At 42.8% G+C, this 63,107-nt stretch overlaps 1 protein-coding gene across 1 annotated transcript; it reads right to left on the bottom strand.

The window, feature by feature from the left end:
- Window positions 1-13,450: 13,450 nt before the first annotated feature.
- On the bottom strand, window positions 13,451-57,372 carry L3MBTL1 (L3MBTL histone methyl-lysine binding protein 1). Its single transcript, XM_063120001.1, has 22 exons — window positions 57,328-57,372; window positions 46,287-46,430; window positions 44,350-44,573; window positions 41,471-41,618; window positions 40,296-40,440; window positions 38,835-38,961; window positions 36,604-36,691; window positions 36,006-36,097; window positions 33,763-33,867; window positions 31,878-32,013; window positions 30,862-30,953; window positions 27,764-27,915; window positions 26,448-26,524; window positions 24,513-24,598; window positions 23,680-23,790; window positions 22,831-22,945; window positions 20,573-20,669; window positions 19,940-20,137; window positions 18,155-18,201; window positions 17,156-17,313; window positions 15,600-15,662; window positions 13,451-14,419 (listed from the first exon to the last, which is right to left on the bottom strand). The coding sequence occupies exons 2-22, from the start codon at window positions 46,420-46,422 to the stop codon at window positions 14,285-14,287; spliced, it is 2,532 nt and encodes an 843-aa protein (XP_062976071.1). The 5' UTR covers window positions 46,423-46,430; window positions 57,328-57,372; the 3' UTR covers window positions 13,451-14,284.
- Window positions 57,373-63,107: the final 5,735 nt, after the last annotated feature.

Here is a 63,107-nt window from a genome sequence, read left to right as displayed (position 1 = left end):
AGGCCAGAGGGAATATGCTGGCTTTCAAGCTTAGCTAGACTATCACCATATTTTCTGATTCACACTGGCTCTAAGGGATATATGATTTAGGAGCCATGCAAAATTAATAATAATAATTAATAATGGAACATGTCTTAAAAACTGAAAATTAACTTTTTGTTGGTGACCTTTTCACTCATTCCCTTTAATCACCAAAGAGCTTAAGTTTCACCTAAGAGCATGCTTTCACTAAGGTACATTGCTTTAGAATACTACTATTAAATGGTAGTAAAAGAGCCTCAGGCTTGCATGAAAACATGGTCTAGTAGTCTATGGTCACTATGGTAATGGGGGTATTGTTGTGTGAACTTGATGATCCTCTTTCTCCTCTCATGGCCTTGTTCCTGTGGTCACTAATGGCAAAGTTAAGTATGATTCACTTTCCTTCAGGGTATTTTGTTCACATGACAACATTTAAAGGTTGTGCATTTTAATAGGAGTGCACCTACCTACTAGTTCTGAGGGGAGGAAAATGGAATGCAAGGACTTTCATGAGAAAGTGAGGCTTTCCCATTTCCAGAGAGTAGCCATGTTAATCTGTTGCAGGCAGGCAGGCAGGCAGGCGGCAGAAAGAAAGAAAGAAAGAAAGAAAGAAAGAAAGAAAGAAAGAAAGAAAGAAAGAAAGTGCTGTGGCACCATAAAGACTAGCATATTGATTCTACCATAAGCTTGTGTGAACTATAACTCACTTCATCAGATGTGTGAAGTGTCATCAAGAGTTCCAAGCATATTTACAGTACATATGGTGGTGGGCATTTCTGGTGAAGGTCAGAAGAAAATTGAATGCAGAAAGCACTGCATTATAACTACATTATTAACAGTGGTCATTCAGAGTACAGTTTCTGCTGGTAACACTAACATCCTGACACTAAAACCAATTAACACATGTAGTGCAATAAAATCTTTTGGTGATAGAATTTAAGCTTTTGATGAATTCTAACTCAACAGTAGTCCTATTTCTGTGTTTAGGATTTATGAATATAATCAACGCATGAGGAAAGGGAGCACTCTAGCCCTGTCCCCCTCATAATGCATTTCATCACCCTGTACTCTTGTAGAGCAACAATCTGAAGAATAGAGCCTCCTGTATCTGTGGAGGATCACCGCACAATCTAGATTTGTGACTATTCTATTCCGTAGAGATTGACCTGTTTGCCCTATGTAGAATGCAGAAGGACATTGCTGACAGAAGATGGCATAAGAACATGAGAGTAGACATGTATGGTCTGATCCATTATGGCTCTCTTCTTATGATGAATCAGACTAAGGGTCTATCTAGTCCAGCATTCTGTTCACACAGTGGCTAACCAGCTACCCACAGGCAACCTACAAGCAGAACATGAATGCAACAGCATATATTACACAGGAAGTTGAGCAAGTGAAAGAACCTCTAATCTTGCGGGTTGTGTTGTTATATCTTGTAATAGAGTTCCCAAAGTAGATATGGGGACAGAGGGTTTTAAGTGGAAGATGCTAATGTTTGGACCCCATGTAAAATTCTGTGAATGAGGCAGGGCGATTGCACAATAAAAGCTTCATCTGGAAGAACCCCTAGTCTTTTCACCTAGAGACTGAACTGGACCATCTGCATGTGCTCATCCACTGAGCAAAGACCCTTTCCACAATACTACACATGACATGGGAGCTCTGTGACTACGGGTGTCTCTACAATAAGGAAAAACCCTTACTGGGTTTTTTTCTTCTTGTGGAGCCTTTCTGCATTTATGACTGGTGCCTTTAGATAGCAACCATGTGATTTTGAATTGAAAACTTCCCCTCTCGGCAATACTATTACGTTCAATGAAACAGCATCATTTAGTGGTGGAACTGTAGCGCTATGCCAGCTTTACTCAATGGGGACATCCCGCAATAATTACTGTATTATCTCTGATTTTTTTTAAAAAAGTGAGGTTACTGGGGGAAAGCGTGGGAGACATCATGGAGGTTGATGCCACAAACTTCCGTGAGTGGCCAAACACAAGTGTGTGATAAATTGCTCATGTAGAAAAGCTCTAGAACTCCCGATACATTTTCATTCTGCAATACGCAAGTGATTTGGATTGGGGCCACCATGACACAGGTGTGTGGAAAGGGTCTATTTCCTTGTCACTGCACTAATTCCTAACCTTAAATCCCATTCCCCACAAAAAAAGGTACATAGATACAGGGAAATAAGTTTCCTCAAACATGATCTACCATTCATCCTCAGTTTTCTCCACACGGTAATGGGGTTGCACTCTGAACCAGCTCTCACCCTCTAATCCCTGGGCTTTAGTAAAGTGCATCCCCCACCCCCTGCTTGGGTCCAGACTTTCCCTGCTCCCAGGCAAAGCTTTTATGGTGCTATTACCCTGTCTCATTCATGGAATTTTACAGAGGATCCAGACATCAATGTCTTCTATTTGTAACTCTCCTGTGTTTTCCCACCGCTTCTTCTGTCTTTTTTCTTACTGCACGAAATCCATTAAGAAAGAAAAGACGGAATAGCTGCACAATGTGTTGTCATTAGTAGCACTAGCAGCCTTGGTCTGGAAGCACCCTGTATCATTAAGAAATCTGATATTTTCCCTCCTGTGAAAATATGTCTGTTGCAAAAGAGTGCTTTTCGGAATGTGCTTGTGCCACAACTAGCTATTGGGCAGTGTCTGCGACATCAACCCACCAAGGTTCTCTTTCATGTCAGCTCCATTTTAGGAACATTTTAAGGTTGTGTAAAATACAATACAATAAATAATTTTTACTCCTCTAAAGGGTCAGTGTTCTCTGACTATGCTGCAAAGAGCAGAAATGCTTAAGTATTAGCTCCCACACCTGACATGCATTAGCCATAAGCAGGAGATCCTTTAGCATTACTGGTTTTGTCGTAAGTGTGACTTGCAGATGTTCTCAAGTGAGCAAACACTGGGTATAAGCAGTAGCTATTTATGTTGTGAGCAACTAAGGGTTAACAAGTAAAATTTTCTATTATCTTGTTTTATTGCCTTGCCTCAGTGAAAACAGAGACTGCCTTTCTCTCAGCAGCCAGGAGTTCAAATAAACAGTTTTTATAACAGCAACAAAGAGATGTAACTTTTTCTCAAGACAAGCCTGAGATGGGCTGGCTATGTTATTACTGGCATATCAAAATATGCCCTTGTGTCTAGGACGCCTGCAACAGGGTCTCATTTCCTAAGAGGAGAACTATCATCACTGTTTTAATTACTATAATTATCAGGACTGGCCCTACCATTAGGCAGTGTGAGGCAACAACCTCAGGCGGCAGATGCTAGGGGAAGCAACAGTTTCTGGGTGTTCTTCCTGAGCCCACCCCCTCCCTGCAGCCACTCCCCAGAACTATTTGTCACGCAACCTGACCTGCCCCCCTGAACTAGACTACTATCTCAACAATGGTGGAGGATGCTGTCCCATTGCCAGTGTTGAAATAGTTTTCAGCTTCCAGTCCAATTGGCTTCTGAACATGGAATGGGAGTCAGGATGCCACCTTGTCCTTTGACTCAGGCAGCAAAATGTCTTGGGGCAGTTCTGATAATTCAATTTATATGTCATCTTCCTCCAAGTTGGTCAAAGTGGTTTGCATTGTGTTCTCCTCTCTACTTTATCCTAGCAACATCCCAGTGAGGTAGACTAGGCTGAGAGATAGTGGTTGACCCAAGTGTCTGACCAGATTTTCTGCCAAGACTCTTGTTCATGCATTGGTTATTTCTCGGTTGGACTACTGCAACCTTCTTCTCACTGGCCTTCCTTCTTCTCACATCAGTCCGTTGGTTTCTGTTCACCACTCTGCTGCTAAGATCATCTTCTTGGCTCGCCGCTCTAACCATGTTACTCCACTTCTGAAATCTCTTCATTGGCTTCCAATTCACTTCAGAATCCAATATAAACTTCTCCTGTTGACCTACAAAGCTTTTCACTGTCTAGCTCCTTCCTATCTCTCCTCTCTCATCTCACACTATTGCCCCGCTCGTGCTCTTCGCTCCTCTGATGCCATGTTTCTCGCCTGCCCAAGGGTCTCTACTTCCCTTGCTTGGCTTCGTCCATTTTCTTCTGCTGCCCCTTATGCCTGGAACGCTCTTCCAGAACATTTGAGAACTACAAGTTCAACCGCAGCTTTTAAAGCTCAGCTAAAACCTTTTCTTTTTCCTAAAGCTTTTAAAACTTGATTTTGTTCTGACTTTATACTGTTAGTTTTACCCTACCCAGTGCCTGTTTACCCTACCGTGTGCCTGTTTGCATTCTCTTCCCCTCCTTATTGTTTTATTATGATTTTATTAGAATGTAAGCCTATGCGGCAGGGTCTTGCTATTTACTGTTTTACTCTGTACAGCACCATGTACATTGATGGTGCTATATAAAATAATAATAATAATAATAATAATAATAATAATAATAATAGATCTTACCAGTCTATTCTGCCACCTACTAGACCACACTAGGTGGCTGAAATTCCTGCAGTTAGAACTGGCCAGTAAACTGCATTCAGTGTTAACACGGGGAATGAAAGAAATGCTTTCAATGATTAAGAGAATCTTGACCAATGGCGACCATGTGGTTTGTAATTGAAAATGTCCCCTCTTGGCAATGCTCCATAAGGTTAAATGAAACACCGCCATCTAGTGGCCCATGATATCCTGGGATAATTTTAAATAGTGCATTATCTGTTAGCGAGATTGAGATTACTGGGAGAAGGTACATGAGATGTCCTGAAGGCTGATAGTGTCATGTAAAGGACCCGCAAACTTCCATGAGGGGTCAGTCATGAGCAAGCAGTAATTTGCTCATGTAGAGAAGCTCTAAGTCCAGATCATGGAGAAGGATATGAAAGGAACTGGCAGAAGGGACAAATGAGAGCTAAGGGCTTTGTGGGGATTCAGCGAATTGGGGGGATTTTACTGAAGAAATGGGTGAGTGCAAGGCATGCACAGGAAAAAATATCCTGTTTGGGTGCATTCATTTCATATACAGTAGGGGTAGTATTGCTTGCCCTGACAATGCACTAGGGGTAGAGAGCAACTTGCTCCCAGTTCTTGCTTCTATTTCTAGCCTACAGCTCCCTAAAGGAAAATGCATTAGTCACCCCTTGTCATAGAAAGTAGTGGTAAAATATAGTTCATACACAAGCTGTCAGGTTTATGGACACTTTGGGATTGCTGCAAACCTCCACATGCTTATAAGAACTTGTGCAGAAGCCAATATTACATTTTTAAAGATTTTGTGTTTGGGCATGTGTGAGGGGGTTGTATATAAAAAAAAAGAGAAAAAAGGAGATGCACGGAAGATACTTTGGCAATTGGAAAAACGTGCATCATGTTTCTAATTATGGGTTTAACTGCTATAGTCTGATACATCTTCACATTAAATATTACACTACTTACACAAGAAAACCATGACTATGACTAGTGATTTGTGAAAGTTAGTTGCTGCCAGTAATGTCTGTACCAGCTCCGAGGATTAAGGCATTCCAGAGAGAGCATGGTGACACTTTATGTAACAACAGAGCGCCACAGGATTCAATAAGGAAGGTGTTTGGGGAACTACAGTTATTGCTGTTTCTGTTGAATAACAGGTAAGCTGAAATGCAGCTCTAGGCAGTGTAGGCCCCATTATATGTTGCTGTCACATTTTATTTGTTCCTTCTTGCCTCTCACATGTCCATCTTTTGGCATGTTTGTAGTATACATATTCTGGGAACAGTTCAAGAATAATAACAATAAGGGAACAAAGAGCAGACTGGGACACCTCTCCCTTGCAATTAGATTTACTCATGGGGAAGGGCTCCAAGTTCAAGCAGCCTGTTTAAAGGGACAATGTTCCTTAGGGTGTCTGTTCAGACTTCGCAGTTGTGGGAAAAGTACAGCTGCACTGAACGTTTGCCTGTTTGTTTTAAAGGAGATGGTAGTGCTTTCTGCGAGAGGAACAAAATGTTCCCTGAAAAAAAGCCCTTAAAATATACCTTCTTTTGCTGTTCTTTATGGGTGTTTGCAGCCATTGTTTTTCCTCTCTGCTGCAGTTTCAGCACCAGTTTTCCCCTGGCTTCTTCCTGGAGTGAACATGACAATCAAGGATCATGTAGTGCATATGATCACATCACAAAACCACATAACAAACCAGTTTTGACCATGTGACGATGTCACTGAGGACAAACCCAATTCAGAGAGAGTGCAATGCTGCCTCTGTTCCATTGCTCTCACTCTGAATGAGTAAAATATTCTTGCCTCCTGTTGAAGCCACCTCCAAATAATCACCAAGAGGGAATGTTGCCTATGCCTAAAGTGTTTCTGAAAAGCACCTGTTTCAGCTCAGTCCTAATTAAAAGTCATGTGATTGATCAACTAAGATTTTTTAAAATCGAATATAGAACACCAATTTCCAGTAAACAAGTATCACCTAACATAGGGTGACCACATGGAAAGGAGGACAGGGCTCCTATATAGAAGAGAATTTCAGCAGGTGTCATTTGTATGCATGCAGCACCTGGAGAAATTCCTTCTCCATCACAACAGTTAAAGCTGCAGGAGCCCTGCCCTCTTGACAAAATACAAAAGAAGGCAGGGCTCCTGTAGCTTTAATTGTTATTTATTTATTTCATATTTATACTGCCCAACGGCCTAAGTTCTCAAGTTATTACATTTTCCGCCTCCAAAACCGCACGAGGGAGAGTTTTCCACAGGGTGGGTGCCGCTGTTGTGATGAAGAGGGAATTTCACCAGGTGCTGCATGCATACAAATGACACCTTCTGAAATTTCCCTTTTCTACACAACTGTTAAAATAAAGGAGCCCTGTCCTTCTGTTCATATGGGCACCCTACCTAACTGAGCAATCTGGGGTGGGAAGAAGAGTAGAATCCATAGTGGAAGAGCTGCCACTGGATCATGCCAGCCCAAGTAAAATGGGAGGGGTGGTTTTTCCTCCACCGTGTATTCTTAAGTGTATGTTTTGTTTTTTAAAAACAGAAAAGGATGGGAGAGGGGTAAAGGAGGATAAATATCTCTGGCAGCACTAGCCCTAACATAGTTTCTCTTTTCAGGGGCATGCCAGAAGAACGTGGGGGCTTCGGATCCTATGGATCCAAGCCTCCCCTTATCCAACCCCAGAATGCCCTGACGTCCTATCACAGGTGAAACACTGCTGCCAATACCTCTACACTGGTGGGACTTTCCACCAGCATACCAGGGTCTCCAGAGGTGTAAATGTCACCCTGCCAGAGGGATTCCTCTCCATTGGAGGAGCAGTACCTCCACATCATCCTACAGCACATCAGAGTCCAGCTGGCAAGGTTAAAACTCTGGGTTCTTTCTCCCTTAGCATTCCTGGGTTATTTAGCAAAGCAGATGGGGGATGTCTGATTGTGTGAATTGGATGTATGAGCCAGAATAATGGGCTCAACTAACAGGAAGCCAGATTCCGGCTAAACATCAGGGAAAACGTCCTGACTGTTAGAGCAGTATGACTATGGAACCAATTACCTAGGGAGGTCGTGGGCTATCCCACACTAGAGGCCTTTAAGATGCAGCTGAACAACCATCTGTCAGGGATGCTTTAAGGTGGATTCCTGCATTCAGCAAGGGGTTGGACTCGATGGCCTTATAGGCCCCTCCCAACTCTACCATTCCATGATTCTATGAAATCCACACCCTTTAAAATTTAGTTCACTCTTCAAATTTTACTTTGAATATTCATTAGACTTTATTTTACATACATCATAACCATTATCAAATAAATGATTCATAATAAAATCCCTGAAAACAACAAAAACAGCAACTCTCTATCATTTGTATAATTCCATAATTCACATTTATTGTTATTGTAAAACACTGACAAAACATATCACATCTTGCTTTTATTTTATATTAACCTTCTGTATACTCAGGACACAAAGTTCCAGAATAGCTGCACTAGATACAGTTATAGTATTTCCATCATGAAAACACAAAGGTGCAAATATCAAAAGACAAACTAAACAAGTGCAAATGAATGAAAAGTGCAAAAAAGCTTGTTTCATGAAAATGCTTCTTCTGAAAACACCATCTTTGCCCTCTAAAAAAGCCACTCCCTAAAATAAAGGAGATTTTGGCAGGATTGGTCATAGATGGACTGTCACCTACCAGATTTCCCCCCTTCCTTCGCATTTAGGATTAAGCAGCCCAAGGAACAATGTAAGAGAGGGAAAGATGAAAATCAATCAAGGATTTTTGAAGACTTTCCGGTCTTCCATTGCACTCAAGCCCCAAATAAGCCCAAAATAGTAAACCTGCATTGCAATTTGGATTTGGACTTTTGCATTTCAAAAGTGCTTAAAGTTGTTGCTGAAACTGGTTATCAGGAGTGTGAATAATCAACAGTGCAGAGGGAAGGAACAATGCAAATTCTTGATTTAGCTATTGCTCACAAAGAGCGCAGTAAACAGCGTGGCTGTGACAAGGAAACGGAACTGTGGCTAACATCATGAGCCTGTATGAATCATGTATTTATTATCAACTCCCAGTTGCATTTGGCTGTGTGAAATGGACTGTTAGCTGGCCTGTGTGTCTGAGATAGATACCAAATATCTTGAAAAGAGCTCCTAAAGGGACATGAGTCTGGGTCTAGTAGCAAGGAGGTTGATTTAGGGCCTTTTGACATGACTTTTCTATGCAATAAATGCGTATTTCATACAGTCTACCTTTCAAAGTAGCATTGGAGAGGTGCCAAAGAAGCCAAGGGCAAAAGAGTAGTAAAAAGGATGTTTAATATAAAATAGCACCAATGTATTTTGGACCCTCGGATCTTTCTTCAAGGAGCAGCCACCGAGAAGACCCTTCTTTGCGTCCCCACCAAACATACCTCCAATGGTGATGGGACCAAGAGAAAGGCTTCCCTAAAAGTTCTTGAAACATGGTCAGGGTAGCATGGGAGAATATGTTCTTTCAAATAGCCCAGTTGCAAGTCAGTCTGTTAGAGCTCAAGGGGTATCATGGAGATGGGATGTGGAACAAATGAGACCCATTGTGTTCTAACAAGGTACCCTGAAGAAAGTCCTGAGGGTCCGAAACGTATCGGAAATCTTTAATATTAAACTTCCTTTTTCCTACCCCTTTGCCCTTGTTTGGGCAGTTCTTGTGGCATTTCCCCTTTTTGTTGGCTTAGCACTTATGACATTTTCTCAGCACTTAAAGCCCTTATTAATGCACTTGTTTGCTCTATCTCCAGGTTCAATTAAGAGAAATTCATGTGAAGAAGCACGTGTCTGCTCATACATACCTAGATGGATAAGGAACTACACAAGCAGAGAAATGTTGGCTTGGGTTGCTAGCTGTATCCAGTAGCTGCAACGGCTCCGACACAGACCCAATGAGCTAATTGGAAGGGGAAGCAAAGGGCTGGATTTAGTCCCCCACTCCTCCTGAACAGCTGACTGGATGCTACATGTAGCTGTATTGGGGCAAATGTAAGGAACACAATTGTACAAGACTCCAGGGCACACAGAGTCTATCCAGGGAGATGGTTTGCGACATTACAGATGAATAACCACTCCTCCGTCCCCCCACATACATACATACATATACTATATCATGGATCTATTGTTTTCCTTTAGTTTGTTTGTAAGAAAAATTCCACTCCCTGCTGCACTACTCATCAGCCTACTGCCATACTGTACAACTCAACCATCACCCAACATAGTTGCGCCCACTGATTTTAATGGACTAAGGCCGCAACCCTATTTCCACTTACTTGGGAGTAAGCTCCATTGCACTCAATGGGAGTCATTTCTGAGTAGTTAAGTATAGGATTGCACAGTTAAGCAGCCAGTGCCCTCAATATAAGATGCCCTCTACAACCAATTTACTCCCGTGTCCTTTCCCAAAAATTTTTTTGGTTCAGGCATTTATACAATTTGCCTTTTCTTAACTCAAAGTGACTCCAGAATTAGTTGGGATGACACTGATTGCCATGGGCGCCTAACAAGGAGCTAAATCTATCTAAATCTATCTAAATAGGTCATCCCAGCAATAGAAATGCAGAGAAGAACACGAAGAGGTCTCTATGCAGCCTCCCTGTGAAGCCATTCCAATCTTTACTTTGAACTATCACTCATGATATTATCATGAGCAAATATGGAGGATGTTCCCATGCTCTTGAGACTTGTGTCTGGCTGATTGTCTTGCTTGGTTTTAGAAGAGATGACCACAAGAGGCTTCAATTAAGAGACAAGTACCTCAGAACCCCAGATTGCTATGGAGTATTTCTCTCAGGAGACATTTTAGCTGCCATTGGCTCCTCCAAAGCAGGAGCTGTTATTAAGATGCTTGAGACAAAATAACTCCTAGGGTGCCTCGGCTGATTCAAAATTCTAGGATGCCAGGAAAGAAATGGCCTACTGGGTTGAGGTTAGAGAATCAGCCTGGCACTTTGGTGGTTGTCTAGACCTTCTGGTATTCTCCACAAACCTAAGTAGTACTGCAGTGGTGAAAGAAGCTACAACTGCCAACTATTATACAAGGAAAGAATATGCAAGGAACTCCCTTATCAGTAGCTGTCAGATCAGTTATCTATATCAGCCTGTTCGATCTATTTGGATTAGCAGAAGCTTTCCAGGCATTCTGGCATAGGTCTCCATCAGTCCTGCCACTTGGAGATATCTAAGGTTTCAAGTGAATAACTGATGAGACCATGGCTGCCTTCCCTCCCGGACATTTGCTACCCTTCACAGCTAATGCTCCCTAGCAGCATTTACAGAAACAGTGTTGAGCAAACATGGGAAAGGTAGCTTCACTTTTAGCTCTCTCACTCAATCTCATACACACAATATACACACACAAGCTTTGGGTTTAAATTTGGTTTCTTCATATAAAAGATAAGGTTCCAACCACGTTTTAGCAGTAAATAGCCTTTAACTATCTATGCAATTGTACCTCAGTCTGAATCAAATCAGAAGCTTGATGCCTCAAAAGGGCAAGAGGTACGAGATTGGATACCTATCTATGACAGTAGAGAAACAGAAATTAATTGGGACTGCTGAAGTTCCGTGTGGCTTTTAAGAATGTGCATAGTCCCCTTTACTGAATGGTTTTGTTTCTCCCTCCCGCACGCATACACAGAAGCACAAGCTATAATATTAGTCGTTACATTTTACACTCCCTTTCAATATGGATAATGTTCTTTGGAAGAATTCAGAGCTGAAGGGAGCAATGCACTATCTAGACTCCATTCCTGGTGCAAATCCAGTTCACCTTGCCCAATAGCCCTGGAAGATCTGCTGAAAGGTAGGATAAAAATATTATAAAGTAATAAAGAAATAGCCAGAATGACAGAATAGAAGGTTGCAGTGTAAATTCTAGGGCAGATTAAGCTAAATCCAAAAGGCTATATGAATAATGTTTGGCTCTGAGGACCTCAAGTGGCCACCTGATGCAGTTCAGTGTACACAACCTATCAGAAAGTTAATTTCACCTGAGCGAAATTCAAGAGTCCAAATCCTGTGAAGAGTCACACCTGGCTCTGTCAATGTCTCAAAAATGGCCCCAAAGAAGCCATTTTCTCAATAACTACAGTTCCGGTGGAGTGATACCAAAGATGGCCTCAACTTCTTTCAAATTGGGCCTTAGCCGCACCCAAGCATCTCTGCTTATGAATATGTTCTGAACCAGGTGTCCTACTCTTCACCTATTTTCAAGACAAATCCCTTGTTATTTTCAGCAGGCCACCAATGGAGTTGGTGAAGTCCCAGCTACCTTTCAAATACAAGAGGAATTATTATCTATACTTGGAGGGTTACGATGAATGTGAATGGGAGCAGAAGGATTTTTCTTTCTGTCTTTATGAGATTTGTTTCCTACAAATATCCTATCTGATTTGTATATAGGAATTAACCAGAAATTGGCCTTGGTGGGCTCATGTCCAAAAAAGTGCTCTTCTTAAAGCCCACATCCATTGGCAAGTGTCATCTGGGTATCTCAAGCAGTTCTTTTCTTCCTTCATTTTTCCTGGTTGGATAAAAGGAACATCTCTTTGGATATGGAGATAGTTTGGCACCATTCACCAGCTGCATCTGTTGGAAGGATTTGATCAGAAGTACAAAACTTCATTCTTCCCAGCGTTGTGCCTTCTGGCAAGTAAACATACGATGTTCAACAGGAAGACAACACTTTGAAATCAGGGGGAAAACTGGCTAAAAACAAAACAAAGCTCACCATGACAAAAAGAGAGACAGAAACCAAGATACAAATTTCTCTTGAATAGCAAGTGGCCAACAATTAAAAGAGAAAGCCAAATACAATCAAGTATTTACTAATATCAGAGTCAAAATGCTGCATTTCCATGGGAAGCTTTGCATGAATTTGACCCAAACATTAAAAAAGTGGACTTCATAGACAACATTACTACGACACATGTTGCTGGTGTATGTATGGTTAAGAAACTTTACCCCTGTCTTCACGAACTGAAGAGGAACAAAGAAAAATCTTAATGGCCTTAAGGAGCTCCATACACTGGAAATGACATGCTATGCAATGCATTGGCTAGAGGTTGTAAGAAACCCAGGACCAAATCCCTGTTTGGCCATGGATGAAATCGTCTTATTACATAGGACCATTGTCAAGTGAGATCAGGTGAAATAAGGACTAGAGGAGAACTGGGTGGAAAAGATCCAGAAAGATAACTAGAACTACTGAAATTAGAAAAGACTGCCCAACTCAACAGGGCCATCCCACAATATTTTGGCATCTGAGGTGGAAAATTAATATGGCTCCTATACCTTCATCCCCAAAGTAAAGTCATAACAATAAATTAACAGGAAGCTTCCCATCTTTTAAGGATACTAAAAATTTGCAGCCTGAGACCACCTTCTAAGTTCTGGGAGGACTGGCACTGCAACCCAAGGCTCTTCCTAGTCCACATGGCTACAGCATCGCTAAAGTGGTTCAGCAGGCCACCCTGTGCCAGTGCTCCATTGGTCAGCATCAAGGAGGCATAGGGAAAACCCTCTGTAGTCAACAGTAGCGCTCTTGATGACTTGAAAGCCTAGGTTTATATCATCCATTGAATTCATATGGCAAAAAATAACCATCACCACCTTTCTTTCAAAAAAAGAACAATTTCTAAACTATGTTTTCAAGCAACATTGTCAAGTAGTTGTATGTAAACATTTGGCACACACTGAACTAAAATATGGTTGGATAGGGCAGATCTGATGAAATCAAAACAGAGAATTTGAGAGTTTCTGCATTGCACAGAATCTTCCTCCTCCTCCTCCTCCTCCTCAATACGTTTCAGCAGCTGACTCTCCAGCAGAATGGGGTGAAGTTAGCTAGCTCTTTCTAAAATTCATCATTCCTTCCATGGATGGGAAGAATGCTTTAATGTTGTATAAAGTACTAATGCTGTTAATTTGCTTATCTTGTTTTCTGTAAAGTTCTGATTCCATGTATCTTTTTTGGCACACTCTGCAAAAAAGTACTCCAAGCAAACCCGGCAGGCTGAACTCACATACGTTGGAACAATATTACATAGTGTGCTTTGTTCCTCTCATCCTCCATGACTAACATGGCAATATTACAAGTCTATAAATTGTGAGCACCAAAATATATTCTTCATTTTTCCATAGCAGCAATGAATCCAAAATTGTTAGGATGGGTTATGCCTACAATGTCCAATAACCTGTCTTGGGAGGAGCAAGTCCCTGGATATAGATAATCTGCTCCTACTGTGAAGTTCATGGTCTAATCCCTGATAGTTAGAGATTGACTTTTGCCCTGAAACATCAGAGTCCAAAACTGTTTCCAAATACAAGATACCATTTGAAGTTGGGTAATTGGATATACTGGTGATCAATATATAGATGTCTTCCAGTTCCATATCATATAAATCCAGGCACACTTTATAATGCAAGAACCCGGGCAGTCAAGAGTTGAAGAGTTAAAATCAAGGCAGGTTGAATCCAATAGCAAACTCAGTCTCAAGCCCATGTTGTGTGCCTTTAAAATCATCATGAGAAGAACATGTCTGGTTTCGTGGGATCAGGCAGGTCAGTGCTGGAGCTCCACTGATAAGACATTATCAGGGCGGTATTCAGAGAGGCTGGTAGGAGAAGGAAGACAGACAGGGAATGGATTTGGCATGTAAACAAAGACGAAGACTCAAAAAGAGAGAGCAAGTTGGCAGGATTTTACAGCTGCAGCAGTCAGGAAGATCTCCACTCTGCTGAGACAGACAGACAAGAGAGTTTGGCAGCTACCGTGTGAAGGAAAGTCAAGCACTGCCCAGGGTGGTTCACTTTAAGGTGTCATCAGCATTTTTGAACATGAGGATGGCATTGTAGATTTTAAGCGCTGGGCCAAGTTTGACACTCATGATCTTCACGATGTCGGCCTGAGTCAGCAGAAGGAATGCCTCACCGTCGATCATCTGCGGGAAAAGAGAGGTGTTCAAGATGTCCATTTCCCTCTCATGCATGGATAGATGTTCTCGCTCATAAAGCAAGCTATCATTCTCAACTCAGTGGGCAGTATCCACAACGGTGTCATTCCACAAAGTCAAATAGCGCTAGTGGAGCGCCGCCAAATATTTCCATTACACAAACTGTTGTGCATTACACTTGCACAACCCAATGGCCTGGTTCAGACAACACACTAAACCATGTTGCTTAACCACAAAATGGTTAAGGGAATGCATAATGCATTTCCTTAACCATTTTGTGGTTAAGCAGCATTAGTTTAGCATGTTGTCTGAACCAGGCCATTGTGTCACCGATTGTGCAACCTCCTGCACAAACCGGTTGTGCATTATGCTTGCAGAAGTGTAATGCGCAACAGGTTCGGCAACCATTTGTGCAATCATCTTGTGCAAACATAACTTTAGCTGGATTCTTCTCTTACACATAGTTCGGAACCTAGTTTCCGCTAGCACAATATCATTTGCACTAGCAGTATGACACAGTTGGATACTGCCCAATACTTCTCTTGGCAAAACACACAGTGCTCATAACAGTGCATCACATGCTGGGATGTATCTGACTAGCACCAATAGCCTTTGTTCCATTCTGGTCCACCCAGCCAAGCTTTCAGCTAATGACTGTGGGAAGGACTAGTTTAGGCTTTGCACTATTCATGGCTGGACTCACTGGATGACTTTGGGCCAGTCACTGACTCTCAGCCTCACCTTCTTCACAGGGTTGTTGTGATGATAAAATGGGGGGGGGGGAGGAGGAGGAGAATGTAAACTGCCTTGGGTCCCTTGAAGGAAAAAATGTGACATATAAATGTAATAATAAATAAAATAGATTACAACGTACCAAACAGAGAGGAGAGTCAGCTAGCAGGTCTTCTAGGATAAGTGTACACTCAATAGTTCTGTTAGTACAGGGGTGGACAACCTCTGGGCTTCCCAAAGTTGTTGGACCAGAACTCCCATCATCATTGACCGCTGGCCGTGCTAGCTAAGACTGATGGGGGTTGGAGTCCAACATGATCTGGAGAACCACAGGTTCTCTGCCTCTGCATTAGGATGTGGTTCTGAATGAATCTGCTATCCCACTCCACATGCTAAAGGAATTTCAACTCTGTGAGACAGGGGCCCATTTCTTTACCTCATCTTTGAAGAGTTTTGCTTGGTCCTCACAGCCCGTCAATGTCTGTACAAAGCTAAAGACCTTTGGAGAAAATACATAAAGAGAAAAATTAAGAGAGAGAGAGAGAAGCATCTCCCTCCCTCTAAGTAAATAAACATGCCCCCAGGTTTATTTACTTATTATTCATTTGTTAACTCTATATCCTGCCCTTCAGAGCCTGAGAGCAGCCACTGAGAAGGCCCTCTCTTGCATCTTCACCAAACATGCCTCCGATGGTGGTGGAACCAAGAGAAAGCCTTCCCTAAAAGTTTTTAAAACTGGGGCATGGTTGTACAGGAGAATACATTCTTTCAAACAGCCCAGACCCAAGTCATATAGGACATCACTTTAAATTGTGTCCAGAAACAGATGGGTAGCCAGTAAAGCTGTTGTGTTATAACAAGGGAGCCATGTACCCCTTGTAGCTGGCTCCAATCAACAGTCTGGCCACAGCACTCTGGACCAGCTTAAGTTTCTGAACTCTGAAGTAGTAAAAAAAAAAGGGGGGGGAGATTTTTTAAATAAGTTTTATTTAAACTGCCCTTTTTATATTCTTCATTTTATTGTGCATTTTACTGCTGTTTTAGAGCCTCCGAGGTCGTCGCGCGCCGCGTGTAAACAGAGGGGGAGATCTTGCGATAAAAATATCGCGAGATCTTCACCCCCTCCATCCTGCTAGACCACTAGGTCTAGCTGAGGCCTGGATCTAGTAACAGAGTATGATGTGCAAATAGTTGTGGATCACCCCCTAAATTCTCAAATGTAAGCTGGGTATCTCCTTGTTCCTCATGTGGGCAGGTAAAAGGTTTGCAAATGTGCCAAAGTCCACCTGCATATGCCTAGTGTGCTGTGGGCATGTGAAATCACAGAGTGGCAGAAGTTCTCCCAGGAGTGTGGCTGTATCTTCACAGATCCACCCCCAAGTTCCTTTGCCTATGCCTGTCAGGATGTGGCTTGGATTCCCTGGTTTGGTTTCAGATGCTGAGTTAGACCTGGAGACAGAACTAGAAGTAGACCAGCTAAGACAAGGAGTGGGCAAGGAAATTCCCCAAGATGTTCCAGGAGTAAGGGGGGAAACTTCCCAGAAGCTTATCAAACAGGAGGCCCAGGCTCAAAGATTGTCTTCCCCTTCCTCTCCCTTTGGGAACTCAGTCTTTGACGGAGGGGGAGGGCGCACCAGAATTGACAGATCCTAAAGTCCACCACAGGGTTAAGCAGGTGGAGTTGAAAGGAGGCGGGAGGCGGTCCGCCAGCTGGCTGCATGTCAGAAGTTGAGTCAAGAGGACCCTGTAGGAGAAGTCCAGTAAAAGCCTGTCAGGCATGGCAGGAAACCATCCATTTAGTTGAAAGGCAACTGCCTTGCTTTGTTTGGCTAATTAGGCTTAGAGGACAGCTCTTAGCCTTCACAGTTGCTACAGATGAGAAGACGAGTTTACTCAATGAAGACTGTGGATTGCACAGCAGGCCTCTGTTGTCTCACTTTTCGGTGGGAGAGCTTGGAATCCTGACAATGCCTGCCTTTCATACACTCTTACCTCATCCGTTGTCCACTTGGCAACTGTGGATGCTGTGATTCCAGCCACTCCTGGCAGGAGCTTACAGTGCTGTTCCCAACAGAGGGACAGGGAACGGTCTGGGTGCGCTGACAAGGCCGACATGAAGAGAGATTGGTGCATATTGTCCGAAGAAAGGGCTGGCAATGACATTCAAAACATCACGTCAGGTCAAGGTATGAAGAAACAGGCCTGGTCTTCCAGGGCCTGTGGCAATAATGCCTGGATGATGTGTGAAGTTAGAAAGAAGTTCGGGGTCGAAGTGGACATGATGGTGGCAGACCCATGTGTTAAAATCAGGTTTGCTGCCAAATCCACATAAGGTGGGGGGGTTTAAAGTCCAGGATGGCTGTGTCCCAGCTGTATTTTCTTCTGGCAGTATGTGGCCCGTGCGCGGTTCCCGGCTCCTCACGAGTAACTGCAAGGAGCTGGGACAAACCATTCCGCGGTCTCGGGATCAGCCCGGGACCACAGAAAAAACGGGCTGCAAGGGTAGGACCATATCCCAGGGAAAGGGAGGGATCATCCCTCTTTTCTCCCGGTATCCCCTGTGCGTCATGTGGACGCACAGGGATGATCCCGGGGTGATCCCCGGGATAAGCCCTCGTCTAGCTATGGCCATAGTTTGCCCACCCCAGTTCTAGAAGCATCTCGACAGCATTTGCACTTTCCACGAAAACATTGTCTTAATCCTTCTTGCATGATATTTTAGAGAAATGTTAGTCACTGGTGATATGCAGAATTAATCTGAAGCAGCATAATTTATAAGGGAAATATCAAACCATATTTTAACAAAGCTACCACTAAGAGTGAACATCACATTTAAAACATGTGTTTTGGGTGTGTCATCTCTCATTTTAAACAGCAAGTTTTACACTTGAAGTGCCCTTTGACAATTTATCTGCCCTTTCGCGTTATTCTTAGAGAAGAAGCCCTTTCTTTGTTTGGTAGCAAAACAGAAAGAGAGATAATATCACTTACTCTGGAAGTCTTCCTGCTGGATTTTCCGGTATTTTGGAGGTCGCCCTCTAGAGAAATAGAACCAGCTTTATCTTCAAAGTGTACAATGCATTGATTGGAAGATGATGAGCTATGGTAGACCCCATTAATTGAGTCCTAGTTTGTATTTTTGGAGGTGGAGGGAATCATGTGGAGGCAAGAAAAGACCAAACAGAGCTGCAAGAAAGGGCCACACACACACACACACACACACACACACACACACACACACACACACGGCAGCTAGACAAGTTATAAGTTTCTCCAACATATTTTGAGAAAAAAACTCTATCAAGGGAATTCCCTTCCACTACAGCTGCCATTTTGTCTCTCAGGCATTCACATGGACATCCCAGTTCACGTCAAACATTACAACTGCAAAGGAATAGGATGGGGAAAACTAGCACTTTCACCATGCAAGGACACTACCGCTCCCTCCGAACATATGAAAAAAGGAATTAATCTTTAGACCAAAAGACAGAGATATTACAGACAGAATGGAAAAGTTTGTGGGTTTTGCATTAAGTCAGTAGTTCTAAAACTGTGAGGAGGTCCATCTTTGGAGGACATGGAACAACCTGCACAGATGGAAAATTTCAGGGAGGGCCAAATGTTCTCTAGCAGAAAATCCTCTCTGGATTTATGGAAGTGAAGTCTCCCCCATGACACCCATCATCCCAACTGAATTTGGGAAGAGCTACTTTGTTCTAATGACACATCCTGTGTGTGGTTTTAGGAGAGGCATTGAGTTGGCTTAGTAAAGCTATTCCTCTAATATGGATATTTAAAAAATAATAATTATGGCCAATATGGCTACCTTTGCTTTTTGTAATCCGTATGTATGTATGTATGTATGTATTTTTATTACACTTGCATATCATGTTTCTTCTATGGAGCTCAAGGCAGCATACACAGGGTTCCCCTACAGTCTCCAGTCCAGACCTGCTTAACTTCAGCATGGTTGTTGCAGCATGTTGCCTTTAGATCATGCCATGGGACCTTGTTCTAGTCCCCTTTTTTAATATCTGTGTTAGATTAAGGCCCCAAACCACAGATCTTGGCATGCAGCAGGAAGCTACTCTGTATGTTCTCCTGTAGAACTAATTATTAGTTCTGGGTCTGGACGTAGGGAGAGAAGAAAGTAGAACAGAAGATGTGCCAAGCCCAACATTTTTGAGAACCATATAATGGCAATGGTTGTGGCCAATGTTAGTCCTACTCAGAGTAGACCCACTGAAATGGGTAGTGTAACGTTTGATACAACAGTGGTGTTCAGCGGCAAATTGTGGATTAATTAATCCATGAATTGCGGGGATCCACTTCCGTTTTCCAGCAACAACCTATGAGTGCTGTATTTGTAGGTTGTTGCTGTGGCATCCAAATCCTGGCACTTTAAGTTGTTCATTTATCAAACAACCCAAAATTAACCCATGGTTTGCTCTTGCGTTAACTTTGGATTGTTTAACCCACAGTCAACACAAGGTACCCGAGTTCAAATGTCACAGTAACAACCTACGGATATGGCATTCATAGGATTTTGCTAGAAACAGGAAGCAGCTCATGTGCAATTAATTAACCCACAATTTGCCGTTATGTGTGAAGAGCTTCAATGCCCGTAGAGGTACAGGGGCAGTTGCAAATGCCTAAGCTAATCTCTATCGAGCAGCCACATAGCAAGTAGGAGAAAGTGTTTGACTTGTGTGTAATGATGGCACGCTACTCAGTGTGTTTGTCCAGCTGTATTAAGCATGCCAGCTCTCTCCTTACCTTCCATGGTGTCGAGATTTCTTCCGCTGAGAGAAGCCAATTAGGTTCCGCTTTCGAACAGAGTTTTCGGTGTCTGAGAGATCAGCTTTCATTCTTCCCTGGTTCTTCTCTGCCAGGGGACACCCTGAGATGCAGTAGTGAGCTGTGAATCTCCCTGTCACATGACCTGAGCCATCACAACCAGGTGTCGGACACTTTCTGGAGAACAGAGAAGATCAGAAAGGTGCATATGGCTGGCAGCAGTCATGGATATGGGCAGATATCCTCAAAAAGAATGGCACAGGACAATCCTGACCAACCTAAGGCCCATCAAGCGAAATGCAGCCAAGCAGCCATGAACTGCATCATGCCAGGTCCTTCATAGCCCCACCCATTTTTCTGGTCTGTGGCAACCAATAAAAATTAGAAGGTTTATCAATGTCATGGCAAAGTGTTGGTGACTGTCTTCTGCTTGGTGAGTCATAAATTGTGCAGTCATCTGGATATCCCCCCAATATGTTTTAAATTGACAGTATGTATCCCAGGCATGCTGCATGGACACTACAGTGGTTGCTCCCCAGCAAGGAAGTAAATAAAGCCTATAGCAGTAGACTCAGCAGCGTATTCCCTTTGCACCTTATGGTAAGTGCTCACCTGTGAAAGCTGTATTTGGAGCTCTTGGTGTTGGGGAGGGTCTTACAGGCCAAGGTTGGGCAGCTCCCATTGGCAGAAGAGACGGGTTCCTTTGGCCCTGCAGAAAAGGGGAAAAATAATTTACATTGGGATTTCTATGCTGCCATCATTCAGTTTCCAGACCAATCCCTTATACAAGCATGTATAAAGTCTGTGCTCATTTTCACCCTTAAAACAACAAGAACTGTGAGCTATAGAATGGATTTCTATTTCCTACCGAATCCATCACACAAACACGAGATTTCACTGCACCACAGTAAACTGGGGGCTGTCTTCATGGCACTGAGTTGGCCCTGCCTTCCCCCCAAACCCCACTGCTCTACTTACCGGGGTGGCATCGGGTAATCCTGGCACCAAGGAGGGAGTGTGGGGTTTCCGGTGGTCATCCGGGCACCGGAGCTGCCCCACTGCCCACTTCCTGGTGGAATGCAACCAATCATCAGTTGCCTTCCACCAGGACAGCCCCCTGGAATGCCCGCGGAGCAAGGTCAGGCGGTGTAAGAGCTGCACTGACAATGCTCCAGCTGAGAAAGTCAGGATAAGTCCCTGAGTTTTTCAAAGAGCAGCTTCGCAGGAAAGCCCCGGGGTGGCTGTGAATCTACAGCTGTGTCATATAACTAATGCAGCACAGCTTTGCAGCCACCGCGGGGCTTTCCTCACATATAGACAGCCTTCTGGAGAATATACAAATAAGCACTATGGGGGAAATCAAAGGATTTTTAATTGACAGAAATCATTTGTAAAGGCTCTCAGTGATCTTCTATGCCCAGGATTTCTACAGACTTTCCACAGTAAACTTTGGTGCAATGTAAGATTACAGGATTAAATTTCACGTGACTAAATTTGGATGAGATGCTACATGTCTCGTTATCAGGACTTACGTTCTTGGTCTGAATTGCAGTGATTGAACTGGGAAAGTGTTGCATTGCACACAGGATGGATTCTTGTTCAAAATTCGAGTTCTTCATTAGACAAATTGCTTCTCTAATTACAGTGTTAAGTTTTATATTGCAAATGTTAATAAAGGGTAATCTCAAACCAAAAATCAAAATTGATTATTATATCTGTATCTTTCTTGGCAGCATATTTCTTTATTGAAAGAAAGGTTCATTATATAAACTACCCCTGTGTTCCATTTTTAGACCCATAAATGGGTCTACAGACAATTTATTTATTTATTTAAATATTTCCAGACCACTTTTTAGAGTTTAAACCCTCACAAACTGATGCAGATAAAAGCGTAAAATACAATATGCACAATCACAAAATGCAGCATCACAAATGCCATAAAATTCAATTAAAACACAGTATAATGCAACAACAAGGCAGCATCATACCATTAAAAATCAGCAAGAACATTCTTAAAGATTATTAACACAGCAGCAGCACATAAAACCTTTAAGAAAAGTCCACTTGAAAAGATTGTATAAAGGCTTGTACATTTCTTACAGCAATAACATAGATAGCAGCCCGGTAAATCTTAGCTCTCTTTTCAACCCCCTATTTTTAAAAAGAAAGCAACTTTCTAGATTTTGTGGCCGCAAAGAAAAGTGATAGGAAGGTTAATCGCTATTGAAGTCAGAGAAACCAAGGGAAGCAAGGTTTGCAGAGGTCAGGATTTTGTGCTCTGTTGCAGAGTTAGAAATCAGTCATAGGTGAGGCTAATGCAGGCAATGACAGCATTGTAGATCTAGGCTGAAGAGTATACAGTATAGTGGGGCTGTGGTAGAGTTTCAGGAACTATTCAAAGCATGGATCCCTGTTCTAGTCAGTGTGTGGTCGAATCAGGGCTCACAGGGACACAACTCCAGCGCTTTTTTATTAGCAGGGTCTCTGATGTCATCTGCCACCCCCTCAGATTTCCCTGTTCCCTCTGAGCTTAGCTACAGGGGGGCGATGGGGGGATGAATGTTACAAATAGTATTTGGGGGATGTCTTGGTCTTGAATGGACAACTAAGGCCCATTAGCTTTACAAAAGAGCAATTACTGGTGGGGATCAGAACTCCTAGAACTGGTTTGTTGATATGGGTCAACCCAGCTGCCTGCAATTCCTTGGGAATGTGAATATGGAGATTGTTATGATTAGTGCCTGCAATTTAAAATGTACTGCTACACCACTGATTTTTCACAGCAACTGCTTGTACTACATCTATTATCCCCACATACGTGTAGTACGGCTGCAGCAAGCATGTGTGATGTACATAATATTAGTACTTACTGAGAGGGGGTTGCAATGGATGTCCAGTTTTTGAGCACCATCCCACAGGGTGAATGTCTGGGTGATCTGAGTCAATCCAGAAATCGTAGATATGGCTCCAGCCATCAAAATGGACCTAAAGGCATAAATCAACCGGCTAAAATCATCATCTCTATGTCTGAAAGGGTATGTTTTTTTTTAACAAGTGAATGGTGCTGTGAATTTCTAGTTGGCTACAGATTAATCTTTGTGATGGAAGAAGTTCCAGGCTACACAGCCCAATAGGGATTCATTGGCCTGCTTCACATATAATGCTAACCTGTTGTATATAGGTTGTTGAATTCAGATTTGTTGTGTGAATGCAGCCACATTAACAAATCATGTTTTTTTAAACCATGAACAGCCCAGAAAGTGCAACCACATTTTGCTGTTTGGTTATGAACTCTGGATTGTATAAACCATGTCATTATGTGAGAACGCATAACGAATTATTATTATTTATTATTATTATTTATTTATATAGCACCATCAATGTACATGGTGCTGTACAGAGTAAAACAGTAAATAGCGAGACCCTGCCGCATAGGCTTACATTCTAATAAAACCATAATAAAACAATAAGGAGGGGAAGAGAAAGCAAACAGGCACAGGGTAGGGTAAACAGGCACTGGGTAGGGTAAAACTAACAGTATAAAGTCAGAACAAAATCAAGTTTTAAAAGCTTTAGGAAAAAGAAAAGTTTTATGAGAGTGGTATAAACATCCATCCACTCTACATCCCAGTACTGGAGCGCTTGCAAAAGCTGTTGTTAGACGCCTTGAGACTTTTTCTTGCAAAGACATCTTATACACTTTAACAACAAAACCCAACCTTTATCCTGTAGTCTTCTACATCCTCAACACTGGCTGCTCGGATCAGGGCTGGAGTCCTTCGGTCCACAGCCTCCAACCTCATGTTGATCAAGAAACTGTGGGGCTGCCTCTGGAGTGAGGAAAATCAAGATTGGGGAAGAGAATCATGTGGGTGCAACAGGATCCTACAAGCAATTACCTTCCCTGCGCCCCTCAACCACTTCCTTTCCAAAGAAGGGATTTCCTTACGAACGCCCAGTTTGTTCCTTATTTGGAGGCAGGGATCCAGTTCACTATTTCACCACAAGGAGTGCCACCATTTCCAAGCTCAAGAGTGTGAAAGCTTGCACATTGCTAAAAATATTCCTCCTGAAAAGGATGATCAGAGTGCGGGGGTTTGCCTTATGAACATTTACTTGGACAGTCATGAAAAACAGATTACCCTCCTTAAGGGACGGGTGAGGAATTTGTTTGATTCACATCCTAATGCTAGCTTACAAAATGCACACTTATTGAACCTAAGCACAAACGGGAAGGCAGTTTGCCAACAAAACCTGTAAATTTCTGGGGAGAAAAAGCATAGAAAAATGCCTATGTTAAAACTGAGTTCTGGTAAAAACTGCAAAAATGTGCATAAAATGCTTACATACAAATGCAGAAAAATGTGGATTTTTAAAAAAAAAATGCACATGAAAATGTGTATCAGTTTTTATACGGACTAAAAAGAAATCACAATCTAATATGCAGTTGGGATGGAATGAACTTAGCATTAGAAAAATGAGAACTTCAGTGCTTACTGAAAATATTTGCACCCATCTAGTGCCAGCTGGGGAAAGATATAAGACTACTCACCACCTTAAAGGCCCAAGTTGGCACTGCAGAGGCACCTGTTTCTGCTAAGTATTTTTCCCAAGTGAAGTTCTCAGGATCAGGGTAGTCTGGAAATGAAAGAACCTGCCAATGACAATGCTTTTGCTAGAAAGGCCTCAGAATCACATGCTAGCTGTAATACGGTCTCAGGAACTCAAGGTGGTCAATGCTAGCCTACAATTCTGTGCAAATCACTTGCTGATTCAACATTGTCCTTGTACGTTTCCGCATGCACACAAAAATGTTTGTTCTCCCCACGGTTCATAACACAAGGTTCAAAATCGATTTATAGGAACGTTGCCCTATTCCTAAAGAAAGTTGAAAATTACATGACAAACTGGAGAGAATATTGGCATCAACCCGCAGTACTGCGGGCAACCCACATTGCCCGCAGTAGCGTCCCAATTGTGGAATGCGCCCCGCCCCCCGAAAAAGATGCCTATGTTACAATCTTTTCAGCACCAGGACAGCCATTTTTATTGATACAGGTATTTTAAATCGCTGCACAGGTCTGTTTTTTTTAAAAAAGGATTTTACCTGACTTTTTATTATTGTGGTTTGCATTGCAATAAAATTGGTTGCACAACACCAGTTCTGGCTCCAGGTTTTGGAGGGCCCTTAGGCAAGACACCCTGCATGGGCCCTGTGACAAAATGATAATTTATTGTATTGTTTATATGTGTATATTTAAATGTTTGGTTCAGGTTTGGATTTGAAGTGGTCAATTCTTTTATTTTCAGGAAATGGTAAGTAAGTGGGAGGGGGAGTTAGAATGGTGAGCAGTGTGAATAGTGTTGTCTGATTGGTTGGTTGAACTGAATGGTGAGAGGGGGGAGAGCGAGAAACAGTTAAGGAGTTTTTATGCAGTTAGAGAGTCAGTCAGGGTTAAGGAGTTAGTGGGGGTAGGAGTGAGTGGGGTTTAGTAGAAGCTTGTGTCAGGATAGTGTTAGGAAAGTGGGGTTATAGGATTTGGAGGCGGTTAGTATTCCCTGGGAGGTTGAGGGAGGTAGATGTATGTGGATAAAGTAGAATAATCTTAAAGTGTCTTCTAAAATCATTTCCTATAGGAATAAACTTTATTCTTATTTTGTTTAACAACCACGCCTGTTCAGTCATATGCGTTACTTCAGGTGGACCATACACACACACTCACTCACACACAAAAGTTTATTATTCCCTCATTCTTTTAGAAAATAAAGAATAGGGTGGTGGCAGCGAAGGAGAGGTTTAATAATATTTATTTATTTAAAACATTTGTATCCCGCCCTATATCATTAGGATCTCAGGGCGGCATACAGATAAAAGCATACAGTATAAAACAATAAATATACACAGCTAAAAACAAATCAAACCATAATTACGGACGTCACAGAGGCTGGTGACGCCACAGGCTCCCTCCATCACTGAGTCTTACTTTCTCGCCACCATTGTCACCAGCTGCTATTGCTCCTCCTCCTCTTTCTCATTGTTATCCGACTTGCTTGTTTGACAGGCAGAGAGCCTATGAGCAAGCAGGCAGGGCCATCTACTGCTTCTCTGTCTCACCAACACCGTTGTCTGAGCCAGAGCGAGAGGCGGGTGAACAAGCAGGTTGCAATGGGAAAGAGGAGGAGCAACTCCAGGAAGCTTTTGTCCGTGGGACCCTGGCTGGGGTGTGGGCCCCTCGCAGATGCCCAACCATGCCTACCCTTGATACCGGCCCTATTACCCCTATCCACCTAGGAGCAGTCCCCGTTAGCCTCTGAAACATGGTCTTGTTACTGAACCCATAACTCATTCTTGATCCCAGACAAACCTTTGGTAGGGCAACAAACCATGGGTTAAATAAACTATGGGTTAGTGCGATGTGCAAACCAGGCAGTACTAGGTGGAAGCAACTGTGGAAAAACACAGAGCAGGCAAAAATTGTGTATTCACCTTGTGGAGGAGTGAGGGGTTTTCCATGCTCCTGACACCAACCAACTGGGTGGATATAGGGACTGCTGGGGTCACACCTACAATACAAATAAGATGATTATCAAATAGCATAAGTACAAAGCACACATACACCCTGATCAGACAACGCATTATGACATGGTGGTTAAGCATTTTGAGCTAAACATTATGGCTTAGCATGTTGTGTGAACCATGAGTTAGTATGTCATATGAACTATTCCTAACCATGATGGCTACATAACCTCAGTTTAAACATGCTCACTAAGGGCCTGTTCAGTTAATATGCTAAGCCATGGTTAGGCTGCTAACCCTTTTGCAGCAAGTAGTTACTGAGCATGTTTAAACCATGGTTATGTAGCCACCATGGTTAAGAATGGTTCACACGACACGCTAAGCAATAATGTTTAGCTTAAAACCCTTAACCATCATGGTTTAGCATGTCCATTTGATGCAAAAGGGTTAGTGGCCTAACCATGGCTTAGCGTGTTATCTGAACAGCCCCAATGGACCAAACTAGATGTTGCTTTATTTGCTTTGTAAGCAAGCCACACCTCTTTTTAAAATTAATATTAAGCTGGAGAAAGGCGATTTTCATCAGGACCACAGTGCACAGTTAGGGGAGAGCTGATGGAACAGTATGTATGACCTATTGGGAGATGTGGGACTTCCCAAATCCAATGCTTTTCACTGTCTAGCTCTTCCTATCTTTCCTCCCTCATCTCACACTATTGCCCCGCTCGTGCTCTTCGCTCCTCTAATGCTTTGTTTCTCACCTGCCCAAGGGTCTCTACTTCCCTTGTTCGGCTTTGTCCATTTTCTTCGGCTGCCCCTTACGCCTGGAACGCTCTTCCAGAACATTTGAGAACTACAAGTTCAATCGCAGCTTTTAAAGCTCAGCTAAAAACTTTTCTTTTTCCTAAAGCTTTTAAAACTTGATTTTGCTCTGACTTTTATACTGCCTGTTTGGTGCATTCTCTTCCCCTCCTTATTGTTTTATTATGATTTTATTAGAATGTAAGCCTATGCGGCAGGGTCTTGCTATTTATTGTTTTACTCTGTACAGCACCATGTACATTGATGGTGCTATAAATAAATAAATAAATAATAATAATAATAATAATAATAATGATCTCTACTAGTTTTATTAACATCATGTTAACTTCCCTCAAAATTTCTACTATTTTTTCTTGAGCAGGAAACACCTCCAACTTAACTTTTGATCTCCCTTTCTGTGGAACTCAGTGGCTGACAACACTAGACTGAGTAAAGTTGTTCCTTTGTACTCATCTCTCACCTACCAGTAGTCATATGTGTCATCCCAATTGTCAAAGTGCACCAAAAAGCGATTGTCCACCACATCTGTCACTGTGGCAACACATATCAAAGAAGGATTCATCCGGTCCACCGCTTCAAGTTTCATGCCCACTTGGAATCCTGTGGGAGCAGCATCCTAAGGAAAGAGATGCCAGAAGTAAGAGTCAGGTCTTTTTCACTCATGCACCATGTGATGCAAACTCTTGATGTCGGGGTGACATATGAACAATGCAAATATGTCAGTGAGGATGACTATGTGAGTCCTTCCCATGCAAACCAGCACTCTACTGAAAGGGAAGATCCTGATTCTGTGGGAAAGACCCACACAATTGGACATGTTCGATGTACAAGACTTCGCATGCATACTCAGCAACATGGGAATAAGGTATGTGGTTGCATTATTCACATGCACACCCTTGTATTTTTGAAAAGCACCAAGCAGAAATGGTTCCCATGTTGTTGGGTATGCATTTGAAGTCTTGTATGATTGCATGTTGATACCCTAACCTTCTTTGCCTTCTTTGTTTGCTCCTTCCTTGACCAACAATGGAAAGTCACAGGTAAGCAATCTTTGCCCTTCGCTATAGAACTGAAGGCTTTTTACACAGAACCAAACAGGTTCTCCAGATCCTATCATCTCTTGTATCCTGGGCATGTGAGATTGCTACCTCACTCATTTGTCCACTCACCTGGGACCTGTTCATCCTCCATAAGAACTTGCTTGATCAAACCAAAGGTCCATCTTGTCCAGCACTGTCATCTTCCACAGTGGCCGGGCAGATGCCTCCGGGAGGCTCACAAGGAGAGCATGATAGTGTTTGCTGTTGTTTGTTTCCAGTATCTTCGAATCAGAGCTATATTGTCTCTGATTAGGACCCTACAACTCATCTTCTCCCAGTCACTTTGATGCCAATGGATGCATGAGCAACAGGCAGTCTGGCTTCTTTACACTTTCCCTTGCCATTGAGAAGATCATCTTGGTTGCTAAAGGCCTTTAAAAGGTGGCCGTATTCTAGCCCTAAACATTCTCAGTATACCCACAAATGCAAAGTGGGTTATTTCTGAGATGTGTAATTGACATACAGATTCAAGTCCTATGTGCCTTAATGAAAAAAAATGCAATCAGGGCTACTGGTAGAGTGAAAGACAAGTACTTTGTAAGACAGGGATGGGGGACCATTGTTTTTGTTAACAGTCACATCTCTCCTCTGGGATAATCTGTCTGCAATGGGTGGGTCTAAAGCCAGTGGTGGTCACAGCCACGCCTTTTCTTTTCTTTTCTTTTCCTTCCTTCCTTCCTAGCAGGCTGCTGGGGGAGGGACAGATCACTGTGACGGTTTGCAGAGTCTTTCTGAAGTCAGGCCAAGGGCCACCTGAAAATAGGCCTTGAGCTGCAGCTTGCCCACCCCCATTGCAAGCAGTAGTGCTGACAGCAACAAAAGTACGGTTTAATCTTTTTTTTATTGTTTCCAAACACCAATAAATAAAAGACACTACAGAGCAAAATATAATACATATAGACAGATACACCCACAAAAATCAAACACAGCAAAAGCAAACAAACAAAAAACACAAAAATAAAATGTTCTTCCAATATTCTCCCCAGTAAAAATATGTAACAATGTTATTTTTTTCTTACTCTATCACTCTAATTTCTCTCTTAACATTTTCTACGTTATTGGTTGAATCCACAGATACACAAGTCATCTTTTTCTTGTCCCTTCATAAAGTTTACAAAAGGTTCCCATTCAGTTATAAATCTTAAAGTCAATTTCTCTCTCATTATTGCCGTGAGTTTTGCCATCTTCAGTAGCCATTCCTTTATTGTGGGCACTATTTTGCCCTTCCATCTTTGTGCATATAGTAATCCTGCAGCTATCGTCATATATAAGAATATAGTCCCATGGTTCTTTTTCATCTGCTCAACCATAAATCCCAAAAGAAAGTATTCCGGTTTCAGTTGGATATTAATTTTTTGGATTACAGAATCCAAAAGTTTTTGCTTTTTCTGACAGCAGCAAAAGTAGATGAGGGCCACTTCCCTTCCCTGGCCCTGTCTTAACACGTTATGCACATGCCGCTGGCTTTCAGACCAAATTTAAACAGGGCAAGAGAAGTGAACAAGTCACTGCAGCTTGAAGCTCTTGTGGAACTACTTTAGGGCAGAATGGAGGGAACCTAGCAATGTTTCAAAAGGGAGTGGGATGGGAGGAGGTCTGATATGCCATTGACATTTTAACATTTCACCTAGAAATATTAACATGGTTTGGGCTGGATCTAAATGCTATAACCCACTCTTCTTTAGAATAATTGACTCAACCAGTAGACTAAAGTTTTAGATGATCAGTAGGGCCCAATTTGAATCAGTGAGGCTCTGGGTTAAAGGCAAGCTTATTGATGTGGGAGGCTATTTAGATTGTTGTATGTTACTGTAATATGGAATGAAAAAAGAAAACATTAAAGCTGATGTTCCCTTCAAACAGCCACCTGGATATTTTTATTCAATAGTAAGTTAAGAACATAAGAAGAGCCATGCTGGATCAGACCAAGGGTCTATCTAGTCTAGAAATCTGTTCACACAGTGGCCAAACAGCTGAAAAGCAGGAACCCAAAAGCAGGATACAGTGCATGTTCCACAGTAACTAGTGTACACAGGCTTACTGCCTCAAATACTGGAGGTAGTACATAGACATCCTGACCACCAGCCATTGATAGCCTTCTCCTCCAGGAATTTATCCAACTCCCTTTTAAAGCCATCCAAGTTATATTGCACGCACTTCAGCATATCCACAACAAAAACAACAGATCACTTCCATACTGCAGTTTTAGTAATTTATTTAAATGCAATCAAGTAATCAACCTCTTAAAGGGCAGATTATTAATCTAATTAAGTCCTTTAACAGGTTGACAGTCCTAATTATTTTATTGTATGTGCATCCAAATTAAGCTGACATATTTGAACCTATCCACTAGGAACACACTAAGGATAAAGGTAGTATTCTTGTTGCACAAATGTCACTGTCTTTCTTTCAAGAGCACATATAAAGAGGTTGGTTTGTAAGAGGAAACAGCAGCCACTCACACTGTCCGGGGTCACAAAGAGATGCTTGGGAGCAGACTGAGCTTTGGTTACCCTCAGATAGCTGGCCCAGTTGAATTCGTCTTCCTTGTAACCTAAACCCCCTCAAGTAAAGGAGAAATAAATGGAGAAATGTCAATGGAGGTCCACCTTTCTCTCTTTGGCCTACAGAAACCACAGTGAAAGGAGATGGTGCTTAGTAGGGTGCCTTCAGAATGTCAGCTTCCTCATGTGATGCCACTGAGAAAACCAGAAGAGACCATCTTGCACTACTGCAATACTTCAAAATTGCAGTGGTCTGGAAACAAAGCCCTATGAAGAGAGACTGAAACAACTGGGCATGTTTAGCCTGGAGAAGAGAAGACTGAGGGGAGACATCATAGCACTCTTCAAATACTTAAAATGTTGTCACACAGAGGAGGGCCAGGATCTCTTCTCAATCATCCCAGAGTGCAGGACATGGAATAACGCGCAAGCAAGATTCCAGCTGGACATCAGGAAAAACTTCCTGACTGTTCGAGCAGTACAACAATGGAACCAGTTACCTAGGGAGGTTGTGGGCTCTCTCACACTAGAGGCCTTCAAGAGGCAGCTGGACAACCATCCAGGTATGCTTTAGGGTGGATTCCTGCACTGAGCAGGGGGTTGGACTTGATGGCCTTATAGGCCCCTTCCAACTCTACTATTCTATGATTCTATGAAAATGATGCTGAGGTCTTTTTCTGATTCTCTCTCTGATTCTCTCTCTGTCTAATGTATGATACAATGTGCAATGCTTAAATCAGGGATGGGGAATATGTGGTCCTCCAGATGTTGACCACAACTCACATCAATCTCTCATCATGCTGCTCAGGGCTGATGAGAGTTGCAATCCAACAGCATCTGGAGGACTAAAAGCAGCCTCCGTACTCTCTCACTGTGCCATTGCCACCCCTACAGTGGTGCTGGTTTTCTCTTGCCTCCAAGCAGGAAGCTCTCTTTAAACCTTGACTGCCAATCCATTGTCTTCATCCGCCTACCTTTGGGGGGCTGGAGTTTGTGTCCTGTTTTCTCAAACCAGCCAGCAGGATGAATGTTGGGGGAGTCAGCGTTCAGCCAGAAATCATGACATTCAGAGTAGCCATCAAAGTGAAGACGCATCCTATAACCACACACCTGCATGGAAGGAAAGCAACAGAAAGAGGTGAAATTCCATCTCACTGACTGAATTTTCTTTCTGTAAACCTTCCTGGAGAGTAATCCTAACTTACTGGATGTTTCCATCTCTGGCCACTTGGAGGCAGATTTGTCAAAACTCTGACACACTTGGACCAACCAGTTGTTTTTCCCCTCTAGGAAACAGGCCATTGATGCTTGTATGTCGGAGGAATCCATTTGGGGAGTGGAACTCGGCGAGTTTTTGCCAACTTGCTCCCCCCGGAAGCCAGCTCACAGATCCTTGAGCTGGCTCGTTTCAGCATATGCCAAGTCGGGCAAGCTTACGGTTCCCCGTCTTTTTTATTTGTGCAAATCCACAGTGGGGAACATTTGCAGAAATCACGATTTGATAATCCCTTTGTTCCTTCCAATTCCTGGCAATTATTAATCTAGCTACAGTTAATAAGTTGTTTATTAAGTCTTTACTATTTTGTGTACATTTAACCCCTTCATATATTTGTAACAGTGCTATCCTTGGCCCTATCTTTACCTTCTTCAAATAGAAGAATGGTATAAAGAAGTCTGGGATATAGCTATTAATGACAGACTCACGAGTAGTATTAAAGTTAAGAGAGGATTACTGAAGCGAAATGACTTTGATGAGGTTTGGAGGCCATTTGTTAAATTTGTATTAGAAAAAGGGAAAGTGAGTAAACCGTCGCAGGATACATTACAATTTTGGAAAGGAGAATAAGGGTCCCGGGGGGTGAGGTGCACGAGACAGTATTATATTATTTCAATAAATTCTTTTTTAATTTCATTATTGTGGTATATTAAGTTGATGCAGCATGATTATTGTATGTGTTATAAAATGCAAATAATAAAAATATTATATATATAAAAATAAATAAATCACGATTTGCGCAAAAACATGGCCGCAAATAGCACGATTTGCACAAAACTGCATGTATAAACAGTAAATTTTGTGCAAATCGCGATTTCTGTAAACATTCCCAGCCCTGAATTTGCCCAAACTGCAGGTCATGGAGGCACCCCCTCCCCCATACAAAAAGACACGAGCTCTTGCAGGGCACCCATGGACTACCTGGCAGCTCACCCAGCCTGCACGCCAGGGTCAGGTAACCAACAGGAGTCTGGTGAGTAAAACATGAACAGGACACAGGGGAGTTTGCCCATCCCTAACGTTTGCGCATTCCCCAATCTGTAGTCTGAATGTAAAATCTACAATGGCAAGAACATAGATTTGATTTTAAAATGGGTCCCTTCAGAGATTCCACATCCTGGCCTTTGTCAAAGATGCGATAACTCCAGCACTTCTGTGAGAGTCCTGTGACTTCTTTAAGCCCTAATGGCCAGCAGAGTATCTGAAGTTGGATCAGAACATGCAGAATAGCCATTAAAGTCCAGTAATCACACACACCAAATAACCACTTTTTGATAAATTAGCCTTCCCCAATCTGGTGCCCTCCAAATGTTTTGGATTACAACTCCCAACATTCCTGACTTTTGGCAATTGTCAACTGGGCATCAAAAAGTAAATTTTAAAAATGGTCAGCCTTGGGCCAGCTCCAGTTACATCATCTCTCTATTGTGGTGTTTTATTTTCATTTGCAGCAATGTTGTAAAACACCATCAAAAATTGACATTGGAGATCAAATGGAAAGACATGAAAGAAGGATAAAGAAATCAAGAAAAAGGAAATTTGGTCTCCAATAGAATACAAAGGTGCTAGTAAACCTATCTCACCTCAGCCACCGTGAGAACGAAGTACATAGAAGGGTGCTGGGGATCAATCCCCTCTAGTTTCATCCCCACCTTGAAGCCATTCTTGTGCTGGGTGACCGACTGGTGCTGAAAGAAATGAACAATGGGAAAAGGTAAGAAACACATGATTTTCATCACATGACATGAACTGAGCAGCTTTTCCTTGACATCCCTAACTCCATGGAATTCCCAGAGGAAACAGCCATCCGATGAATAATTGTGTTAGCCTGTGGTGGCAAAGATGGCTGAGAGGCCTAGAGTACCTTAAAGAATAAGACGGCATCCACACCAAAAGGTGGCCACTTTTTTCCTAGGCCTGGAACAAAAGCCTGACACACAAAAATTAAGACAATAAAGCTTTGCCCATGACTTTAGCTTCTTGATGTAAAATGTTTACCTCATCTTAGCTGCTGTAGACTCTCCTCTGCCCCTCCAAAAGATAGCAACTCTGCATGTTACATTTCATTTAATTAATTTCAGTTTTTAATCCCACTGGCCCAAAACCACCTTTGCACATTTTGTGTACCTATGCACTTCCCTTGCACTGCTTTTCTTTCTTTCTGATGAGTCACATCATGAATGTATCTTTATTCTTCACTTTGGGAAGGTAGCCGCAAAACTGCTCCAGAGATGTGTGTTTCAGATGTGCCTTAAGTGATGTTACAGGCCATGGGCCAAGCCAGTGAGTTGGATGTTCCAATGCATGGTGTGGAGTAGAGAGACATTTTATTCCCTTTCATATAATACTAGAATCCGGGATCATCCCATGAAGCTGAGCGGTGGGAGATTTAGGACAGATAAAAGGAAAGACTTCTTCACACAGCGCACAGTTAAACAATGAAATTTGCTAACACAAGATGTAGTGATGACCACCAATTTGGATGGCTTTAAAAGGGGGCTGGATAAATTGCTGGAGAAGGCTATCAATGACTACTAGTCCTAATGGCTATGTGCTACCTCCAGTATCCAAGGCAGTAAGCCTGTGTACACCAGTGGCTGGGGGACATGCATGCGAGGGTGCTTTTGCACCAAGTCCTGCTTGTGGGTACCTGGTTAACAGCTGGTTGGCCACTGTGTGAACAGAGTACTGGACTAGATGGGCCCATAGTTCTGATCCAGCATTGCTCTTCTTATGTTCTTAATGTTGGGATAATACTGTAGTGTACATTCACCATTAGTCAACAGGCTTCTGCAGCAGCCATTAATACATCTGTGGAAGCAGTTCTCACAGGCCCATCATGAAGTGGGCTGAAAACCTGGAAAACCAATTTTACCCAGAATCCACAGCAGGATGGGGGGGGGGGGAGAAATGCATATTTAGTGTTGGAGCCTCAGTAGAACTTACCATGCTGAAGGAAAGGGGCAGGGAGGTGATCTTTGCAATTCCTCTTTCTGTCTGCATCCCCCTGAGCCTCCCAAAATGCTGTTCTGGAGGACTGGGGGTTCCTCCGAGGCTGCATGAGAGGCAACGCAGGGGGCTGCTGGGGAAAAGGGGAACTGCTGAAGATCTCTTTTCTGTCTCCTTCCTCTCGCAGGGAGCCTCCACTAGATCCCAGTGCCCTTCTGTGAACAGAAGGAGCCCTTCTGTGCATGGAATGGCCAATCCTGATCCAACTCATCAATGGTGGCAGTGGAAGTACCCAACACAGCCATCAAGTTAATCTCAAACCAACCAAAACATTAAACCATCGTGGATTACTTGAAAAACATGTAATTCTTCAAAGGAGAAACACTCCAGACTCATTGTATTCCCTTGAACCCTTCTCAGAATGCTTCTGTCGTGAGGTTTTCTGCTGCCAGCAAGGCCAAATGGAAGTGAAAACTCTCACATAATCGCATGACAGAGGAGTTTTAAGGGAAATTATGCAGAATTCATGATTAAATTGTTGAGTTGGCAACAGAATCGTGATTAAATTGTTGAGTTGGCAACAGCTGATTTGAAAGTTGGCAACGGAAATATATTAACTCCTAATGTAGTATGAGGCTTCCCCACACTCAGAGCATATATCTATGCTGAAAATATACAACAATTTTATATCAGTTAACTGCTATGGCTTCCCACAAAGAATCCAGGAAACTGTAGTTTGGTGATGATGCTGAGATTTCTTGGTGAGAAACCCCTAATGCCCCTCGTTCTCTGGGGAGACGTAATGATTATTGAAGCAGTTTGAGGATGTAGTGTAGATGCAGCCTCAGATCCCAGATACAGGAACATTGTAACTCACTTCCTGGAAGACATTTAAAGGTGCTGCGATAGCTTTCTGTTCTTCCAGGTAAGATGCCCACGTCCAACCATCTGTCTTCTCCTCGCCAGAAACTGGGAACAGTAGAATGCAAGCCAGATTAAAACTATCAAAGCTGTAATAGTTCCATTGGGGTTTACATGTTTAGAGATTTGGGGGCAAGGTTTAGAAAATAGGAAAATGAGACCAGTTCTCCTCATCTCCCCCACCTCCATTATGACCCTCAACCACTTTCAGCTGTTGAAGAGATAGTGGACTGGTTTGGACAACACAACAACCCACAGTTAAATAAACATGGGTTGCTCAGAAGCAAATTTCCTGGCTCCTGACTGCTTGCTGGTTCCCTCCGCACTAAACTACCCCCAGGGATGCTCCATTGCTGGGTTGTTTAGCGTGATATGTAAATCCAGAATTGTAGGTTGTTGGGGGGAGGAACAACCCAAACTTGGAATCCATCCCAAATCGTTTTAGCCCTCATCTTCTAGAGAGCAGGAGCAAATAAGGAGCACTATACTATATTTGGGCAAGGAATTAGTTTAACGAAAAGAAAATTCTGATGGCTCAAGCAAGAGAGCCTTACCAAGCTGATTTGCATTCCATTCTTCGTTCTCAATGTTGCTAGTAGGAGGTTCTCCCCCAGAGCCATTGGTCTCCTCTTCTTTCACTTCCTATGCCATGCAGACAAAATTGTACCTTTTAACTGTGATTCTATCCATCTCTTGCTTAAGGCACTCCTACTTCCCTGAATGCCGGGACATTCCAGGGCAACCTTTATATCAGTTTCCCTGCGATGAAAGAATACTGAAAACTTGCCGGTTTTGTACTATGTGTATTTTTAAAAATATTCAATTAGAAAGAATGTAGGTACACTGGCAAAATTCAAGACCCAAAACTCAATTGCTGCCCAAAGCAACTACACCTTGGGGCCAAAGCAGATGTGATTAGGGTGACCATATGGAAAGGAGGACAGGGCTCCTGTATCTTTAACAGGTGTATAGAAAAGGGAATTTCAGCAGGGGTTATTTGTAGGCATGCAGCACCTGGTGAAATTCCTGCTTCATCACAACAGTTAACACTGCAGGAGCTATACTAGAGTGACCAGATACAAAAGAGGGCAGAGCACCTGCAGTGTTAACTGTTGTGATGAAGAGGGAATTTCATCAGGTGCTGCATGCATACAAATGACACCTGCTGAAATTCCCTTTTCTATTCACCTGTTAAAGATACAGGAGCCCTGTCCTTCTTTCTATATGGTCACCCCAGATTTGATACAAGAGATCCATGACTGGAGATTTTATTTTTTAAACTTAAAAGCAGCCGAGCAGGAGAGGTGATCTCCAATTTTCATTGAAGCAAGAACACTGGGGGGCAAAGGAGTTAAACCTTTCCGGGTCCACCTTTTCAAAATCCCTGCTCCTCTCCAAGCTGTTATTTAGCCATGCCAATATCATGCTCATATTTTTCCCCTAGGAGGGCTAACAGCATCTTTGGTGAGCGTGTGTGTGATTTTAATCAGGAAAATCTTTTTTTATGTCAAGCTATCAGGAAAAACTTCCTGACTGTTAGAGCAGTACGGCAATGAAACCAGTTACCTAGGGCAGTCATGGGCTCTCCCACACTAGAGGCATCCAAGATGCAGCTGGACAGCCATCTGTCAGGGATGCTTAAAGGTGGATTCCTGCACTGAGCAGGGGGTTGGACACGATGGCCTTATAAGCCCCTTCCAATTCTACTATTCTATGATTCTATGAAGATCAGGCCTGTACTCCCGAGTGTGGGGGACTGGGTTTTGGAACCTGAATTGGACTCAGAGGCTGAAGGGAAAGAAGCGGATGCACACCAATCTAGACAGGAAGCGGGGGAGGAAATTCTCCAACAAGACTCTTCAGGACTCAAGGAGGACTCTTCCCAGGAGCTTATCAGACAGGAAGCCCAGGCTGAGAGGGAACATCGGAGTTGACAGATCCCAGAGTCTGACGCAGAGTGGGTGGAGTTGAGAGGAGTTGGGAGGCGCTTCACTAGGTTGGCCACACAGCAGAGGCTTCATCTTAAGGACCCTCCTTGAAGGAGGGATTCAAGAAAAGACCCTGTTGGGCACTGCAGGGAAACTGTCCAGTCAGGTGATAGGCAACTGCCTTGCTTTGTTAGGTTAATTATGCTTAGAGGACAGCTTCTAGCATTCACACTCCTTTCAGGTGTGAAGAGACATCAATTTACTGAATAAAGCTTTGTGGATTGCACAGCAGACCTCTTTATTGTCTCTCACATCTCAGTGGGAGGGCTTGGAATTACGAGATTTAATTAATATGAGTTCTCTCCCAAACTTTCTTCATTTCAGCAACCTAATTTAGAGGGGGGTGGCGGAAGGCTTTTGCTTTTTTTACTTTTTAAAAATACATTTTCATATCACCTTTCCAGAGAAGTCACCAAGGCAGCATACAACAAATCAGAACAAAAAAGCATAAAAGTCAGCAATAAAACCAACCCTGCCCTTGCAAACGCTAAATGGAAGCCTCAGCACCCTCCATGGCAGGGGTAGACAACTTGGTGCCTTCCAGATGTTTGGGGCTACAACTCCTTTAAGCCTCAGCCAGAAAGGACAATTGTTGGGGATGTTGGGAGTTGTAGTCCAAAACATCTGGAGGGCACCAGCTTGCCTACCCCTGTTCTATAGAATCTGCTGCTCAAAGCTATGGCTATATGGTATGGCTGGACCTAGTTCAGGCCAAACAAATGAGGAAACGTGCACATAAAAAAACCTGTTGCTACGGAAACTCTATTGCGAAAAATGCAAGAGCATCCCAGTCACACCGTTTGCTCAGACTCTTCCTCTTCCTCCTCGGAGGGGCTCTGATAATCTTTCCTCTTCCGCTTCTTCACTGGCTTGAGGATTTCGGTAGAGTTGGTGCTGCCAGCAGAGTTCTCCACAATGACAGACCTGCAAAGCCAAGCCAAGCAAGACTTAGGACTTTGACAGACAATCATGGTTCCCAAGCAGTGGGAGCTGCTTGCCTCTTAGCACTAGAACCTGCCCCTGAAACAACATTATGATCCCTGTAGAAATAGAACGGTGGGGGCCGAAGCTTTACTTCAGCTGAGGAACAAAAGCCTATCCATGATAGCCACCTACTGTATCGCAGCCATGTATAACAACTCGCCTGGTCGCCATAGGTGACTCGGAAGTCCATGCAGGCGACGACATGGAATTCCATGGAGGTGAGTAAGTAAGTGGGCTGGTGGAGGAGTGGCAGATCACTCCATCCCCGATGGCCTTGTAGGCCCCTTCCAACTCTGCTATTCTATGATTCTCTGACAGCTTCCTTGTTTACATGGAGAGAAGTTTATTCCTCCATGATCGTCTCAGAAATGCAGGTTGACAGAGGTTGGCACCCCATTTCAGCAGCAGGTTGGCACCCCATTTCAGGCTAGTAACTTTGTGGGGTTGTTTACAAGGCTGCTGTAACTTAGTGAACAGAGTGTAAGTAAGATGGACTAGGAAGCCTGGGGTTTAAGTCCTCGCCAAGCCATAATGTTCCCAGGGTGACCTTGATTCTCTAACCTACCTGACAGGACTGTTGTACACTGGGTTAGACTTATGCATGCCACCCTGCAATCCTTGGAAGAAGGGTGGGATACAAACGGGAGGGCAAAAAATTAATACACAGATGCACATCAAACGTCAGCGTTTTCACATACTTAGAAATACCACACTCACCCTTTTCCAGTACAGGAGAGAAAAGAGCAACACAATTGTGAATGAAATGTCTAGAGCAAAGCATTTCCATAGGTAAAGCGGTCAAATGACATGTTCTACTAATCGCATTGTTGTAGTTGAACCTGCTATCTTTTCTATACTTTTGTGTAATCATGCATAAGCATCCAGATCAGGACCATGTTGTTTTCAGAGAAGAGGGCTTAAGCTTCCTCCCCACCCATGTTTTCCCCAAATTTCAAAAAACAAAATTCCAGATTTTAAAAAAGGAGGGGGGTTCATTAATTCCAATAGAGATTTTTCTTTCTTTCTTTTTTAACCCCCATACGGTGTGTGTGTGTGTGTGTGTGTGTGTGTGTATGGAATTCTAACCCATGAGCCAGTCCTACCCAGAGGTATGTGATAATATAACCCTCCGAAAGGTAAGAGAGTTTCCAGTCCTGGGACACACCTATATTTCTTTCTCTCCATAAAAGAAAGGAACAGGACGTAGGAAAATGCACAGATATAGGAAAAAGGCATGATTCCTCTCCCCTCACCCCATCACCATTTTTTTTTACCTTTCTTTGAATTGCCGGTGGCAGTTCTCACTGCAAAAACCCCTGCCTTCCTGGCCTGACCCTGTAACATTTCTCCGGCCACAGGTACTGCAATGGCACAGGCTGTCCACAGTTGGAGGCTTGGGAGACTCTGGGACAGCTGAGTCTAGAGGAACCAAAAGAGAAGCAAAACTTCACATGGGTTCCCTTGATCATAAGCAAACAAAGAATGAGAACCTTTTCTAGGCAGCCCAGACTGTGGCCAGATCTATACCAAGCAGGATATTGCACTATGAAATTAGTATAAAAGTAGTATATAAAAGGCAGGAGCCACACCAAGCAGGATATAGCACTATGAAAGTGGTATATGGTGGGTGTCAATGGGCCCCAACAGTTGTCAGTGCACTTCAATACCACTATAAAGCAGTAGTGTGGCTCCTGCCTCTTATATACTATTTTCATACCGCTTTCATAGTGCTACATCCTGCTTGGTGTAGATCTGGCCTGTGTTGCAGCAAAGTGATTATCGGAGCACTGTCAGAATCACAAAGTGGCCTGGTTTGCATGTAACGACAACCCAGAGTATAGATTGTTGAATCACATGTTGTCATTGAATCATGGGTTGTCGTTACTGCAAACCCTGCACTATGGTTTAACTATCGGATGTTAACCACAAACAACCCAGGAAGAGAATCCATGGTTTGTTGTTGGGTTGTGAACTCTGGGTTGTTTGTGCAGGGTTCAAAGACAACCCATACCCAGCCCATGTTCTGGGATGTCATTATATGTGAAGCAGGTCAACATATTCAAAGTTCGACTGCTAAGACCTGCACACACATGTTCATAATTTGCGCTTGTAACAGAGTACTCAGAGTACTGTAATGAAAAGAAAAATAAGTTTGGATAGAAAATAAATGATCTTCAAACACACACACACACACTGAGGTTGCGTGAATTGACACAGACACAAACACACAGGGCGTTGGAACATCAGAGTTAGATGGAAAGAGCATTTGAGGAAGCTGCAACAATACGTTTCCACGACACATTTCTCTTTAAGTTCACTAGACATATAAGATGAGGGAAGCATCAAGAACAAGCAGTATCGTCTCTCAACATTCTCAGTGTCACCATACCCCGGCAGTGGCTTCTACAATGGACACTGTTCTGAACGCTTGCCAAAGAGCTATGCCTACCTTGAGCTATAGTAGGATTGTCCTTGCTGGTGGGGGGTGACACCTCATCCTCCCCCTCTCTTTCCAAGTGGCACTCCTTTGGGTGCTCTGCAGGCGAAAGCTTGTCAGCGCTGACCACTTTCAGTGTCCCGTATTCGTTGATCCGAAACTACATCAAAAAAGGAGGGAAGGTGAAATGTTATGGTGGAGAAAGCAGATTTGTGCACTATGGCGCTGGAATGAAAGCAAGGTGGCATCATCAATAGGTCTGTTCCCCACTTTTCCTTCAAAGGGCTTAGGGCCAGGGCTGGTATAAAGGGAAGGCATGGTTGGGCACTTGCCGAGGGCCCATACCCAGCAAGGGGTCCACTGACAACAGCCCCCAAGATTTGCTCCTCATTCTCAACATTGTAGCTCGCTTGTTTTACCTGCTTCTCATTCTGGCCTAGGCAATGCTGGTGGTGGTGGAGGAGGAGGAGGAGGAGGTGCCATGGCCTACTTGCTCACTGGCTCCCTGCCTGTCAAGTAAGCAAGTGGTAGCAGCAATGATGAGAAAGAGGAGGAGGAGCTGGTGACCATGGTGATAAGAAGATAGGCTCACTCAGGGAGGGCCCCCACTGAGGGTGTCTTGCCCAAGCATCCTGAAGGAACTGGAGCCAGCAGTGCTTAGGGCCATGCACAGGGGGTCATCCTGTTTTATCCTCACAACCACCCCGTGACGTAGGTTAGACAGATAACTACTGTAAGGTCATAAAGTTGGTTTGGGATTTTATAGCTGAGAGGGATTTTGAACACAGGTCTTTCTGAAAGTTACTTATTTATTGCATTTCCATACCACCCAATAGCCGAAGCTCTCTGGGCGGTTCACAAAAATTAAAACCGTTCAAAGTACAAAACAACAGTATAAAAACATGATATAAAATACAATATAAATACAATATATTGAGTCCACTGCATCATATTGGCCCTGCTGTGTATAGATAGGAAGAATAAGTATGCAGATTAAATTCCAAGGTCCTTTAAGCAGGGACCTGTCATCATGCTGTGACTCTGTACAGTGCTACGCATGTTGACTGCACTATATAAAATAAATGAACAAATAAATAAATAAATAAGAAAGGAAAAAAGGAAGAGAGCTCACAGCCAAGAGGTACTTAAAACATAGCCAAACTGAGAATTGTTTTTCACATAATATTCGAAAGACACAGATAAATGCTTGGGAGGAACACTTTATTTATAGGATTTCTGAATTATGAATTTGTAAAGAGCCTCTTATACTCTTGAGTTCTGCCCCTTGCTAGTGGCACAAATCCTACCCAGAGCATCATTGTGTGAGAGAAAAGCAACAAAAAAATCTGTTCACCATCATACCTACTGATCACCTTCATATACATCAATGAGACAGTCTTGCATAAATCATAGGTTCTGAAGTAACCTCAAGCTGCAACCCTATCCCCACTAATCTGAGAGTAACTCAATAGAGCTTACTTTGGAGTAGACAAACTACTGCCAAACTACTTACCCTGCTTCATGGACAGAGCTGGCCCAAACATCCAAACAAACAAATGCAAACAGAATTGCTTTGGATTGGGACACCAGTTAGTGGGCTTCCCTGAGACATCTGACCGCACAACACTGTCAGGAACAGGATGCTGTACTAGATCAACCCTTATTCTGTTCCCACCGGGCTCTTCTTATGTTCTTAGGATGTTTACCCATCCTCTCAAGGATGCTCTCAAGGATCATCGGTGTCAAAAAATTCTACAACACCCCTAGATAGCCCCTTTCAGAGGGTTTAATTAATTGCACGTTTAATTAAACATATAGGGCTGCACCCAATCTTAGTCTAAGTTAAGTCCTCTTCATTTCAATAGGTCTACTCTAAATAAGACTGGCAATATATCCAATGTACTACCAAAGATGCCTAAGTTTAGAATGCCACATTGCATCAAAAGACTTTGAATCACTGATGTAATGGAGCCAGGACTGGCAGGGATGCAGCAAGGGCACTTTTTCATTAGCAGGGTCTCTGATGTCATCTGCCACCCCCTTAAGAATTCCCTGTTCCCTCTGAGCTTAGCTGCAATCCTTATAGTAGCTTAGTTGGGGGGGAAATACGGGTTTTTAGGAATTATATGTAAACTTCAACAAAAGCTGATCAAATATCCAAATAATTATTCATTTGCAGGTGGCATATCTTCACCAGCTGTTCAAATGTTGAAAGTGTTGTAAGGTCTTCAATCCATTGCATTATAGGAGATGAGAATCCATCCTTCCAATGTTGCAATATTTAGCTGTCAAAAGGGGTGGGGGGGACGGAATGAATGCTCCCAATAACAATATATTGTTCCTTGATGTAAATCAAAGTATTTTGGGATGGTTTGATCTTGACCCATTCGCTTTACAAAAGACCTGCTCTTAGCAGATGAAAACTCCTAGAGCTTGTTTGTTGATATGGAACAACAAAGCTGCCTGCAATTTTGGACTTTTCTTGTAGGGTGGGCATGGCTATGGAGACTGTCATGATGAGCGCCTGCACTTCAAAATTTATCATGACACCACCGCTTAGATTGCAGGGACCCAACTTTCCACTATGCCGGGCAGGTTGTGTAATGTTAAAAAACCTGCCATGTCACCTACTTAAACTAAGCACTACTCCTGAAGGGGCCACAGCTCAGTGTAACAGAACACATGCTTTGCATGCAGAAGGTCCCAGGTTCGATCCTTGGTTTCTCCAGGTAGGACAAGGGAAAAAAATCTTGCCCAAACCCTGGAGAGCCACTGCCAGTCAGTGTCGACAATGCTGGGTTAAATGGACCAATGGTCTGACTCAGTAGAAAGCAGCTCCCCAGTCACAGAGGAAGTGCTTTGGAACAGGAAAAGGGCTTTCATCCACCTACCCTTAGGTTGCTTCCAGGGAGAGTGGCTACTCCATCTTTCCATTCCAGAACCCGGATGGTGTTGCAGGTCTGTACTCCGCTGATCTGTGGGATGACTGTCGCTGTGATAGGCTCATTTACCGTGACCTCTCTTTGCCTCTCTGCCCCCATGTTTTTCTGGGGCTCCCGAGGGAATCTCTGGATTTCTAAGGTGCTTGCTGGAAGGTTTACGGTGGTTGTGGTTGCTTATGGAGAGGGAAAGAAAAGCAGTACGTCATGATCATATCCATATGTGCGTATGTGCAAAACACGTCCTGCAGGTGATACAGCCAGATTCCCCCACAAGGGAGGGACACAGCATTACAGTCCAGGCAGGGTTAAGTGCCGGAAGAGAAGGGGAATGTAGGGTGTATCAAAATCCATTACTACAGGAATAAGCAATGTAAGATGATTGAGTCACGTAGCTTGCCAAGGCTTCCCTTTCCCTTTGCACAGCCCTGCATTGTCATTATTTGATGGGTTACCTCTGGGACAGTTATTCAAAATCAAACAATCCCCAAACCTTGATGGGTGGAATACAACCTTAGCTTGCTTTCCTTAGTCTTAACAGGTTACCATAAGGATGTGTAAGGGAAGGATTTTTTCTTCCTTCCCCACCCCAAGAATGCAGTGAACAGTAGATGTAGAGCAACTCTGAGTCTCAAAAAAAGCAAATACTATTTTGGGATGCATTAATAGAAGTGTAGCTTCCAAATCGCGTGAGGGACTGGTTCCCCTCTATTTGGCACTGGCTAGGCCTTATCTTGAGTATTCTGTCCAGTTCTGGGCACCACACTTCAAGAAGGATGCAGACAAGCTGGAGGGGGTTTAGAGGAGGGCAATGAGGTTGATCAGGGGTCTGGAAACAAAGCCCTATGAGGAAAGACTGAAGAACTGGGCATATTTAGCCTTGAGAAGAGAAGACTGAGGAGAGACATGATAGCACTCTTCAAATACTTGAAAGGTTGTCACACAGAGGAGGGCCAGGATCTCTTCTCATCTCAGAGTGCAAGACATGGAATGATGGGCTCAAGTTACAGGAAGCCAGATTCCAGCCAGACATCAGGAAAACTTCCTGACTGTTAGAGCAGTTTGACAATGGAACCAATTACCTAGGGAGGTCATGGGCTCTCCCACACATGGCCTTCAAGAGGCAGCTGGGCAACCATCTGTCAGGTAGGCTTTAACGTGGATTCCTGCATTGAGCAGGGGGTTGGACTCAATGGCCTTATAGGCCCCTTCCAACTCTACTATTCTATGATCCTATGATTCAAAGGCATATGTGGCCACCAGGTTAGATCACAGGATTCTGGTGTGCCTCTGGTTGTTACGGCTTGCAGCGCATATCAATAGTTGTCTGTTCCCATTACCCATGTACCTTGTGAGCAAAGTAGAAAAACTGGAAGATGGACCAGGCATGAGAGCATATGGCCTTTGGGGACATAAAGCATGGAAGGAGCAGCAGCAGTGGGAGACGTTGGGTTTCTCTACATTTTTTTTTAAAATGTGCTGCCTTACCATGGCTTTCTGCATCCGCTTTCTTTCTTGGATGCGATCAGTGGCATTACATGGGCGACTATGGGATTTGAAATTGAATACTTCCTGCTCCATGTGCTCAATTGACTTTACTGAGACAGCACCTTCTGGTGACGTAATTATAGCGCAATGCTGAGATTACACGCTGGGAGATGGTGCCATTTCCCAGATATTCACACACTATCTCTGGATTTTTTAAACCCGCAACTTCCAGGCGATAGCATGAGAAGGGCCCTGGATGCTGACAACGTTATGAAATGAACCCGCAAAACCTCCGTGAGTGGCCAATCACAAGCGTGCTATAAATTGCTCATTTAGAAAAGCTCATTGAAAGACAGCTAGATGTAGAATGGTAACCAAGCTTCAATGCTTCAACAACCTACCTGGTATGATGAAGGCGGTTGCTGGTAGGTGGGAATTTTGCACAGTATTCTCACTGGAAACCAAATGGACGCTGACCTCCCCTGCCACGCTCCCTTTTGTGCTTCGTATCACCTCCATCTCTGCTCGTCCATCCATCCCCTTGCCTAAGCACACGGAATATAATTACAACAAAACCAGCAAGGCCACATCCAAATTAGCATTCTGGAGATAGTATAATATTGCATGTGGATCATTGGCAGATGAAACTAAATTTAAGATGGTTCACTACTGTTTTCCTCGGGGATGGGGGGGATGGATATAAGAGCTCCCTCTCATGTCAGCTGTTGTATGCACACTCATAAAGGCCTACTGTATGTATGAATGAAACATAGAAATATAAGAACATCGGAAGCTGCCATTGGTCCATCTAGGCCAATATTGTCAGCAGTGGCTCTCAGGGATTCAGGCAGAGGGTTTTTTCCAACCTTACCTGGAAATGCCAGGGAACAAACTTGGGACCTTCTGCATGCCAAGCATGTGCTACACTATGGATTACGGCCCCTATGGATTACACACTCAAAGGTTTTCCTTACAGACCAACTAAGCAAACAGTTGGATTATGGCATTTTGCAACCTACAAACTTGATGCAGTCTACAAGCTAGTTTTAAGTATACCCAAACCCATATTAGCCTAATACCTGTATTCGGCCAACCAAACATTCACTAAAAAAATGTGCAAGCTTTTGAGATCTCTAGTTCTCTTCATCAGGCAAGTAGTGTAGATCTAGCCCAGCTTTGACTGGCACACCACTGTAATCCTTTCTGGAAAACCCCTTCTACACACTGGTAATATTCAAATTAGATTACTGTAATATATTTATGTAGCAGCACTGCCTTTAAAGTCTGTTCAGAATCTTTGACCATCTGCTAACTGCTTAACCCAGAAATGGACATATCTTGCCATTTCTAATTGACATTCCTTGGCTGTTCATTCATCCCCAGGCACAATTAAGTGCTGTCTTTTTAACCTTTAAAACTCCAACAGTGCAATAATATGCACGTGTGTTCAGAGAAGAGCCAATCTGTACAGTAAGAATATAAGAAGTGCCATGCTGGATCAGCCCAAGGATCCATCTAGTCCAGCACTCTGTTCACTCAGTGGCCAACCAGCTGTCAACCAGGAACCCACAAGCAGGACATGGTGCAACAGCACCCTCCCACCCATGTTCCCCAGCAACTAGTGTATACAGGCTTACTGCCTGTGATATTGGAGGTAGGACATAGTCATCAGGGCTAGTAGCCATTGATAGCCGTGTCCAGGAATTTATCCAACCCCTTTTTAAAGCCATCCAAATTGGTGGCCATCACCACATCTTGTGGTAATGAATTCCATAGTTTAACTGTGAAGAAGTAGGGCTTACTCCCTGTTATGTGTGCATCTAGGACCAAGGACTGCCTTCTCCTATATGAGAGAAGGCTCAGTTATTGAGATTCTTTTCTTAGAGGCCCATCTCTGGGTGCCTCTATCTTCTGAGGTGTGGGGGATAGCTATTGGAGATAGGCCGATTTTGATAGATGGTGCTGGAATTCCCTCAACATATTAGTTATGATTGTGCTTTCCTGGACTTTAAAAAAATCTCTTTTAGTAATCTCAAGGAGTTTGTGGCTGCTGGAAAATGTTACTGTTTTATCAATTTTTTAAAAAATTGCTGGAGTGTTGGTTCATTATAAATTTATGTTGTGATCTACCTTGAAAATATTTTATTGAACAGTGGGATAAAAGTGTTTTAAATAAAAACATGAGCTTTCCCATGCTTGTATAGCACAAGTGAGCATTCACTCCAGCCTCTAAATACTAACAAATCTTTTTAAAGTCACAAATGGCATGCCATTCGTACGTAGAAAGGTGTCTCTCATCCACACTGACACCACAGACATTAGCCAATGAGTGCTTTTCACCCTCATGCTACCATATTTCACACAGCACTCACTGTCAAAACTGATGTGCAAGGTCTATGTAGAAACATTAACATTAGCTTACAGAAGTGCTACATGAAGGGTAGGGCTGGATCCCATGCAACAAATGAGCAACAATACTGCATTTATTGTCCTTTTGAAAGGGCTAATTGTTTCAAGTTTCCTTTAGCGAATTTGCACAAATCTCTCCAAAAAATTTTTTTTAAAAAAAGGTTAAATTTGTGCAAATCTCCACTAAGGTGAAAAACATAGTGTTAAAAATGCGAAGGAAGTGGGAGGGAAGGTGTTGCTGTCTAGGGAGGAGAAGAGGTGAAGGAATCCATTGACTAATGTCATTTCAGGACATTATACAGAGGGTTTTCAAAGTGGCTTGTTGTGATGTGTAAACCCGGCATTAGCAAGATCGCAAAGAGTGACTGGGCTTTTTGCTACTCTTGCCAAGCAGCAATGTAGACCTTTCTGGCAAGCCATACACAAGCCATCATGCCGAGTTCACACATCACAACAAGCCACTCTGAAAACAAACCACCTTGAACAACACAAAAACAAACTATGGCTTCTCAGGGAGGCTTGTGTATGGTTAACATGCCAAGGAAACAACACTGGGTTTGGACATCATCATGAGCTACCCTGAAACAAACAAGACTGACAACCCACTGTGGTTTGTTGTGTGAACCAGGTCTCCGTGTTCTCCTGACTACTGGAGGGCAACAGCGGCATGTAAATAGACTACAGATGGTACCAACTCAGAGTAGGGCTCAGAGTGAACATATACCAGATATGCCCTGAGAAAAAGTTTATTGGAACAAAAAAATATTACCCTGACCTGGGATGGAGGACATGAATGGCACTGTATCGGGGATCTTGGATCTCAATAGCGTAAATGGCCCAGTTCGGATACTGCATAACTTGGCTTATTGTGGTCACCTGCACTGCCCCTTTCCTTTTTCTTTCTTGGCCACTATGATTAAAGATGTCCACTTCTTGGGTTAATTAACCATAGTTTCCCATTACATCCAAAATGGGAAACTATAGTGATCAGGTTCAGAACAAACCAGGATCTGAAATCAACTTCAAATTGTGGTTTCAACCCTTGGTTTGTTCCAGATCTCCTAATCATAGTTTTCAGGTTCTGCCATAATTATAAAAGGAAACAGCTCCCTTAGATGTGCTGAGAAAGGAGCAGAGCAGGGGCAACACACATGGGCACATGGCTCATGCATAGCTTGTCATTACATCTGAATTTGGTCTGTATCTGATGATGGGGCACTTGGAGACCATAAGCTAGTGTGAGAGAAGAAGGCGCTGATTTCATACAAACATTTAAACAAACAAAAAAAGATGGCTATGTGATGAATTACTGTGAACTGACAATTTTGGCATGTGGGGGAAGGTCAGTATTTTTAATCAAGGTTCATAGCTCCAGCGTAAATTTAGATTGTTTCTGTCTCAACCCTCAAGTTTTTCATGCTCTTGTCACTAATTGTGACCTAATTACGCATTCACAAGACTGGTTTTCCATTAAAATAAAATAAACATATATGACATTTTTGAAAGTTGACGTGGTAACCACAACCTAAAACAACAAAAAGAATTATTATCATTGCTAAAAATAGAAATCTTAGAAATGAAAGTTTAACTTCTGTGATTGAGTAGAACAAACCATGAACAGAAAGGGGGTTATGTGCTCAAATTTCATATAAGTTATAGGAAATCTCTGAATCTCTGAGAAGAACATAGACTTGTCGATATAATTTCCTGCTTCAGAAGCAGCAAACTGCGATGCAACTGTGTGCAGAGATGCAACTGATTGATTTCAATTAAAGGGCATTTTTATTTTAGAAATGTAAATGGGGCTGGGCTCCCTGTAGTGCCCCAATGACAAAAGCAACACGGCGGCAGGTTTTAACAATGCTATTTCTGCTGCTGTTAACACCCCTTAGATGCCAACCATTTGCTAGGCGCTGTGCAGAATACAGGAACGACACAGCGCAGAGGGCTTGGATCTCCTGAGAAGCAGGCACTTGACCACAATGCGTGCATCACACCACTTGCTCGGGTAAAAGTCTTGCAACTACAGAAATTACACAACAAATTTCTTTACAGTTAGCCTAATAAAAGCAGCTGTTTTGACGTAAACATGCTCCTGCTGAGATGAAAACCCATCTGTTAGCAGCGCCCAGTGCCTCAGTCCTCAAAACCCGTTTGCACATCAAAATGTGTTGAAATCAACATACTGTATATCAACATTTATCAGAAAGATCTGTGGGACATTTGAAAGATTTGGAAAAATGAGAGGTTTGGTAAACCCCAAATGTCAGCTACAGAGAATTAAAACTGGCATGGGGACTACTTGGGGAGGACAGAGTGAATTCAGTTCAACTAGGGCCAGATCTACACCAAGCAGGATATTGCACTATGAAAGTGGTATATAAGAGGCAGGAGCCACACCAAGCAGGATATAGCACAATGAAAGCAGTATATGGTATATCTCATGGGCCCCAACAGTTGTCAGTGCACTACAATACTGCTATAAAGCAGTAGTGTGGCTCCTGCCTCTTATATACTGCTTTCATAGTGCTATATCCTGCTTGGTGTAGATCTGGTCTAGGAGTTTTCACCTGCCTACTAATCCCTTGCTACTGTCCCTTTACGCCTTCCAAGAGGTGGGAGGAAGCAGACGATGCAACAGAGTGCCTGCTCCTACATAATAAGAACATAAGAATGCATTTAAACTGCGGGGGGGGGGGGGGAAGCAAGAGGTTTATGAGGTGGGAGGGCATGCTGAGCAAGGAAAGCAATAATCTTGCCAGTTTTATGGAGCACTCAGTCTTTGAAGTCAGTAAGGTAAAATCTTTTCAATGGTTGCAAAGAAGTTCAGCCTTGCATGGTGATGGTGAGAAGCATGGGGTACTGTTTCTTCTTAATGATGGCACAGGCACTCTCCAATAAATGCCTGTGACACTCATGTAACCTCATTCTACACAGCACAGGTGGACAGAAGATTGTGTTTTGCCAGCAACAACAACATCAAAATATTGTTCTTTGAGTGATGAGAAAAGTACAAGTCTCACAATAGAAATGTTATCTTGTGGAAAGTGCTCTGGATCCCTTTCAATACATAAGTAATAAAACATATTTATTGTAGGAGAGAAGCCATTACCGGAAAAGGCATCCTAAACTCTAATAGCAAGAAAGCCGATACTTCTAGATGGAGGGTTCCACGCACTACTAATCAAAAGGTATTGTGCAGCTATTCCATTTTTTCCTCCTTAAGGGTGTGTGTGTGTGTGTGTGTGTGTGCTAAGAAAAAAAAACAGAAGGAACAGTGGGAAAACATGGGAGGGTTGCAAGTGGAAGACAACAATGTTTGGATGCCCCCCCTCAACTAAAATTCAATGAATGAGGTGGAGCAATTACACAATATAACTACCTAAACCAGAAGGGTTTGTCAGCCCTGCTGAACCTGGAATAAAGGCTAGGATTACTTTGGCTATCCTGGCTTGGCCTGTCCAAGTAGTCCGGAAAAGGAAAACAATAAAGGGCCACTAGCAAGCTGGCCACGATTTCAAGTATTAAGCGTGGGACTCGTGTATGCTTACTCAGATAAATTCCCCTGATTTTCACGGGACTTACTCCTAAATAAGTGTGCGTGGGATTGCAGCCATTAAGCCTGATCCTATGTAGAATTAGATGTGTCTAAGATCACTAAAATCAATTGGATTAAGCATTCCTAACCGAAGAATTACAGCCTTAAAACAACAATTACATGCGCAGTTAACTGGAAGTGGAACTTCCTTCAGAATAAACACAGATAGGTTCAAGTATTTCGTTGTCTTGCACAGCAAACTGTTCCCCTCCTTAGAATTTGCTTGCCCTCTACCCTCTCTGAGCCTTACTTTCCTGAGCCCAGTCCTGACCTACCTCCTTCTTCAAAACAATTTCTAAAAGGGCTCATACTAAAGCTTTTTTCATTTCATTTATTACATTTCAAAGCTCTCTGGGTTGTTCACAAAAATTAAATCCATTCAAAGGATGACAAAAGCAGTCTTGCATACCATGTTAAGAGTAAAACCAGTTCCCCCAGAAGAAGAGCTGCATGCCTTCAAATGCGTTGGGCCCAGTAAACTACTCTCTTTGAGGTCTCCTGTCCCTTTGTCTTCTTACAGGAGCTTGTCTAATCTGCACACCACTCATGACACAATCCTAATTATACTTACTTTGAAGAAAAAAAACCCACTGAAATCATTAGGATTTACTTTCTAGTTAGGTCTAGGCTGTCAGGTTTGCCCCTTGTCAGATTGTCTCTGCCTGACAGAGGTTTAGATAGTGGCAGTTTATGTAAAGGGGGGAATCAAATGTTGCTGCCATATTGTGTTTTAAAGATTACATATTAAAGATGTCATCATTCTCAGTTCTAGCGAATGAAGTCTTGTTCCTAAAATTAAATAAATATGGCTTGTGTTGCCTCTTGCCTGTTTTAAATTCATCTGATGGCCACCCTCCCGTTGTAACGCAAGGGAGAAGGATAGTTTTCAGCTCACTATCTCACTTCTGTCTTAGGCACCTCACAAACTGAGCTAGCATTGTGGGCATCACCATTCTGCCATGGGGCACAGCGCACTAACCAGCTCATTTCCCTGGAGCGAGCCACCACGTGCATGGAGCATGAAGCCTACGAAAATGCCTGGCAAAGCCCTGCAATATGCAGCAATTCTGCTTGTTTACCTTTATCCAGACTAGAGTGGCCACGTGTCTTGCTTTACAGTCCTCTGTTTGAAAGGCTGTCCAGTAGTGCAAGACTGGTTTAAAAATAAAGAACCCTTGCAAGGGGGTGCAGATGCCTTGAAGCTGCCCATCAAGACTTCGCACCTGGACAGCAAACACACAGCTCATCTGGTCAGATGTATAATATTTCTATTTAAATTATAGCAGTTATTTCTAAATTTGCATCTCTATATATAAATTAGCATATAAACATTTTCTGCACTTCTGTCATCTTTTTCCCTCTTTTGTGAAGATGTGAATGGAAAAAATGTGAGTAGAGAGAGGAACCAGGGGGGAAAATAAACCTGTTTCCCTCCCCACCCCCAGAGATATTCTCTCTCCACCCCCATTTCCCCCAGTTTTTCCCTCCAGCTCTTCACATCTCTAGAAATGGGGTTTGCATCCTGCCCCTGAGAGTCTCTCCTCCCCCCATAACCTTCCTCAAGGAAAAATAAACACCTTAATGTGGAGAAGGGAAAAGGGGTAACAGGACACAAGTGGGGGCTCAGTACCATAAAAGTTAGGCACCACAAGACCTAACTGGCTTCCTTAGCTGGAAATGATGTGCAGAACATAATTTCCCGTCAAGTGACATGTTTCCTGTCCTTGACCCACACTCAAGCTCACAGGAGAATACAGGTGGGGCGGTGGCACCTCTTAGAGAGTTGCCATCCCCTACTCCAATTCCTTCCAGGCTAGAGGATATTGCTTTACCAGACTCAGCAGACTCTCTTCCAGAAGAGGCCACATTCACCTGCGCACTGTAGGAGCCAATGGCTACAGAGCCTGGCAACAGCCCTTTAAGTGCACAGAAGCTCCTCAGCGGGGTCACAACCAACAGCACCTTCCATAAGGCCTCAAAAGCATGTGCATTTTGCTGAAGTAACTGCTTCCTTTCATGGGTCAGAACATTAAGAACAAAAGGAGAGTCATGCTGTATCAAACCAAGGGTGCATCTAGTCCAGCATTCTGTTCACAGTGGCCAACCAGCTACCTGTAGGAGATGAACAAGTAGGACATGAATGTAATACCTGTGTCCTGCTTGTGGATTGCTGGTTGGCAGCTGGTTGGCCACTGTACGAACAGAGTGCTGGACTAGGTGGAGTCTTGGCCTGATCCAGCATGGTTCTTCTTATGTTATGTTCTTATATTCTTAATACCACCCTCCAGGTTGTATTCTTAGCAATTGGTGTACATATAGCCATGAGGAGTATTAACCATTGATAGCCTTATCCTAGACATTCCTGTCTGCTTTCTCACAGTGATTTGTCCAATGTCCTGACTGCTTCTTCTCTATCTAAGCCAAACCCTGTTGTATCTGTCTTGACCTGAATCTGCCTTACTGTCCTTACGCTGTCCAGCCAGTAAATGCCATTATTGGAGTCCACTTCCCTTGAGGGCTTGTAGACCAGCCAAACCAGAACACCAGGGATCATAGGGATTATAGTTTGAAAACATTCTACAAGATGGGATGAGGCTCACACATCACTAGTCATGTGCAGACCAACAAGAAAAGAACCACCAACTTTTGCAAAGTCCTGGAGACAAGGATCTGTCCTTTTGTTCTTCGTAAAGTGCTATGTACATTTCTGGCACCATATAAATAAGGAAGAAGGACAATGAGAAGGAGAAGGAGACGAAAGATGGACATAATATGGTATTAAAGTTTAGAACTTGGGACTCAGTTTGCAGACTAGAGTTAAAGTTGGTTCCCAGATCTGAAAAAGCTGCAAAGGACCATTTTACATGGTTTCCATCAACAGTCTGTAAAACATGGATTGGGTCTTTCCTGCCTTGGATTTGGACCATAAGCCTCTACAACAGAGAATTCTATTTATGTTGTACAGTATTGGAATCTACCCTCAGCTCTTGGGTTATGACAGGTTAAAAGTTTAAATAAATAATTAGCCGTTTAAAATAAATTCAAAGAGTAAGAGCTGGTAAGAACAGCTCCATTTCCACTCTCCAGGCTTCACCAATCTAAGCCACAAAAGGGGACAGCACACAAAAATCCCCCTTCAGAAACATTGAAAAGGTTGAGAGAAAATAATACATGCTTGCATTCAAATAATAACTTTTAACATCTCCATCTAGACAGACAAATGTCTGTAAACATTTCTCCATCTGGGAACACACACACACCCAAACAAATCCAAGATCCCATAGAAATATTTCATCCTTGAAAAGAGTTGCTACAGCAAATGTCCATTCATACTTGCTTGTCCAAAGACAAACTCCAAATTAGAGAATTAGTAGTAAAAAAAAATCAGTAAATGATGCTATACTCGGATGTTATTTATACTTCCAATTTACTTCGTTTCTGTAGATTGATGTAGTAATGTGGTATGGGCACATAAAATGCCTTTAAATGTCATTGCAATAAAATAGTCCAACCAAGCACGATATTCAGACTGGTGATTTATGGTGGTTTTATTATGTAATTTAAAACACAATTCTCAGCTATTAAACAATCATCACCGCCATTTCGGTATCTTACTTTCTCATGCATAAAGGCTCAGAAGGACACAGCTGAAAATATCTCAATTTTGAGCCAAAGTGGACAATTGTTATTATTGCTAGGTGAGGGTCTTTTGTAACACTTAAGCTGTGGCAGATCTTTTGTGTTGCATAAACTGCAAATTAGCTGCTGATGCCCAAATTCTTGAATCTCTATCAATTATGTGATGCTGCCAGAAAGATTATTTCAAATTCGAATTATTTTATATAAGTTTTAAAATAGCACCTATTCTTTTAGCTTTTCAATTTCTAGCCATTGCAACCGTGATATCTTTTAATAATAGGATGTTCTAACTTTCGCAATTAGCACTACTTATCATTAATAGCATTTTGCAAGTTTGGGGCTGATCTTGGAGTGGCAATTAAAAAGAAGCTAACAGTTTGCTCAACACTAATAGAGAAACAACCAGAACCTTCAGTCTTATCCAACAGCATGCTTCTCCCCTTCGACTTTCATAAACAACAAGACTATCACACTTTATACACTATTTTCTTTGATGCTAACCAACAGTTCATCAAAATGTTCCCCGTGCAACATGCTTCTAGATTGAATCCTGACTTGAATCCAGTTTGATTCATTCAAACTGACATGAAATAAAATACTAAAAGGAGGACAAGACAAAGGCAGAAGACAGCAGAGAGAAAAAATTGGAACCTTTATTATTGGAAGAGAAATAGAGGATGGAGTCAGGCATGTTTGAGCTGGCAGAAGAAAATGGGCCCATCTGCTTGAGAGAAGATGGTAAAAACACACACACCATACACTTCAAAAATTAAAACCACAAACAAACAAAACTTGGGCAGATACTTCTAATAAAGCCCATCTTTTCTTATCCCAAGAGACATCCAACTGCTACTACTTGTCAGTGTATAAAGTGCCTGGGTTGCAGAGTTGTTTGTAGCAAATATTCACTTTAATGCATCAGAATGAAAATCTTCAATAACGAGGTGACGGGGAAGCATTTTTTTAAACAAAACAAAACAAAAACAAAAACCTCGCTGCACACACTGGCAAGCAGGAGTTGTGTCTTTCCCACACTAACAGCGAGGCTACAACATAAACCCGTCAATCCATAAAGTCTTTACTTTTTTCTTTTTTTTTTAAAGAACCCATCAAAATGGCGGAATTCTCTCTTCTTTTTATTCTGTTGCACAAACAGATATTCCCTTTATTTGTAGAGAGGAAGGCAAGAAATTACCAGGAGGAGAAAGTTTGGGAAAACGAACCTCTTTCTGTCCCTCCCTCCGTTGCAAGATTATTGTATACATCTCTCCCTAACCTTCTCCCTCTCTCGCTCTTTTTTCTACATCGCTTAATTCCAACTCTTTTATGTCCTCTCTTTTTGAGAAGGGGGGGGGAGGCTTCAAATTTCCCCACGTTTGAACATGGAAACTGCAAGAAGAATACAAAAAAGCGCCCCAGGATTTTGCACTACCCATGCAAAAGACCACTCACCAACTGTTTGGATATTTTCTCCCCTCTCTCTTCTTTTCTCTCTCCCTGTCTTCAAATGTATTTTTTAAAAAATAAAAAAATAAAATTGCAAGGTTCCTTGCAAAAGCAAATACAACTGAAAGGAATTTGTGGCCCTTCTCGGAAAGAAAAAGAGAGAGAGATTGGAGGGGGGGGAATCAAAATGCTGGCACATCCACTTGCAAAAGCAGGCAGGCACAATTTCAAATCAATGCATTGCATGCAAACGGGAGCAAAGGTCTGCAGAGGACGGAACAGACCCTTTCCGAGCTGCATTTTGATGATTTAAAGAGGTTTATAAATTACTTTCTTATCTGATTCCTTACCTACAATAATCAGCCTGTGGTCACTGAATGCTGAGCCTGCGGGAACCTAAGGCTAGCCGCGCCTGCGCGCACAGGGGGCGGGGCTGCCTTCCCTGCAGAAATGCACAGGGCGATGAAATTGACAAGCAAAGCATATTTAATATACAGAGAGAGGAGAGGGAAAGGGAGGGAGCCGAGTATTATCCACGCTGCAATCCCCATTTTTATATAAATATATTATTAAATCAACTATTAACCCGTCTCTCTCCCCACCCTTCTCCCTTTTCCGGTACGGCAGGCTAGTTCTGCTGATTGGGGGGGGGGGGCTTTTGCTTCCATATTTTTTCCCCATAACTGAAATAAAACACGCGCACGCACGCAAACACACACAGAGCGAGAGCGATTTTCCTGCATGAATGTCCTTGCGTATTTTTTTTCAAAATACAATGTATCCTAGCAATGTATCCAGATTTTAACATATTTATGGAGTGATAGGTGTAAATCTTCCAGCTTCGGAAACCTAGGGATTTTGGGAGGTGGGGGGGTGGGGGGTGGAAGGAGGAGAAATTAGGATCTGTCAAATCCAAGGTTTCGTTTTCTTTTTTTCGTGGAGAATGAAAAAAATAAAGTAAAACCTTGGATTGGACGGGTCCTGGCTTCTCTCCCCAAGCTAGGCTTTTGAATATCACCTCTCTAGATAGAAGATGGCCAGTTCCTCACGCTGCGCGGCTGTAGTCTGATTTGGAGGAGGACTTGGCGTTCTGTGGATGCAAACCTTCCTCCTCTCGCGGAGACACCCTGCGTTTTACCGCATCCCTGTCCCACTGCCACCACCCCGCCAAAATCCGGCCATAAGAATGAGTGTTATTTTTTTAAGGCTTGAGCCGCTCTGGTTGCCTTGCAAGAGGAGGCACATTCTAGAAACCTGTGCAGGCTGAGGGGGTGGGATTGGAAGTGTTGAAAACAGCGAGATCCGTTTCGAAGGGGCTGGTGCAAATGCGCATAGGATGCGTACTATGAAGGCAGGAGTTGAGTTTCGCCCCACGGTTCTTGGTGTAGGGCTGTTTCTCACAAACCTCGAAGTTGACAACAGGACAATGCACATCATGAGTTTTAATTCACGAGTGGCTACCGATCCAAACTCCCTTCCCCCACCTTGAACATGGTGGTCTTGTGTGTCTCCTAAATATGGACCCTTTTGCCTGACATAGAACCGACCAACTCTTTGCTATATGTCCTGTGGTAGCGATGCCCATTATATGGAACATTTCTAAACATTGGGGAATGTGTGGGCTCTAAGCAGATTCGACACACCTCTTGGAAAGCCCGGCTAAATCCTTGTAGAAATTAGTTTGTAATACCTACCGACATTAAAAAAAACAACTACAACAAATTGCTGATATGTAGGCTGTGAAGACACGAGTCAAATCCAGTGGAGGCTGGTGGCTCTGATTTCGGTGGGGCTGGGACTGTGAATCCATTGTGGGTTTCAGTCAGAACTAGCTAGAACACTAAAGGAGCTATCCGTGGGGCTGAAACTATTTTGGGGATAGGGCTCAGCACAGTTCCTTTAGCATTCTAGCTGGTTCTGATTGAAACCCAAAATGAATTCCAACCCCACCAAAATCGGAGCTACCAGCCTCCATTGGTCAAATCACATAAGAAGAGCCACGCTGGATCAGACCAAGGGTCCATCTAGTCCAGCATGCTGTTCACACAGTGGCCAACCAGCTGTTGATCAGGTACCCACAAGCACCCTCCCACCCATGTTCCCCAGCAACTGCTGCACATTGGCTTACTGTCTCTGCTATTGGAGGTAGCATCAGGACTAGTAGCCTAGCCATCAGGACTATTAGAGGCAATCATTGTTTGTGGAAGAGTTAATACATCAGGAACACATTCACAAGATCATGGGTGCCTCCAGAAAAAGCTTTTGTGGGTCACTTAGCCTCGTTCATGGCATTTTATGGGGGTCCAGACAATGATGTCTTCAACTCATATCCTGTGTTTTCCTACCACTTCTCCCTGTTTCTGCAGATAATCCCTTAAGGGTGCAATCCTATGCACGTTTAGACAGAAACAAGTCCTGCAATTCTCAGCAGTCCCTAGCCGGCGATGCTGGCTGCTGGAACTGTAAGACTCCCCCACTCTCTCTAAACATGCATAGGATTGCACCCTAAGAAAGAAGAGATGCTGTTACTTTCTACTGTTAGTTTTACCCTACCCTGTGCCTGCTTACCCTACCCTGTACCTGTTTGCATTCTCTTCCCCTCCTTATTGTTTTACTATGATTTTATTATATTGTAAGCCTACGCGGCAGGGTCTTGCTATTTACTGTTTTACTCTGTACAGCACCATGTACACTGATGGTGCTATATAAATAAATAAATAATAATAATAATAATAATAATAATAATAATAGAATGCCTTCTCATTGGTAGAACTAGGAGCTCTCCATCTGTTTCCACACTAAGGTTGCTTTCAGGAGGGCTCCTATCGCTGACAATCAAAAGGTATTATGCAGCCATTCTGATTTTTCTTCTGTGGGGCAGCAATCCTATCTTTGTTAAGACAGAAAAAAGTCCTATGACTCCCAGCATTCCCTAGCCAGCATGGGAAATAGCTGGCTGGGGAATGCTGGGAGTTGTAGGAGTTTTGTTCTGTATAAGCAAGCACCCTTAATGGACTTTTTCTGGTAAGAAAAAAGATCAAAGACACAGTGGGGACATCTGGACCCCCCACAACATTCCATGAATGAGGCGATCAGATAATAAAGGCCTCATCTGGAAGCAACCTTTGTTCACCTAATGTCTACTGGGCTTGTGCACAATGTTGGGTGCTTCCAGATGAGGATTTTATTATGCCATCATCCTGCCTCATTGATGGAATTTTATTAAGAAGAGGGTTCCAGACAATGCCATTGTCCACTCATAGCCCTCTCATGTTAACCCACCCACATCTACTATTTCTTTTTCTTATTGCAGAAAATCCATTAAGGGAAAAAAGACAGAACAGGCAGGATGTCTTCTGATTCGCAGTGCTCAGAGCTCTGCATCTGGAAATACCCTTTGTCATCAAATTGTCAACCTCCTGTGTTTTCCCCTTGTTCCTTCCATCATTTTTAGACTGCAGATATTTTGACTTTTGGGGGGAGAGAATGGAAAAGTAGTGCAATCTTCCTTTAATCACCTTGGCACTAGTCTTCTATCTTTTTAAAAGTGTTGTTGTTTTGATATGTGCAGTGACATGTTTGGTGTGAGTGGGGCGGGAGATAGTATCTGAGCCTACTACCATGCCTCTACTTAACATGAGTTTCGCTATAACTTTTTCTAGCTGTGCCTTTTCATCAGGATGAGGTTTTTTTTTAAAAAAAAAATGTGCTAAAACACCTTTTCACCTCTATATTTTTAAACATTTGTTTACATATTCACACAATAGTTCTTAAATTAAGGTTATAACACAAATTAAAAATGTGATTATTATTTTGTAAAACACCACAACACGCTGTCTGTTCTAATTTTTTCAGTTGGGATCAGGTCGGGGAAGACTGATTTATAGTATATCCAGAGGCAAATGCTGGATATTGCCAGATACAAATAGGGATGTTTGAGAAATTCGATCTTTGTAAAGTCTGATACTAATTGACCTCACCCACACTTCCCAAACTAATGTGCAGATCAGAATGTAGTTATCCATAATGAAAATTAAATTCTTTCTTTGCCCCAGTGGGTGAGGGAGTGTAACCAGAGATAGCCAGAGGCTATTGACAGGTGCCATACATTTGAAATATTTATTTAAATCATAGCTGATAAACAAAGAATCAGGCTTTTGACATAGGCACAATACAAAAGAAATCAGATGAAAATGAAAGCACTCTATATCGAGGAATTTTAGGGGGGGATATAATGCAATGATTAAATTAAAAGCAAAATATAGACCAACTTGGATTAAAGCATTTGGTGAAGTGGCTATTACATACAAGGCTTGTAACATACACAATTATCTTTATTAAACCTTACACATCATATTTCACACTTTCAATGTTGAACACAGTTCTCAGCTCAATGAAATGTATTGAGCGTATTTTAAAATAGGCATTTTGAGAGAAGATACATGTAGATATGTGTATTTTGAGGGGGGAAAGCATTTAGACATTCATATTTAAATATGTATTTAAATCCACCTTTTTGTGAAGATATTTTTTTTTAAAAAAATGCAGATAATGTGAATACAGGATACAACAAACTTATGTGGGAACACTTGAGGAAGTGACACAAACTGCAAATAGACCAAGTTTTCCATTGCTGGATTAAAAAAACAGGTCCCAAAGGTTTAATACAGTCACACCTTGCAATTGCCTTGGCATCTAAGATACAGAAATAGAGGAGGGAGCTGAGATGGCAGTGCAGACCTGTGGTGGCAAAGAGAGAAGATAGTGTTGCATGAAGAAAACGCAGCCTCTGGGGAGGTTAACCACAAGAGTTCAGACTTGGTGGTGCAGTGAGAGGAGAGAGAGAGGGCTCTGGGGTTCAGAGAGAAAGGGGGAGTATTAATAGATAATAGATTTTAAAAATAAAACACGTATAGCCTAATCCTATGAATGACTACTCAGAAGTAAGTCCCACTGTGTTTAATGGGATTTACTCCCATACACGTGTGCAGCAGATTGCAGTCTTAGTTAAAATTAATCAAAGATGCTTGCCTACAGTTAATGTAGCAATGTGGCCCACTTGAGTTAATAAAAACTGTGGAAATGACCTCAGGGTGATTTCAATTGTGCATTCCTGCCCAGCAGGTTCATATGAATAAAGGGATTCTCTACATTAAGGAAAATTGCATTGCTTATCTGAGGCTATTGCGCTTCCTGGTTCTTTGGCATGATTGATATGGACTGCATTACACAGGAGGTGAGGGGTGACAAGGCAGAAGATCCTGCTGTTTACTGGGGCTCCTTTAAAGGACAGACATGGTTGAATCAAGGGAGCACCTGCCTCCCTTAGGATAGGATTTCTCTAAAGAGAAGCCTATACACCTGTTCTGTCCTCATTTTAATTTCTCACTGAAGGTGAATACAAGATTACAGTATGCTAAGTAATAAGAGACCAGGGTAAGCATATTATTATTATTGCATTTATATCCCGCCTTTTTTCCTGCAAGGAACACAAGGCGGCGTACATAATCCTCCTCTCCACTTTAACCTCACAACAACCACCCTGTGAGGTGGGTTGGGCTGAGAATCTGTGACTGGCACAAAGTCACCCAGTGGGTTTCCGAGTGGGGACTAGAACCCAGATCTCCCGACTCCCAGTCTGACACTCTAGCCACTACACCACACTGGCATACAACTACACAGGGACCCAGCCACCTGTAGCGTTTTGCCCCTGTGAGGAGAATTTTACCACATTATCGGCACCTAATTCCACAGAAGTGGGGGAGAATTGAAATTCTCCTTATCACATGAGCAGATGTTATGGGCCACTGCCTCTCTTTAGGACTGTATGCCCACTGTACTTCCTCACCCCACGGTAACTGGAAATCTGTAATCCTAGTTAGCATGAAAGCTTATTTTAAATGAATACCATATATTCTGCATTTCCCGTGAGAAAATCAGAGAGCAGTGCTTTGGTCTTACAACAGTGCTGTGAAGTAAATTAAGTTGACAGACACTGACTGTGGGATTAACAAACTCTGCTTCATAAACCAACGTTTTCTTTAAATAAAGGTCTTACAGGGCTTCCTCAGTACATACGAAGCCTCTCCCTCCCTGCACCCCTCAGGCCAGCGGAAGTGGGGGTTGTTGC

This window comes from Elgaria multicarinata, chromosome 1 (genome assembly GCF_023053635.1).
Source record: "Elgaria multicarinata webbii isolate HBS135686 ecotype San Diego chromosome 1, rElgMul1.1.pri, whole genome shotgun sequence".
Taxonomy (NCBI): domain Eukaryota; kingdom Metazoa; phylum Chordata; class Lepidosauria; order Squamata; family Anguidae; genus Elgaria; species Elgaria multicarinata.
Note: the sequence above shows the minus strand (reverse complement) of the source record. Positions and strands in the feature narration are given on the sequence as shown.

Excerpts from the sequence above, each read along its gene's own strand:
- L3MBTL1 (XM_063120001.1), bottom strand. The coding sequence starts at position 46,422 with ATGGATGGACGAGCAGAGATGGAGGTGATACGAAGCACAAAAGGGAGC. Across the intron at positions 24,599-26,447 it reads ACCCCTCACTCCTCCACAAG|ACTACCCTGATCCTGAGAAC; the intron begins GTGAATACACAA and ends TTTCATTTCCAG. Across the intron at positions 20,138-20,572 it reads TCCAAATACAGCTTTCACAG|AAAGTGTCCGACACCTGGTT; the intron begins GTGAGCACTTAC and ends TCTGTTCTCCAG.